Source organism: Hevea brasiliensis, chromosome 9 (genome assembly GCF_030052815.1).
Source record: "Hevea brasiliensis isolate MT/VB/25A 57/8 chromosome 9, ASM3005281v1, whole genome shotgun sequence".
Classification (NCBI taxonomy): domain Eukaryota; kingdom Viridiplantae; phylum Streptophyta; class Magnoliopsida; order Malpighiales; family Euphorbiaceae; genus Hevea; species Hevea brasiliensis.
Genome location: NC_079501.1, coordinates 34,664,227 through 34,736,315, shown reverse-complemented (window position 1 = coordinate 34,736,315; position 72,089 = coordinate 34,664,227). Strand labels below are relative to the sequence as shown.

The 72,089-nt window shown below is 33.7% G+C and overlaps 2 protein-coding genes and 1 pseudogene across 2 annotated transcripts; 2 read left to right on the top strand and 1 right to left on the bottom strand.

Annotated features, from left to right (window-relative positions):
- The first annotated feature begins 26,475 nt into the window (after positions 1–26,475).
- Positions 26,476–28,862, top strand: LOC110671535 (uncharacterized). Its single transcript, XM_021834018.2, has 6 exons — positions 26,476–26,699; positions 26,824–26,885; positions 27,020–27,155; positions 27,523–27,595; positions 27,966–28,031; positions 28,366–28,862. Exons 1-6 carry the CDS (start codon positions 26,560–26,562, stop codon positions 28,579–28,581), a joined length of 693 nt encoding a protein of 230 aa, XP_021689710.2. The 5' UTR covers positions 26,476–26,559; the 3' UTR covers positions 28,582–28,862.
- Positions 28,863–32,205: 3,343 nt separating this feature from the next.
- Positions 32,206–32,982, bottom strand: LOC110671533 (uncharacterized). Its single transcript, XM_021834015.2, has 2 exons — positions 32,508–32,982; positions 32,206–32,391 (listed from the first exon to the last, which is right to left on the bottom strand). The coding sequence occupies exons 1-2, from the start codon at positions 32,913–32,915 to the stop codon at positions 32,386–32,388; spliced, it is 414 nt and encodes a 137-aa protein (XP_021689707.2). The 5' UTR covers positions 32,916–32,982; the 3' UTR covers positions 32,206–32,385.
- Positions 32,983–41,231: 8,249 nt separating this feature from the next.
- LOC131168815 (transcription factor TRY-like) lies at positions 41,232–43,917 on the top strand (annotated as a pseudogene).
- Positions 43,918–72,089: the final 28,172 nt, after the last annotated feature.

Sequence of the window (72,089 nt, the reverse complement as noted above, 5' to 3'; positions counted from 1 at the left end):
GTTCTTGATGTTTCAAGTTCCTGGACAGGACAGACAGATTTAGTCAGAAAAGAGTTTCTGATAGAAAAATCTAATTAGTAAAGAATTGGAATTAAAAGAGAATATAAAATTCATAGCAAATAGGATTTGACATAAACCATGACTCCAGCTCGAATTGGAATTTTGTAACAAAGAGATTCTAGTGCATGGTAACATATGATTAAAGGTTCATTTAAGATATTCCTTGTTACTGATTGGGTGGCCATGGCACACTATGCTAGGTGTCAACCATGGTTTATTAGATACCTAAAATGATTTAGAGAAATCATTTATGGTAAGAAAGAGTTCTGATGATATTAGGAGTTAATATCATATCTCATTGCCAATTAGTGATGAGCCTAGTGAGTCACGCACATACACAAGATAATCACCAAGTAAAATGTGATTTAATTGATTAATTAAAGAGTTTAATTAATTAATTAATTAGGTTTGGTTTGCAATAAGATTGCAAAGTCCCTAGCATGACTTGAAACCAAATCTAGGTTATTAGATATATAGTATAAGTTAAATTTATATTTAAAGTGTTTAAATATGAATTTAATTCTGAGAAATTAATTAATAGAGATTAATTAATTAATTTATATTTGATATAATTTGATTTAAAGAGGAGAAAATAATGATTTTGGGTTAAGAACTCAAAACTACAACAAAAGGGTAATTTGGTCATTTCACATGGTGACATGTGGCACCATGAGATGGTAACACATGGCACCATATTAGCTTGCCATTTGTTTTCCTATCATTTAATATGATCAAAGTCAAGATTAAGTCTAGCTTTTACACTTGGCTTAATGTGATTAGGTCAATTAAAAATAAGATGCAATGTGGAGGTGACATGTGGCATAGGGTTTAAGTGACTTAATGACCTAATTATAAAAGGGAAAAGAAAGAAGAACAAAACACATCATTCTCTCTTGTCTATGTGTGGTGACACCTCATTCTTCCTCTCCTCTCTTCATCTTTTCTCATCAATTCAAAGAGAATCACTTCATTCCCTTTGAATTAAAATTGCTAGAAATTATTTCTAGTGTCCTATACATACATATAACCTCTCTAAAAGTAAGAACCTAATTTATAATTGGTTGGAAAAGGCTTGAGAAGCAAATTGGGGGCTGCCCATTGGTGATCTTGGTGTGAACAAGCTAGAGGGACAAAACTTGAGGTCCTATATGCTTCCTAAATGTGCCAATCGCATCCATAGTGCATCAAAGAGGTTAGTGCTCTAACTCCTCTTTTAAACTAGGGTTTAAATGAATTAATTTGTTAATTCACAATCTTGAATGGCAAACATAGATCCTAATACATATTAAAAGTGTTTTAATATGCAATTGAGCATTGAAATTAATTAGGCACATAAGAGATGTGGTATGATGCATGTAACCCTAGAAGAAAATTTTTGAAATTCAATGCTCTAATGAACAAATCACTATGCTTCTGCTCCTTCAATTGGTATCAGAGCCACCATATTTGCCATTTAGATTGTTTAATATGAGATTTAATTGTGTGATATAATCAATTTTGATTGATTCATTGCTGGTTGCATTCATATATGTGGCAGCATGGTTATGAGCTTGATGGTGCGCATGGTTTTGAGGAGAACACTCCTAGGGAGTGTTTACATGATGCGTGTGGATTGTGGGCCTCTTTGTATAATTGTTATGTATTTACAGCCAATAATTAGGCCCATACTTAATTTAATTGTTTAATTAAGAATTTTAATCTCACAATTAAATTTTGATTCATTTGTTTGAATGAGATTCAAATTGAATTTTTAAATTTGTTTAATGAGATTCAAATCTGAATTTTTTAAATTTGTTTGAATGAGATTCAAATATGAATTTTTAAATTTGTTTGAATGAGATTCAAATCTGAATTTTTAAATTTGTTTGAATGAGATTCAAATCTGAATTTTTTAGTTGAATATGAGATATTCAATTTAATTTTAGTATATATGTTTTATTTAACTGTTAAATGGTAATATGCATGATGGATAATCATGGACAATAAAAGACCAATGTAATTGGATTTATTTCTTTTATTTTTCTTTGGATTATAAAATAATTAATTTTATTTTTAGTGGCATGTATTATAAGTATTGTAATAATTTGGGTTGTAATTTCATTTATTTAAGGACTTTAAAGTCCATATTCTTGTAAATTCGCCTTGGTATGCCAAGGATTACAATGTAATTGGATTGCAAGAAGATCAAGGAGCTCAAGAGCATTGGTGGGACCAGTGGGAGGAAATCAAGATCAAGTATTGATTATGTACTCCTTCAGCAACTCTTGTAAAATGAATGAATGAAATGCACCTAGGAATACCCTGATTCAATTCTTGGTGGCTCAGAATTGAATCCCTTAGAAATTCCATGATCATACCATATTTATTGTTTATCCTTGTATGCATGAGATGTATGGAAATATATGCAAGTATATGATATATGCATGCATATGATATATGCATGCTAATTAGATAATGTGCAAAGTGAAACCATAATAGCAATTAAGCCGACCACTAAATCTTCTAAATAAATGATTAAGTTGGAAATAGTATAATTAAAGTAATTATATCATGAGCCCTCCATTAAGGTAATTATTTTAAGAAATTTAAAATACTTACATTTGATGCATTTAATTTAAGAGATTTTCTTAAGAATAATTGTTAAGCATGAGATGTTGTAAATATGTAAATAAATTGATGCCCAATAATGGATGTGCCTGAGGACATTAAAGTTATTTGCATATTTACTGGCTTAATGGGATCAACTTAACTAATGTAAGATGAATCAATAATGGATGTGCCTGAGATTTTGAGCATTAGGGGCTAGATAAAGAATTGAACCTCACATGAGATGTGATGGGCAAGGAGTTGCTCACTTATAGTTTATTGTAATTCCAATAATGGATGTGCTTGAGGATGATCAATAAGACTTTAAGAATTCAATCACCCACTAGAAATCCATCCAACTAGGATTTTCGTTTCCTACTTTGGAAGTGTAGGATTCGCCAAGTTAGTGGGAGGACCAATTTGATTAAAAGACCACAATCATTTTGGTTAATTACTTGATACATTTACTAATTAATCTAGTTATTTTCTGCAGTTATTCTTCTGATAATAATGAGCACACAACAACCACCACCATCCAATATCCTTGCAAGCATACTTGATCACAATATGTTGCCAGGACCTAATCTTTCTGATTGGCTAAGAAATTTAAAATTTGTTCTGAACCTAGAACGTATTGGATATATTCTATACTCAAATGTTCCTGGTCCCTTACCTCCAGAGGCCACTCAAGAGGAACATGACACTTTGGACAAGTGGAAGGAGCATGATATGAGAGCCAAGTATTACATGTTTGCTTCTATGAGTAATGAGTTACAGAAGCAACATGAAAATATGTAAAGTGCTAGTAAGATCCTCCTTCACCTACAAGAGTTGTATGGTAAGCATAACAGGAATACTAGGTATGAGATATCTAGGCAGCTATTCCGCATAAGAATGTTTGAGGGACCGAATTTAAAAGATCATGTCCACAAGATGATTGGGCTTATTGAGCAGTTGGAACATCTTGATTTTAAAATGGATTTCCAACTACAGACAGATTCGATCCTTCAGTCCCTACCTGAGTCATTTGGAAATTTTGTAACAAATTTTCATATGACTAAGTAGGACTACACCTTGGCTGGTTTACTTAACATACTTGTTATTGTCCAAAAGAATATGCTGGGCAATAAAGGAAAAGAGATAGCTTTGATTGCATCTTCTTTTGCTGGAAAGTCCAACAAGAAGAAGGATAATAAGAAAAAAAAACCTCAAGTTCCAGGACCTTCCAAGAAGATAGCCAAATAGAAAGGGAAAACTAAAGCTAATGGAGGCAAAGGAAAGTGTTTTTACTACCAGAAGGATGGGCACTAGAAAAGGAACTGCCTAGAGTATCTTGCTTCTCTGAAGGACAAGAAGGATACACCTTCAGAAGGTATGTCTATATCTTGTTATTTAGATGCCGATGATGCTCATAGTTCATCTACAGCTTGGGTTTTAGATACTGGTGCCAGTTCTCACATTTCTTATAATATGCAGGAACTAGCAAATAGTAGCAGCTTGCATGCTAGAGATGTTAGACTCCAGATTGGCGATGGCTCAGCTATTGAAGCTTTAGCCATATGATCTAAATCTTTTTACATGTGTGGACATGTTATGTGTTTGAATAATATTTTGTATGTGCCTGATGCTTTTAATAACATCATTTCTATATCTAGTTTGACTAGAAATAGTTATGAATTTCAGTTCACAGATGATATTTGCAATATTTATTTTGAAAATAAATATGTTGGCTTGGGTTATATGCATGATGATCTTTATTATTTGGATAATAATGATAAACATAAAATGAATGCAAGCAATCTAAAAGAATGCAATGCCATGATGAAAATCAACTCAAGTTCAAAATATATTTGGCACTTAAGATTAGGTCATGTTGCAGAAGATAGGATTTCAAAACTGGAGAAAATGAGGATTTTATCCTCATTGGGTTCTGAACCTACTCCAACTTGCGAATCCTGCCTTCAGGGCAAAATGACTGGATCACCCTTTGTTGGACAAGGACTAAGAGCTGAAAATATTTTGGAGCTAATACATAGTGATGTATGTGGTCCATTTAAGGAAATGGCTAGAGGAGGTTTTCATTACTTTATTACCTTTACTGATGATAAATCAAGGTTTGGTTATTTGTATTTGATGAAATACAAACATGAATCCTTTGAAAAGTTCAAAGAATTTAAATCTGAAGTAGAAAATCAAACAGGAAAAAGTATTAAAACTCTTTGATCAGATCGCGGAGGTGAATACGTAAGTACTAAATTTGATGAATACTTGAAAGAGCATGTCATTTTTTCCCAGCTGACTCCTCCAGGAACGCCACAGCTGAATGGTGTATCTGAAAGGAGAAATCGTACCCTATTAGATATGGTACGTAGTATGATGAGCTATACTGATATGCCAATCTCTTTTTGGAGATTTGCATTAGAATCAGCTTTGCATATTCTAAATAGGATTCCATCAAAATCAGTTTCTTTCACACCTTATGAGATATGGCATGAAAGAAAACTAAGTCTTAAGCATGTTAAGATTTGGGGTTGTCTAGCTTATATCAAAAAGCTGAACACTAGTAAATTGGAAACCAGATCAGAAAAGGATCGATTTGTTAAATATCCAAAAGAGAGTTTTTGATATTATTTTTATTTGCCTATATCACAAAAGGTTGTGATAAGCAGAGATGCCATTTTTCTTAAATAACAGTTTATTCAAGAAGGAGGCAAAGGAAGGCAAATAGAGTTAGAATTGGAGAATTCTGACTAACCAATAGATCAAATGGATATAGATCCATCTAGTTAATCTACACCTATTGATGAAACATCTACAGTAATTCCTTGCAGATCAACCAGGATATCTCACCTACCAGTGAGATATTGTTTCCTTCATGAAGATGAACAAGAGTTGTTTACTCATGAAGTAGATCATGGAGATGATCCACTTACCTATGAAGAAGCTATATTAGATATAGACTCTTCAAAATGGATTGAAGCTATGAAATCCGAAATTGATTCCATGTATAAGAATCAAGTTTGGGATCTTGTTGACCCAACTGAAGGTATTGTACCTATAGGGAATAAATGGGTTTTCAAGAAGAAAATTGGTTCTGATGGAAAGGTAGAGACTATAAAGCAAGGCTAGTAGTGAAAGGGTTTCGCCATAGGCAAGGAATCAACTATGAGGAGACTTTCTCGCCTGTTGCCATGCTTAAATCAATTAGGATTCTATTAGCAATAGCTGCATACTATGATTATGAGATTTGGCAGATGGATGTCAAAATAGCTTTTCTCAATGGATACATTGAAGAAAACATTTTCATGGAATAACCTAGGGATTTTGAATCCCAAGATAGTTCCAAGGTATGCAAGCTAAAGCGATCCATTTATGGGTTAAAACAAGCTTCAAGGAGTTGGAACATCCGTTTTGATGAAGTCATTAAGTCATTTGGTTTTATCAAAAATGTGGATGAGCCATGTGTATATAAGAAGGTTAGTGATAGTGCTATCACTTTCCTTGTCTTTTATGTGGATGATATTCTATTGATAGGTAATGACATAGGTATGTTGACAGCTATAAAGGTATGGCTGTTAAATACATTCTCCATGAAAGACTTAGAGGAGGCAACCTATATTCTTAAAATTTGCATCTATAGAGATAGAGCGAAAAGAATAATTAGTTTATCCCAAAGTTTATACTTGGAAAAGGTGTTAAAGAGGTTTAACATGCTTAATTCCAAGAGAGGATTATTACCAGAGAGACATGGTATCCACCTTTCTAAAGAGATGTCTCCAAAGATACCTAAAGAAAGAGATAAAATGGCCAGGATTCCATTTGCTACGCTTATTGAAAGTTTGATGTATGCAATGATGCGTACTAGGCCGAATATCACACATGCTATTAGTTTGACTAGCAGGTTTCAATCCAATCCAGGTTTGGAACACTGGATAGCTCTCAAGAATATCCTTAAGTACTTGAGAAGAACTAAGGATTTATTCTTGATTTATGGAGGTGGTGACTTGCAATTGGATGGTTATACTGATTCTGATTTCCAATCAGATATCGATGATAGAAAGTCTACCTTTGGGTTTGTGTTCATTTGTAATGGAGGTACAGTCAGTTGGAAGAGTTCCAAACAGAGTACGACTGCTGATTCCACTACAGAGGCTGAGTATATTGCTGCATCAGATGCTGCAAAAGAAGCTGTTTGGATAAAGAAGTTCGTGATAGAATTTGCAGTAGTTCCTTCCATTGAGTTAGCAATTCCACTCTACTGTGAAAACAATGGAGAGGTCATACAGGCTAAGGAATCCCAGTCTCACCAGAAATCCAAACACATAGAAAGGCGCTACCACATTATCAAAGAAATAGTTGGTCGAGGCAATGTAGCCATGCAGAAAATAACATCAGCTGAAAATCTAGCTGATCCATTCATGAAGCCTATGTCACAAGCTAAATTAGACCGACATCTTGAGAAGATGGGTCTAAGATATTATAATGAATGGCTCTAATGCTAGTGGGAGATTGTTAGTAGTATGCCCTAGAGCATATCATTTAGTATGTATCTTGTACATATTTTATTAATAAAAAGCAATTTCACTTTTCTGTTTATATAATGTATTTATGTGTAATGGAAAATGTCCATTGATATTTTATTAGAAATTATATTCTTAAGTTGTTAAGAATATGAGTGACAGTATTTCTAGCACAAAGTATCATAAATTGGTTCACAATCGAAGATACTTCACACAGGACATGACTTATCCAGAAAGATTGTATTCGTGTTTGTTCCCAAGGTATTTATATTAGATATAAATAAGATGGAATGGTAAGTCTCACCCCATATAACAAACATGACAGGCACTTATACATGATAAGTAGGCCGAACCAGTGACACATATGATAAGCACATGGAGTTTACTCTTGTCAATGCATTGTCATATATCATATCATTACATATAATCTTTAGACCTGAGATAACACAATTGTCTTGTATATAGGTAGTTTGAGTTTGATACTGCTTTCATACTTGTATTGTGTATGGGTATATGGGCATGTGTTGGCTCCTACTAGTTATATATGGAGATAGGTGTTGATCAAGATGGAATCTATCACCCTAAGTAAATAGGGATAAAATCCTATATTCATTTCATTATTCTTGATATTTCAAGTTCCTGGTCAGAACAGACAGATTTAGTCAGAAAAGAGTTTCTGACAGGAAAATCTAATTAATCAAGAACTAGAATTAAAAGAGAACATAATTTGTAGCCATGCAAATTGGGTTTGACATAAACCATGACTTTAGCTCGAATTGGGATTTTATAACAGAGAGATTCTAGTGCATGGTAACATATGATTAAAGGTTTGTCGCAAGGTGTTTTGCGGTCGCCTGGACGAACACTCACCGAAGTAGGAAGAGTGAGGAGTCGCCACTTTGATTTTGAGGGAAATCAAAGGAAACCATTTCGAGAAAGGCAAATTAAAATGAAACCACTTCCAATGCAGAGATTCTAGGTTCGGGGTCCGTAAACGGGTGGGGAAGGTGTTAGGCGCCCCACCTCGTCCCTTAATATGGGTAAGCAGATTTAACCTTACGCTCTTTATAAATTAAAATCGATAGTTAGGGGGGATCGAATGGAATGTTAGTCCTTTAGATAAAAGGAATGTTTGATTTTTCACTAATTTGGAATACCCAGATACACAAGTAAATGAGACAACCTTAGTGAATTGACGTCGTGTATCGTTTTTTTTTTGGGATTATTTTGCGTACATGTTAAAATTTGGTTTGAGAATCGGATAAGAACCCTCCTCCGATCTCTATTAAGTAATTATTAAAATTCTGAGTGGAGATCGGATAAGAACCCTCCTCCGATCTCTTTTTTAAGTATTTAAAGTTTTGGATTAAGAATCGGATAAGAACTCTCCTCCGATCTCTTTTAAATATTTATTAAAATTTGGATTGAGAATCGGATAAGAACTCTCCTCCGATCTCTTTCAAATGTTTATTAAAATTTTGAGCTGAGAATCGGATAAGAACTCTCCTCCGATCTCTATTAAATGTTTATTAAAATTTTGAGTTGAGAATCGGATAAGAACTCTCCTCCGATCTCTTTTACTTGAATGGGAGTCGGATAAAGGCTTTTTCGACCTCTTGAAGTCTTACATATCGTGGGAGCCTAAGGCTAAGGGTTCTGACCTTCAAAGATGCCGAGGACCAGAAAGAAGGTTCTTTTTAACTCTTTGGCACCTCGGGATTAGACAGGGGATACCAAACCGAACTTTATCGACCTCCTATGTGGTCGCCTTACTGATACCTTTTGACAGGCGATACCCGATCTATTTCGTTTATTTAGCTGAGATTTGGTTTTGTTCCGCTTTATGGCGTTTTACCCAATTGCCTTCTGTGTTAGTCTAGTGATTCAACTTTACTATTTTCCTGACTTATTGTTCAGACCTTTTATTATTTTAAAGAAACGCTTAAGATACAGTTACCTACAGTTTATCCAACTACTTACATGCTACTCGGGGCTAGAACTTTTGCATTTAGAGGTAACAAGGAATGACAAAAAAAATGGACTGACTAACAAAGAAATGAACTCGGGAATAACCTTCTTCGCGCAATGTAGACTTAGTGAAAATTACAAACGTAAAAGCAAAGGAAATACGTAAAATAAAATGAGCACTTGATAAAGCAGCGATATAAACACTTACCTGTGGGGAGCCGAATCTATTGAACCAACTGCAAAATCACAAGACGTGATAGGACTGCGAGCTGATAGCCTGATGACTAAGGTTCACTGTGAAATGAAGGATACTTTGCTAAAAATCAGTCAGGTCAAAATAATAACCGAGTTTGGATGAAATAGAGCTTGAACAACGGGAGTGAAAATAAAGATAACAAAGCTAGAAAGCGAGAGTGTCACAGGATGATGAATGGCCTGAAAATGGAGTTTCAGTATTCACAAATCCCCTTCCAAGAAAATACTTTAGAAAACTAGTTTCAAAAGTCTTTCTTATGAAAGCTCAAAAATAGCAGAGTAACGAACTGAATTAAGTTTCAGAGTTCTTCCACTATAGTTACCACCTCTTTTGTATTTTTTCCCGTCCCTCAACAGTTTTTCATGCAGGTATTTATAGGAACCGGGAGCTTCCCATGAAGGGTCAGGATTTTCCTTGAGGGAGATGGAGGGTCTGGATTTTGAAGGACATGATCGGATGCTTGAGAATTAAAGAGAATCAAAATGAACGGCTGAGATCATTCTCAGAATACTTGTCCTTTTCTCCTTCCAATCTGACGGTCCCAAACTTTGTTGACCTGGGCGATCCAAGGGCTGGGAATAAAAGGCGCCGGTCTTGTCATCTTCTTCTTTGATCCAAGGGCTCCGGGCTCGTCCTTACAAGTGAGATCAACGGTGGAGATTGGGATGTACAGGACTGTCATGACATACTCTGGCACCTGTCAGCATTGTGGGCGATTCTCAGGCGTGCGGTGGAGATCTCGTCTGCAACGCTTTAACTACCTCGACTCTGATTCTGACGACAGTTATTGGGAGTTGTCTTATTCTCCTTGCCTTCCGATCTCTCCTCTTTTCCGATCTTCTTAACACACTCCTTTTTTGATCTTTCATACCGGCCTCCCCTCTTCCGATCTCTATCATTCCGGTCCTCCCCTTTATCAGGTCTGGTCCGGTCAAAGCATTAATTTCCCTCGATTCCCGAAGCGTCCGCTTCATTTTCTGCTTAGCAATAAATGCTTGATCCTCCTCTATATATACCCCTAACAGGAAAAACCTTCCTCATTCGATTTTCTCCTTTTTTTCCTCCTTACTTTCCTATTCTAGCTGTTTCGGCAATAGTTCCGGCCATGATTGTGGCTTTTGATCCTTTTCCGATGGACCTCTTTATTCCCCGGCTGAAAATTCACGATCCCGGTGATCGGAGGATGACGATAACCCCATTTGATGACAGTGAGAGGACCGGACTAATTTACCGATCTGGATCGAGGACCTCGATCGTGTCGATCTCGAGTCGTTCGATCGATATAATAGGCGAACCGATTTCGGGCGAGAAGACTGCTAATATTCCCTCGATCTTTGGTGGCTGCCCTTCGAAGTTCATTCGGCTTCCCACCACATTGGGTCCTGACAGCAGCTAGGTTCCGAGTGATAACCCTGATGACGACCTCTCTCATTCTCATGAGAGTCATAATCCCCCCATCTGAGCTGTACATCTATCCGATGTCAACGGCCGGTCTCCTGATCAGGCATATCTTTTGACTCAGCCACGAGACTAGGCTTTGACATAGGCTTTTTAGATAGGATGTACGGCCGATCTCTAGAGATCGCCCAAATGATGTAATTTTACTTTTAATGTAATCCGATCTCTAGAGATCGCCGAAATGATGTAGTCCGACTTTTAATGTAATCCGATCCCTAGAGATCGCCCAAATGATGTAATCCGACCTTTTGGAAATAAAAATTTTATTTTGTCAATTATCATCTTATTATTATTGCATTGATTATTTTCTGACCTCTGAAGTATTTACCCGACCCGACTCTTAATTTAAATGACCCTTAACCGACCTGCAATTCAAAATATTTATTTCAATCTACCAATCTCTAGTTAGCCGATCTCTTTATGGAATTTTCGGAATATTCGTGAGACGTGTCAGAAAAGGCTGGCAGATCTCGTTAACCGATGCGCCGCTTGGGACATCGTGAGCATTAAATGCTCGGACGGGTATAAATAGGGGAAGGGTTAGCCAGTTGCTCCCTTATTTCATTTTCAGCCTCTCGCGAACAACTTAAGAATTCTCTCGTTTTCTCAAGTTCTTCCGACACCGATCGAGCTCCGGTAAGGGTTTTGATCCTTCTTTTAGTTTAAATTCTCTATTTCCTTTGAAAATGAGCAGCGCCGAGGGTCAGAGAGCGGCAAGCCCCCTTTTCGTTCACGTTTCATGGTCGTCAGACAAAGTTGAGGTGGTCGGACCGATTGGGCAACCTGAACCTCCTACATCCTTTGCTCCCGCCCGTGGTTAAGCGGGACCCTCAAGACGAACACATCCTTCAGAGAGAGAAAATCTTCCCATGGACAAGCTGCCATCAATCCTTCAAGAAACCGACCTGCAGTCGTTCAGTCAAGAGTATAACATTGAGCCCGACTCATACGAGCTCATTAAGTGTCACGGTGATCTTCGTGCCGATCACTTCTTTGAGGAGAATGATATGATCATGGTATACGAAGAACAATTAAAGACCGGGCTGCGGTTCCCTCTTGACGGGTTCTTCAGGGAAGTCCTAAAATATCACCAAGTGTGCATAGCCCAAATTCATCCGAACTCATGGCGGATCCTGGTAGCCTTCAGGGGTCTTTATCGAGCCAAAGGAATCAGTCCTACAGCTAAGGTGTTCGCCAAACTACATAGGCTAACTCGCCGAAAGGACGATGAGTATTGGTTCCTCCAGGCGAAACCCCATTGTGGGCTCTTTACCGATCTGCCTTCCTCCCTGAAGAATTGGAAGAATCGCTTCTTTATCCTAAGGAGCAAAATTCCGAACGGCTTTGAGGGTTTCCCCCGTAGCTGGCTACACCAGGGTCCCTTGCTTTCGAAACACATCGCCCTGAGTAGGGAAGAGGGTGCAATAGTGATGGAGTTGAAGGATCAGGCGTCCAGAGAGAAGTTCTCTTGTTTGGATGCAGTGACTGCCGAGCTGCATCACTGGACAATGCAGCTGATCATCGGTCAAGATCGCGGGCTTCAGCTCTCTAACCTCGGCATCGGTATTTTTCTATATCTCAGATCTTTGGACCTTATCGATCTCACTGACCTCTTCTTTGTGCAGGTATGGCAAGCGGCGAAGCTTCCAAAGAGAGCCGAAAGCGGAAGAGAGAGATCTCCCGGAAAGTACGGAAGATGAAGCGGGCTGAGGAAATGCAGACACCCAGGCATGAGCCCAGGGAAATGCAAGGAGGCTCGTCTAAACCCTCGGGACCGCCGGTCATAGAAGTGGTCCGATCTCCCCCTCGCCAAGAAGAGCCGCCTCCACCTCCTCCAGTCGCTTCGAGTGCGGAAGGGGGTCCTTCTCAACCTCCTGTAAGGACCCTTTCCCGAGGCGCTCAAGTTCTGATCAACTCGCTGGAGAAGAATCAGACTGTTCGAGAGAATCCGGGCTTAGCCAAGGTTTTGGGTGCCTCAATCTGCCTTCGAGAAGATCGAGACAGGCTGTCCCCGGACAATCTTGATGACATCCTGACCCGATCTATGAGCCTGAACGTGGAGTGCTTGGTGAACCAGCACATTGTCCGGGAGAAAGCTCACCGCCTGGGTAAGGAGGTCGAGAAGGTGGGTCATGAGGTGGCTTCTCTCCGATCCCAACTTTCATCTGCTCAGGACTACATATCTCAAATTGAGGGGCGAATGAAGTTCTATGAGGATAAGCTGGCCGAGCAAGCTCAAGTTCTGGCCGAGCGAGATCGTATTCTTGAAGAAGTTCGGGCGCTCCGAGCCGGTGAAGTTGCTCACCTCACTGAGGAGCTCAAAGCGAAAGAGGAAGAGGCGGTAACCAGAGAGGCCGGTGCTTATGTAAGTGCTCACAGGGATCTCTTGGCCGAGCTCAAAAAGCGTTATCCTGAGGAGGACTTCTCCTGGATGGTTGACCTGGCTCCCCAACACGAAGAAGAAAGTGAGGAGGAGGCTGAGGGTGAGCAAAATGTAGATCAGGCTGGGGGTGATCCTCCAGCCGAATGACTTGTACAAATTTTAATATGAAATAAAATTTCCTTTTGTTCAATGAATAGATGTGATCAGAAAATCTCTAAATTACTTAAGCACTTGATTGTCTGAGTATATTGAAACAACTAAAAGTGATTATTAATCTAAGTGTGAGAGATCGGAAAACACAATAAGCATGAGATCGGTAGGGAACCAACGCTAAACGGGACTTGATTACAATTGGAAATTAGGCTTAAATACTTAAGATCGGGATCATCATTAAACCGAATTGAAACCTTAACTTGATTATTCCTAAACTTTTAAAAGGGAGATCGACAATAAAACTGGTGACATAAAGATCTAGTGTTGGTTCAATTTTGTTTGTCAAGAGAGCTCGGGAATGTAATAGACTAGTCAGGAGATTTGACAATTGGTCTGAGAGGTCGGTGAGGCTTTAAATGACATGGGGACTTAGTATGGATTCTGTTCTTTTGAAGAGAGATCGGAAATGTGGTTGTTTGGTAAAGAGAGATCGGAAATGTAATTGGCTGGCAAAGGGAGACTTAGTGCTGGGGATCGGTTTCGAAATTTATTGCTTCTGGGGATCGGCCAAAATATGGTATCGACAAGGTTCATTTAAGGTATTCCTTATTACTAATTGGGTGGCCATGACACACTATGCTAGGTGTCAACCATGGTCTATGAGATGCCTAAAATGATTTAGAGAAATCATTTATGGTAAGAAAGAGTTCTGATGATATTAAGAGTTAATATCATATCTCATTGCCAATTAGTGATAAGCCTAGTGAGTCACACACATACACAAGATAATTACCAAGTAAAATGTGATTTAATTGATTAATTAAAGAGTTTAATTGATTAATTAAATAGGTTTGGTTTGCAATAAGATTACAAAGTCCCTAGCATGACTTGAAACCAAATCTAGGTTATTGGATGTATAGTATAAGTTAATTTATATTTAAAGTGTTTAAATATGAATTTAATTATGAGAAATTAATTAATAGAGATTAATTAATTTATTTATATTTGATATAAATTGATTTGAAGAGGAGAAATAATGATTTTCGGTTGAGAACTCAAAATTACAACATAAGGGTAATTTGGTCATTTCACATGGTGACCTGTGGCACCATGAGATGGTGACACATGGCACCATATTTGCTTGCCATTTATCTTTCTATCATGTAAGATGATCAAAGTCAAGATTAAGTCTAGCTTTTACACTTAGCTTAATGTGATTTGGTCAATTAAAAATAAGATGCAATGTGGAGGTGATATGTGGCATAGGGTTTAAGTGACTTAAAGACCTAATTATAAAAGGAAAAAGAAAAAAGAACAAAACACATCATTCTCTCTTATCTATGTGTGGCGGCACCTCTTTCTCCCTCTCCTTTCTTCATCTTTTCTCATCAATTCAAAGAGAATCACTTCATTCCCTTTGAATTAAAATTGCTAGAAATTGTTTCTAGTGTCCTATACACACATACAACCTCTCTAAAAGTAAGAACCCAATTTATAATTGGTTGGAAAAGGCTTGAGAAGCAAATTGGGAGCTGCCCATTGGTGATCTTGGTGTGGACAAGCTAGAGGGACAAAACTTGAGGTCCTAGGTGCTTTCTAAAGATGCCAATAGCATCCATAGTGCATCAAAGAGGTTAGTGCTCTAACTCCTCTTTTAAACTAGGGTTTAAATGAATTAATTTGTTAATTCACAATCTTGAATAGCACACATAGATCCTAATATATATTAAAAGTGTTTTAATATGCAATTGAGCATTGAAATTAATTAGGCACATAAGAGATGTGGCATGATGCATGTAACCCTAGAAGAAAATTTTTGAAATTCAATGCTCTAATGAACAAATCACTATGCTTCCGCTCATTCAAGGTACCAGGCCCATATCTATTCTTCCTTATAGGATGGCTTTTGTAGAGTTGAAAGAGTAAAAAGAGCAGTTACAGGATTTAATGGATAAAGGATTCATTTGACTGAGTACCTCTCATTGGGGTGCTTTAGTACTATCTGTAAAGAAGAAGGATGGATCCTTGAGGTTGTGCATTGACTATAGGCAGTTGAACAAGGTCACTATGAAGAACAAGTACCCTTTGCCTCGTATTGATGATTTATTCAATTAACTAGTTAGAGTTAGTTATTTTTCAAAGATAGATTTAAGGTTTGGCTATCACCAGTTGAGCATCAAAGAGATAGACATTTCGAAGGCTGCCTTTCATACTAAATACGAGTACTATGAGTTTCATGTGATGCCATTTGGGCTAACCAATATCCCAGCTACATTCATGGATCTCATAAATAAGGTGTTTAGGCCTTATCTAGATCTCATGTACTCCAAAAGTCTTGAAGAGCATGCATAACATCTAAGAATGGTTCTTCAAATGTTAAGGGAGCATCAGTTGTGTGCCAAGTTCTCTAAGTGTGAGTTCTGGCCAAAGAGTATGTTCTTCTTAGGACATATATTGTCAGAGAATGGAAATGAAATGGATCCTTAGAAGGTTGAAGCAGTGGCAGATTGGCCATGGCCGACTACAGTGACTAAGATCAAGAGTTTCCTAGGTTTAGCTGGTTACTATAGGAGATTTGTACCTAATTTCTCCAAGATAACTACTCCAATGACTAGGTTAACTCAGAAGAATAAGAAGTTTGAATAGAGTGATGAATGTGAGGAGAGCTTTCAAAAGCTTAAGGAGTGTCTAATTTTAGCACCAGTGTTGGCTTTGCCTATGGGCAATGAAGATTTCACTGTTTACTGCGATGCCTCCAGAGTAGGTTTGGGATGTATTCTTATGCAGAATGAAAGAGTAATAGCTTATGCTTTAAGACAGTTGAAGAAGCAAGAAGCTAATGATCCCACTCATGATTTATTGATGGCGATCTTTCCCCTAAAGATGTGAAGACATTATCTTTATGCAGCAAAATGTGAGATTTTTATAGATCACAAAAGTCTCCAATACATTTTTAAGCAGAACAAGCTGAATCTTAGATAGAGGAGATGGGTAGAACTGCTCAGTGATTATAATTATACAATCCAATACCATTAGGGAAAGGCAAATGTTGTTGCAGATGCCTTTAGCCGAAAATCATTTGGTAGTTTAGCTAATATATCCGTAGAAAAATGGCTTATCTTGAAAGAGTTACACCAGCTGATTAGAGAGGAGTTATAGCTGGAGTTATCAACTAAGGGTACCTGCATAGCTCAGATGAAAGTGATACTAGTGTACCTAAGGCAAATAATAGAGAAATAGCATGAAGACTTTAAGTTGGTAAAGATAGCGAAAACGGTACAAAAAAGTAAGATTAGTGAGTTCCGTTTCAATGGAAAATAAGTGTTAAGGTATGGCAACAGGTTATGTGTACCAAATGATGTCGAACTCAAGGGAGACATTATGAGAGAATCTCATAGTGTTAGGTATAGTATGCACCCTAGAGCCACCAAAATGTATCAAGATTTGAAGAAGGTGTATTGGTGGTCTTCCATGAAGAAAGAGATTGCATAGTTTGTGTTTGCTTGTAAGGTCTGCCAGAGAGTGAAGCTGGAGCACTAGAAGCTAGTGGGAATGCTTAGCCCACTACCAATTCTAGAGTGGAAATGGGAAAATATGGCCATGGACTTTGTTGTGGGGTTACCAGTAGCCTTCAATAGACATGACTCAATATGAGTTGTCATGGATAGGTTGACTAAGAATGCTCACTTCATTCCTATTAGAGCTAACTATTCTATGGATAAGTTAGCTCAGGTCTATGTGGCAGAGATAATAAGGTTGCATAGAGCTCTAGTGACAATAGTCTCCAACAGAGGACCATAGTTCACATCAAGGTTTTGGCGCTATCTTCAAATCAAGTTAGGCACCAGGTTAGACTTTAGCATAACTTTTCATCCTTAGATAGATGGATGGTAAAAAAGGACCATACAGACTTTAGAGGATATGCTAAGGATGTATGTACTTAACTTTAGAGGATCATGGAAAAAGTACCTTCCTCTAGTTGAGTTTGCATACAACAACAGCTATCACTCTAGCATTGGAATAGCACCATATGAAGCTCTATATGGGAGAAAATATGGGTCCCCTATGTGTTAGGAAGAAGTAGGTGAAAGAGCCTTAGCAGGAATGATGTTGGTGGAGATCACTAGTCAAGCCATACCTTTAATCAGGGCAAGGTTGAAGATAGCAGCCAGTAGATATAAGAGCTACATAGATCTCCATAAGAGAGAAGTGGTTTTTCAAGAAGGGGACATGGTGCTTCTAAAGTATTTCCAATGAAGGGTGTCATCTAGTCTGGAAAGAGAGGAAAACTAGCTCTAAGATATATTGGACAATATGAAGTGTTGTAAAGGGTCAGAAATGTATCTTGTAAGTTAGCTTTGTCACCAGAAATGGAGAGAATCCATCCAGTGTTCCATGTTTCTATGTTGAGAAAGTTCATGTCAGATCCGAACAAGGTTATAAGTGAACCAGACATCGAATTTCAAAAGATCTTTCTTATGTTAAGCAACCTATTCGGATCATAGACACGCAGATAAGGAAGTTGATGAATAAAGAGATAACTATGGTCAAGGTGTTGTGGAACCGTCATAAAATGGAAGAGTGCACATGAGAAACTCGTGACTCTATGATATAATAATGTCCCCACCTTTTCTAGGTATATTATGCATGTTATGTTTATTATGTTTTGTTTTGATGTGTTTTGTTTTAACATTCAAGGATCAATGTTCTTAAGAGGTGGAAAATATAACACCCACCATTTCCTAATGTCAGAATTTCTGTCATAGATAGAATATTCTAAACTGTTCCATAAGTAAGGGAATAGGGGTAGAAGTGTGACATCCTCACTTTAGGTAGTCCATACATTCTACTGTTCCAGTAACCAATGGCTTTCCGAAGACCCAGAATGTCTGGAACTATATTTAAACTAGAGTGAGGAGTCATAAATAACTCAAATAATGAAAAGAAAAGTTAAGGAAAAAAAAATTAGCAATGAAATGCAATAAGGTTAAATGAGCCGAAGCTACAGCAATGGGTGACCCTAACGGGAAGTAACGGTGAAGACAATTAGCAACCCTAGACCCGTGGGAAACCCTGTGAAATAATTTTTGAGACTTAAGAGAAGGGTTATTGAGGTTTTGATGAAAATAGAATGTCAAGAAAATGTTGGGAAAATTTTATAAATCTGTACAGACAATTTTAACCTGATAAGCTAAACGAAGGGCATTTTGGTCATTTCACCTTTAGAGATGATTTTTGGCCAACTTGTCCATTCAAGTAAGTGAGATATATGACATAAAATATGAATAAATATTGATGAAAAATTAATTAAAAATGAGTAGAGAAAAAAAATAAAATAAATGAAAAATTAAAACCTAATTATGACATCATGCACATGTAAAGATGATTGAATAAAAACTTACTAGCCAATCATGATTCAACAAGCACTCATAAAAAGCATAAAAGGGGATAAAAACAAATAGAAAAATCAGCTTCTTCTTCCTTGGGTCCTCTTGGCCGAATTCCTTCCCTTTCCCTCTCCTCCATTTTTAATGAATTTAAGCTTGAATTTCCTTAGATTTTTATCACAAAACCTATAGTTCCCAACACTAAAAATTATCCTAGGACCTTGCTAAAGTGTCTAGTAGCAAAAAGAATAGGAGAATTGAAGGTTTATCAAGTTGGGAATTCTATCAAATAAGGTTAGTGCTATTTTCTTCCAATATTCTTCTTGTAAACTTAAAGTTAAATAGGAAGATGGAAAGAATTGCAAGGAAAATTGAGAAATTATACATGTTTAATTGAAGAGAAATTTTGGCCAGCATGTGTAGTTGTGGGAATTGCTGAATTTAATTGAAATTAAATGTGTTTATTAGAGTTGCTTAGTATGTATATGTGATTAGAATGTTAGATTGCATGATTTGCATGAATTGGAAATTGTGAAAGCTAGGGTTTGGAACTAAATTTGGGAGATTGATGCAATGTTGTTCGATTGATGTTGTTGAGGTTGATTATTGACTAATTGAAGTGCTATGAATGTGATTGAAGTTTGGAAGTTGGGTGGAATTGAAAATTGGGAGTGTTGTTCTTATGTAGGGAATTCTGGACCTATGAGTCCAGTGTGTTTAAATGAACATAAGTGGAGCTAGACAGCTCCAATTGGTGTAAGGCCAATTAGAGATGAAGACCTAAAGCAACATTTTTCATGAAGAAATCATGTTTAGATACCAAATACAAAATGACCAAAAATTGGCTTGAATCCGGGTAACCAAAATCTGGACCTGGAAAAATGACTATATGAACAGTAAATGTTCAAATGGCCATAACTCACTCTAGGAAGGTCAAAATGACCTGATTTTTGAACCATTGGAAAGCTTAGACATAGGAGAACATTTCCTATGAAGAACTCAGAGCCCAGTTCTGACCCTAACCTAATCAAATTGTTAACCAAAGTTAGTCCAACAAAACTACCTGAACCAAACTAACCAGAAAATTTTGGACACTGACCAACCTGATCAGTTTTGGCAAAAATGTCATAACTTGGTCTACAACACTGAAAATGAAGTGAAACCAAAGCCAAAATTTCTATAAGACCTAGAAATACAAATTTGGTGTTTTGACCAAAACCCAGAACCTAATGGAACTAGGAGAAATTGCTAGGAGAAATTAGCATTCCAAATCCTGAAATTTAACCAAATAGACATTTGACCCCAGAATAGTATTTAGATCATATCTCCCACTAGCAAACTCCAATTGGGATGAGCCAAATTGCTCTGGAAGCCTAAGAAATAGGACTCTAACTTTGATTTAGGAATCTTTCTTAAATTTTGAGTGCAAGGACCCTAAAATGGGAACAAAAAATGTTGACCTGAACCTGAAATCCTGAAGGTATAGGGTTCATGAGTCTAGGTCAGTTAATTGACTATAATTCACTCTCCATAACTAGAAAAATTATGAATCTTGAACCTGAGTGACCCTAAAACATAGGGTAATAACTTATATGGAGGACATTAGGTCTAAAAATAACTATAACATGGCCAAATAATTAAACTAAATTAGACTCCGGAATCTGCCTAGTTTTGGAACCTGAAAGTGGTCAATGAACTAATTATAGTAATTTGACCATAACTTGAGCTAAAAAACTCTAAATAGAGTGATTCAAAAAGAAAATTAAACTAGACACACTAAGAAACAACTTTGATGAAGAAAAGTTAGCTCAATTCCCACTGTAGAATTATCCAATGGAATAGTAAACTTAGGTAATCAAAACTGAAAATTTGGAAATACATCTAGGGGACTTTAAATTGCAATCGGCAACTAATGCCAACAAATTTAGAATCCAAAATATGGTATCATAGTGTATTTAGAAATTGTTTACCTATTATTTATGAAAAAGTCAACATTTTGATGTGAATAGTAACCACTAAATTATGTGAAATAGTATAATAAATTAGAGAAGTCATTATGATTATTAATATATATAATATGATTAGTGAATTGTGATTTTTGAATTTGAGTGATCCTAAAACATAGAAGAATGTTTTAAGTACAATGGTATATGAGAACCATTGATGTAAATTGTGATCAATAGGAATGTATAAATTATGATGAGTGCATAAACTATGTATAATTGTGATTTAGAAATTATGCTTCCATCTTAACTAGAATTAAAATGTTATAAAATATGAATAGAAAATATAATGAAATAATAAAACATAAGAACATTTAATGGTACTAGTGTGCCCATGTATTACCTAGACACGTGTGTCAGATTGAATAGATTGGCATGCCAATAGGGTATTGTTTGAGTAGTACTGCGTAAGGCTTTATGCCTGTATTTCTGGCTTTATGCTCGCATTCATGGCTTATATGTCCGATTATCTGATTATCTATTACCATGGCTTTTTAGCCATACTGATTGCATACGTGGTTGACGTTTCATATTTCACGTCCCATGGTATGACGGCCCAAGACACCACGGTGTCTAGTGCTCAGTGACCCACTTATCCAGTTTAGTCAGTCTGTCATAGGTTACTTGGACAGTGAAATAAATTAAAAATATTAGAAATTAAATAAATGAGTTAAAAAGACTTGAAAAGAATTAGTTAGAATTAAGAATATTAGTTATTATGAAATGATCCAAACTACATAAAAATTATTAAGTAAAGTGATGAAAAATTAGCAAAAATATGTATAATTTAAATAAATATTACAAATGTACCTTCAAAAATAATATGAATATAAACTTAGCATTTTTATTAATTTTGTATAGTGTATATTATTATTGTACATTTATGAACTAAGTACCTCCAAAGAGGAATAAGTTAAGATAAAAGATATGTAATATTAGAAACCTCATATGAAATTAAATTAAATCATAATTACCCGAATTATGTTTTATTTCTATCTTTATTCGTATAGTATTTCTTTGTTATATTATTGCACCACTAAGCAGAAATGCTTAGCGCGATGGATTGTTTCCTCGTGCAGGTACTGAAGCTAAAACCCAGTGGAGATTAGACTGGGATTTTTGGAGTCCGGATCTGCAAAAGTGTCAGAAGTGTTCAAGATTGTCACCTCCTCAGCAATGCATGTAGATAGGGCTCATAAAAGTCATATTATGTATTTTGTGCATTATAATTAGTTATTATATTAGAATGTAAATTATGGAATTATAATTAATTTGTATATCATGTAAATTGTGAATTTATGTAATTAATTTGTAAATTATGTAATTAATGGAAATTTGAGAATTTTGATATATGAATTGAGCATGGAAATGAGTTGCAAGAATTGAATGTGAAATGATTATGATGAGCATGGATGAGATTTTATTGTAAAATATTATTGAAAATTCCAAGTAGGTGAGTAGTGAAATACGTCAAACAGTAATATAATAGGGGAAACTCTGTTAGTTTCTCCTTTAGAAATATAATTTATTTTTAAAATGTAATGAGTTCAAAATTTTTAAAGGAATAAAGTAAGATAGTGCTCCGGCATCGAATGTGACATGCCTTGCTCGGCTACACTGTAGACAGGTAAGGGGTGTTACATTTATTGGTATCAGAGCATGGTTTAGGCGTTCCTAGGCATCAATAGATAGAAATTATATAGAGGAAGAAGTAAAATTCATCCCCTAGTTGGAAGTGATGTTGGAAGCAGGGGAGATCTTGCGCTACCAATGCAAGAGGTGTCTGTACCACCCCAACAGGCCTTATTTGAGCAGATGGCAGAATTCGTTTGACAGATGACTGGGATTATTCCACCACCACAGCCTCAACAGAAGTCACCTTTGGAGAAAATAAGAAAGTATGGAGCTGTAGATTTCAATGGCAGAAAGGAAGATGATTCTTCAGCTGTTGAGTATTAGCTAGAAAGGACTGAAAGAGTCTTGCAGCAATTGCATTACACACCAGAAAAGTTGTTCTTTATTGTGTCTAGTTACATTTCTTTTTTTGAATCACTCCATTTGGAGTTTTGTAGCTCAAGTTATGGCCTAAACACCATAACTGGCCGGATTGTAATTTTTCTAGAATTTCTGAGCAGAATCAATTCTGTGGTTTTTGTACATTAACTGTAGGTCAGTTTTTGGACATGTTATGGTCAAAATTTGAGTTTATTTTCTTCATGAAAGTTGTAGAGCTATATCGCAGCTTTCTACTGATAAAAATTTAGGTCAATTGGACCTTTCTATACTGAGTTATGACCAAATGAATAAATACTGTTCATTTGGTCATTTTCCAGGGACTACATATTAGTCACCCGGATTAGGTTAATTTTTAGAGCCACTTAGCTTGGTTTTCTGGGATCGGTTCTTTCATAAAAATTGTTGCATTTTGTGTCTAGTCTAACCTCCAATTGGCCGTGCACCAATTGAAGTTACCTAGTTTGAGTTATGACCCCAAGAGCACACTGGACTCAAAGGGTCCAGAATGCACACTTAAGGTAGTCTAATTCTTTACATTGGTTAATGTCACCAATCACTCCATTTCCAATTCAAACTACACCAAATGGTCACTAAATGACCATTACAACATCATTTTGTGTTCACTTGCATCTACCCCCATATTTGAGTTTCAAACCCTAGCCCTAAAATTCCAAAGTTCAAATTCTTGTACTAAACTCATAAACTAATGTTTTAAGTGATACAATCATATCAAGGGCAGCCTATTCACTCATTTAATCCAAAGAAATCTTCAAAACCATAACAAGTCCATAGCTGCCAAAAATAGGGTGTCACCTTAAAATATTTATTTTTAATGGAATTTCATATATCGTAGCTCAAATTTATCATTCTAACAAGAATTTAAATGAAAGAGTCAAGGAATTGGACACTAACCTCAATTGATCTCTCTTCTAAGTTTCCAAATCTTCCTTTTTCCTTCTTCTTTTTCCTGGCTAGATGTTGTTTAAGGTGTGAGGAAGAAGTTTTGTAAAGTAAGATTAAAATCTTATGGTGGTTTATCAAGGAATTCTAGTGAGAAATGTTGATCAACAATGGTGAGAGAAGAGAAAGGAAGGGAGCCGACTGAAAATGAAGAAGATGGTAGCAGATTTATTTTTGTTTTTACTTCATTTTAGTTGTATTTATCTCATTTTAATTGGTTTGTCAATTTCCCATTGGTTAGAATTTATAATTTGTTGAAATTTCTTTTATGCATTATGACATATTTGCTTATGTAATAATTCAATTTACATTTTATTTTCTTTTCTTATTTCTTTTGCTCATTTTTAATTATTTTCTCACAAATATTAATTCATAATTTATGTCATAATAATTATTTAGTTAACTGGACAAGTCGGCAAAAAATCATTTCTAAAGACGAAATGACCAAAATGCCCTCCGTTTGGCTTATTAAACCAAAATCGTCTGTACCGATCTCAAAATTTTTCTAAGCCTTTTCTTGGCATTCTAATGCCATAGAAATCTCAATGACTCTTTTCTGGAGTCCCAAAAATTATCTTATGAATTTTCTCCCGGGTTTAGGCTCCTAACTACAAAGACCGCAACTTCCCACTAGGTTACCCATCGCTAGGGCACCGGCTCATTTAATTTGGTTATATTTTATTTCTAAAATTTTTCCTATATTTTTCTTATTATTATTTCAGTTAATTATAGCTTCTCACTTTAATTTAAATGTTTTTCTAAACGTTCTAGCTGTTTGGACCGACACCGATCACATGAACAGTAGAATGTACGGAATTGCTACAGTGAGGGTATTACACATCCAATGTATATTTATTCATCCCATTCAACCACACGTGCATAAATATAGGTTTACAATTTCAAAACAAATAATCTTTTATAGTCCTACACCAAATATAATATTCCTAGCACATACAGAGTCTAGATTTTTAATCAATACTATGAAATACTGATATTTGCTGCTAGTAAACCTGCGAAGAAGGAAGCAAGGTAATCACAAAGAAAGAGAACCACCTGTAACCTGGAAAAAAAATAGGGTGAACAAGAATGAGCGTTCAACTCATAGAGTAATATATTAATTTTAAATACAATTTCTATGACTATCTAATGCATCCCTAATAATGAAATACAACATATATCAATACATTCAACTAAGTTTCAAAAAATATTCACACAAAGAATAATTTAGAGTACTCACACACCTGTGTGTCACATTAATCAACTATATATATATGGGAGCTGATCCCCTACACAGGTCTCTTAATTCTAACCTCTGCCAGCGAGATTAACTCGAGTCGGACTTTCTCTTAATAATCCAAATGCAGGGGTCAGTGAGATCAACTCAAAGCCGTACTCACCCCAACTTATCACAAAAAGGACTGGGCCTCAAGCAAGACTAGCTCAAGTCGATCTGCCCATCCTATCCATATCTAGTACCACACCTCACATACACTAACAAACGCACTAAGGCGACACCCACATCAATTTCATCAAATAATAATGTAACAAAAAGCGTGCCTATAATAGCTATATAAATATAATTATAAATAAATGCATGAGCATGCTTTGTATGTATAATATTATTGAAATTATAAATAAAATCAATGTATATTCACTAATCAACCAGGGACTACTGTAGCAGTTGAGTGCAGGAAAATGTCTGATCTTTATCACCTAAATAATTAAATTAATGAATTCATTAGTATCAACATAAAATAATTATTTAAAAATTTAGGGTAATATATATATATATATATAATCATTGTTAATATTTAATATTTCATTTATATTGAATTTTTAAAAAATTATTATTCATTTTTTATCTTGAATTTTTTATATAATAAAATTGATACTTGATTCATAAATACTACACAATGGTTTTTATTAGAATTATATTAAAGTCAAAGTAAATCTAAAATTATTTTTAATATCGAATTTAATGTAAAATTATTTATTTATTATTTAAATTAAATTTTTATGAAAAATGTTATTTAACTATTAATGTGAATAATTTCGATTAAAATTTGTTTGATCACAATATAAGTTTACCAATGTATATCAAAACTTGGTGTAAGGAATGAATCGCAATGCAGTATATATTAATAAAAATATAAAAATAATAAAATAAAAGATAAATCTTAAAATATGTGGAAAATATCAAATTTTAGCATGAGGAATGAATTGTGATATAATATGTAGAAAGAGAATATGCATATTTTTATTTATATTAAATCAGGTGCTTTAATAAAAAAATAAAACTTAAAATATATGTAAAAAAAAAAAAAAGGAAACAAGTGCTTTGTGAATATTTCAAAGTCAAGAAAAAGATAATAAAATATCTAATAAAAGTATTATATTTTTAATTTAATGAATGTATATATATTATTTATATCTAATTTGACTTTATATTCATATTTAATAATATGTATTCAATAAAATATAAGATAAAATTATTTTTTATTAAAATATTAATTAAATAATTTATTAATACAATGTTTATGACTAATTATTCAAGTGCTATATAAAAAGGCTACACATAACCAATTACCCAAAAAAAAAGGCCTCAGAGCTTATTTTGCAACGCCAGCCCATGAATTGGTAGAAGTTGCGTCGGATCAGCCCAACAGAGGCCCGAAATACCGACGCATGGCATGACTGGATGGCGCGAAATTCCATGTCTCCAATTTCTCCATTTTGGGGTTTCAAAAGCAGATTATTTTTCTTTTGGAGGTTCAATTTTCAGGTGGTTTGCGAGTTACTGGTATACAAAATGGCTGCTTGTTCACCTCCGTCAAAGCGAAGGCGAAAGAATCACGGCGAATATACAAATGAAGAGTCATCATCGCAGCCGCCGGTGGTTGTCTTTGCTCACGGCGCCGGTGCCCCTTCTTCCTCCGATTGGATGATTAGGTTTTTGTTTTTTTATTTACTTAATTTTTTTTTTGTTGATATCGATATCTAACTAGTTTCTTTGTTGTTGCCGAAATTAAGTTGAGTAATTATAGTGTTATTGTTATTTTCTTTGAAATTGCAGATGGAAGGACATGTTGAAAAATGCTTTGCAGGCTATTGAAGTCGTCACATTTGACTATCCTTGTGCGTCAATCTCGTTATTTATTTTATTTTGTTGAAGTAAATTAAGTGTTAGAGATTGTTTTAATATATCTGAATTCATGAAAAATATGAATTATGGTCAGTGCGATTCTAAATCACTGGATTTGATTTGTTAGATATTTCTGGAGGAAAAAAGAGGGCTCCCCCTAAAGCAGAGAAATTGGTGGATTTTCACAAAGATATTGTGAAAAAGGCTGCTGCTAAGTACCCTGAACATCCACTGATTTTGGTTGGGAAATCCATGGGCTCTAGGTCAACCTCTGGACTTTTTGGAACTTTTTTTTGTTATTCTCTTAATATTTCCTACATCCATACCTGAGAATTTTGAAATTTTTGCACTAATCTGAGTAATTTAGTAGCTTATGCTCATACGGGTGTCTCAATTTGGTGTAACGTTCCTGGGTATACTTTTGCTCCCCAACATATTAACTTTGATACATAAAAGAAATTAAATGTGCCATCATTTAAATTTTACTTAATGGGGCTTAATTGTGATAATTTGTTGTGCTTTTGTGCTCTGCCATTTTGGCCAATGGAAAAAAAAAATGAGCATATTAATTGCACAATGCATTTTATATTGGTTGTTTCTCTTCTTGATTTTAATTTTGGCTTGTTGTAGAGTTAGCTGCATGGTAGCTGCTGAGGTTGACATTGCAGCATCAGCAGTAATTTGCTTGGGATACCCACTTAAGGTTTGCAATACACATACTTGCTTTTTCATTAACATAAACAGTCTAACATGGTTATTTGGTTTTTATCTCAAATACACACGATTTGAATGATGTTGGTTTGATGCTGTGTGATAAATCAATCGTTTATGTTTTTCTTGTTCGCTATATGTGTATTTTGAAGTCTGATGGAGGTTGGTATGTTTGTGTGCATTTTACTTTCAATGCTACCAATTTCTTGTGGTAAAGCATATCTTTTTGAGTTATGAAAAGGCACACTTTGTAGGTTTTTTGAGTTCGCACTGGTTGTTTGTTCCACTGAATCATATTTTTTATTATTAAAATGGAAATTTGTCAAACCAATGAGATAAATTCCAGTTGCTTACTGTTTCAGGCCATGAATGGAGCTGTGAGGGATGAGACATTGTTGCAACTTGAAGTACCTATATTGTTTGTACAGGTACACCTTTTAATTTCAACTACGGATCTTTTGAAATAAATCAGATGATAGACAATTTTTGTGCCTTCGGTAATAAAAAAATAAATTTGAAGTAATCACTGCAATTGATATACCTTATTTCTCATTTTTTATTTTGTTTAATTTTCCTTAAAAATATTATTTTAGTTATCTAACAAAAAAGAGAGTTTTATACCAAATGCTGGTTTTTGAAAGTTCCATCTTGTCTATATCCTTGCAAATTTATTGCACTCCTAAGCTATTTTTTCTTTAGTTTGTGTTAATTCTCTTTCCCCCCTCTGTGCCCCTGCATCTGTTTCATTCTGTACGTGTGAAGGGTAGCAAAGATGGGCTTTGTCCTCTTGACAAGTTGGAGGCTGTTTGCAAGAAGATGAAATCGATCAATGAGTTGCATGTGATTGATGGTGGTGATCATTCTTTCAAAATTGCTAAAAAGCATCTTCAAACAAAGGGGTTAAGCCAAGATGAAGCTGAAGATCTTGCCGTTCAGGCTGTTGTATCATTTGTCTCCAGGTGTCTCAGAGGAAAATGATAATTTAATTTAGTTCCAGTTCTCTCATATCAGAATGGACAAACTATTTTGTATGGTTTTGTAATTTCATTAGGTTTAACACAGGTGTGACATTCACTTCAGCATTGACATTATTGTTGGATTGTCTGCCGACTTCTGCCTTGTAAAGTTGCTCTTTATTCGTATGCCTAGGAAGTGAAATTAGTAGTGGGTAGGGCTGTTTTTGATATGATTACTTCACAAATATTGCTTCATCTAAGTTCACAAATAGTTGTTGTCTTGGTATCCAAGATTTTATGAGACATGGTTCGCTAATGAAGTGAAATCTTTTCATTTAGTATCAAAACTTACTCGAGTCGAGGCCCCTACATGGACTTTGAGCCCTCTTCGATATCCAGACATCATGGGTTCAAACTATTGGCGTTAGGATTCAATGAAATTTTAAGATTAAGAAGTTGTGTGATAGCATTGATCTGAGCTGATTAGAAGGTGGAGATATGCTATTCATTGAACACATGATACAACGTCAAGCCAAACGTGCTAATCAGCCAACTGGTGTAGCTACATGTCTTCACTAGCCAACATTAAGTCTCTTATTTATGTGTCGTGCTATAATTTATTTTGTTTGTTTGTTTCTTTATTTGAAGATTATGTTAGCGGGCACTCTGCTTGACTTGATTTCTCAATTCTGTAAATGCTGAACGGAGGGAAAAAAGTTTAATTAGATCACAGAAAATATTTGATCATATATTAGTTATACTTTTCAAAATCCAGTGAAATGAGCCAACAATGCTCGCCTTTTTATGTGTCAGCAACTCTTTAGACGCTGTTGCTGATACTGTCATCCTTCTTATGTCCACCCTTCTCCTTCTTACACTCGCATTTCTTTTCCTTCCTTTTCCTTCTTATCCTTCTTTTCTTTCTTCTCCTTTTTTTCCTTCTTGTCTTTAATTTTCTTTCACTCCTTGCAGGGCAAGCTATAGCGTTGGATTCATGGTGATGCGCTAGGTTGCCGTGGGTCTAGTTTTGACACGGTTGAGCATGAGATTTGGCCATTCCCATGTCTTGTCCTTGGCTCTTGCTGTGCTCATCATTGGTGTGGGTTTGGAAAAGGCTGGCCGGGTGGTGTTCTTGGAGGCTGGTCTCCTCAGCAGGTTTCTGGATTTGCACTGATGCCATGATGGTTGAGGCAACAGGTTATTTCTAGTGAGTTTTCTAGAGCACTCTTAGTTGTTGCCTCTTACTAGAAATTAACATGGAAACATAAATTTATAGATAGTAAGTGGGATTCCTTCAATTATATATCATCCTTTGAATCTGCTTTTTCAGGATGGGTCAATAGCATCTTTGCTAGATTGCTTTTGTTACGACAGGTACACAAAGTTAAGACATGACATGTAATTCATAGTAAATAATAATAATAATAATAATAATAATAATAATAATAATAATAATAATTGAGATTGTAAAATCTACTTCTACCAATAAGATGAGATAAAATTCATTGTGAAGAAAGAATAAGTTATAATAGCTCATAATTCTTTAAATCCTAGTCACAGAATAGACAATTCTCACAGTCTATTCAAATACCTAAAATTTATAATATTTCTTGGTCCATTCATTACCACTATAAATTTCATTAAGTATTCCATTTAAACAATATTTCAGACTTTTCAAATCAAATCAAATATGGAATTTAATAAAAATATATTTGGAATATACAGTCACATCATAACAGCTTTCTTATCCGAATTATTTGGCAGAGAATAAATGCCAGAACTGTTGTTGGGTATCCAATTGTGTGCCGTGTAAACTCTGCTCTTTTGAGAAGTTTTGGGAATCTGACTGTAAAGAGATGTTACATTTTTAAGAAATGTGAAATGATAGCTTCCTTTGGATGGACTCCTGGAGAGTAGTTTTCGATTTAAATTGAAAAATCGAATCGAATTGATTGAATTTGATTTAATTAGTTTAGTTTTAAAATTTAATCAGTTTGATTCGATTTATAATTTTAATAATTTTAGTTAATTGGTTCGGTTTGATTATTTTCATAAAAAAATTAAAAAAATCGAACCGAACCGAAATTATTAATATATATAGAAAATCAAAAAAATTGAACCGAATTGAATCGAATCGAATCGAACCGAACTGAAATCAAAGAAAACCGAATCAAACCTTAAGATTTTTGAGTTTTGATTTCTAATTTTTTTTGTTTTTATGTTTTTATTATTTAGATTTAATGTTAAAAATATAAAATTTTATAAATTTTGGTTTGATCGGTTTAAAACCGAACAGAATCGATATTTATCGGTTCGATTCGGTTCAATTTTCTCTTATCAATTGGTTCGGTTCGGTTTTTAAAATTTTTGATTTTCAGTTTTCGGTTTTATCTATTCAGTTCGGTTCGGAACCGAACCGACCATTTACACACCCCTGCCTGAGATTTATCTCGTTGAAACTTGTCAAAAAAAAATTAATTTAAAATTAAATTTAATAACTTTTAATTATAATAACACTAAAATAATAAAATAATTCTTTCAAAATAACTTTTTTAATATTTAAATTGATTTTTTTTCTTAAAAAATAGTTTTATCTCTCAAACTGCGATGCTAAGCAGACTTTACGTGCTTTCCCATATAGTTATCGTAAAAACTGCTCATCTAATAACTTTTAGCCTTCATAGCCGAAGAGAGGGTTGGTTGGGGAGGGGAATAATAAATGAAGGTATTCGTAAAAATTATTTTATTTAAATTTAAATTTAATTAATATTTTTTTAAATTTAAATTTATTTTAAATTTAATTAAAATTTATTTTCAATCAATTAAATATATTTTAAATTTAATTATTATTATCTAAAATATATCTGAATTTATTTAATTTTATATATTTTAATCAATAATCTACATAAAAATTATTTTATAAATAATTTATATTTTAAATATTAAATATTTTTATAAAATATTTAAATTTTATTTATTTAAAATAAAATATATAAAAATTTATAAATATTATTATAAAAATATATATATTTTATATTTAATTAAATATTTATATAAACATATTCGAATAAATAATACCTAATATATAAAATTCAAACCAAATCAATCTCATCATAAATATTATTTTTTAAATCTAAATTTATTTCAAATTTAATTATATACTATCAAAACTTATTATTTTAAAATTAAATTAAATCGAATATTATATAAATTTGACGCATTGCCATTCCTTTTCCCAGATTCATATCACAATGTCTAAGTTGCCTAAATTCATTGGATGCCCCATTAACAATCATTGCATAAAATAATATTAATATTTTTTCGAAAGTGAAAATAAAATTTTTGCTTAATATAAATTTTTTTCTTTGCAATATAGACGCCAATTATACATTAAAAATTAATAACTCATTTTTACTAAATCAGCCACCAATGTAACCAATTTTAAAATTCATAGCTATGACTGATAATTTCAGATATTTTTTTAATCATTTAACCTTTGCTCATTTTAATTATTCGTATATCATGAGCTAAACACGTAAGTCTGCTTTGCATTGCATGGGACCAAAATTAACTTCAAGCCCTAGCTTTAATTTTCCCTTCCCCCTTTGTGAACAAAAAAAAAAAAGAAGAAATAAAGAAGGACATATTTATTGAAGACTTAGAACTTTTATTTATTCATAAATATGATACACCATGATAATAGCCTCACATGCACCTCATATGGGCATTTCTTCTTATTTTTTTCATTATTTATTTATACTACATAAAATGATAGACAACCCCTTCTTCATATGACTTGATTCTGTCACCATAGCCAGTCCATCTCTTAATTCTGCAAGAAAAAAAAAAGCAACAAGTCAATAAATTAAGAGCGTCAGAGTTTCTTTTATTTTACTTAAAAATATTGTGTTATCTATCGTTTTAACTTATAAATAAAACAACACTTGCCTTGTTCTTCCCGCACTTGTCATCATCACTGTCGCTTTCGCTGCTGCTGCTGCCGCTGTCACTGTGGCCGGAAATGCCATCCTTGATCTTCTGGAGCAGACCCCTTTTCTTGCGCTCACCTCTCCGGCTCTTGCTGTTGCATTTTGCACCATTAGAATTTGCATGGCCCAGGCCTTGGTCATGGGCTTCGTGCCCATTAGTTTGGCCTACACACACGGTCTGGGTCTTGTGCTCAGTGGTGTGGCTCGAGCATTGGGTCGGGCAGTGGCTGGTTGTATGTCCCTGGTGGGTTTGATCTTTCTTGAAGACGGAGGTAACCAAGTCGGACACTTTCTGTCCGAGCGAGTGGTTTTGCTGGCCTTGGTTGCATGTTTGCTCAGCTGGTTTGCAGCACTGGGCTGAGGCCATTTTGGAGGTTTCGCTTACTATGCAAGTTTCTCTATGCGTTTGCTTGGTGCTATAAGGCAAAATTTGAAGCATATATATAGGCTTGGAGCAAGTAGGAATCCTTCTTAACTTTAGACTTTGAACCTCCTTTTTCATAATGGAGTGAAACAGCTAGCACTTTGTTTTATATTTTATGATCTTTCAATCTCAGGAATAAATTCCATTTTATATTTTATGGTTTATGGTACGTCCAATTGGCAACCATTTACACTTTCCGATTGATACTTTTTGTTTTTGGCGAATTGAGACCTTAGAATTGGAATCAGGTGTTTGATAGAACAATCGAGGCCTAGTCTTTTCGAAGAGGTGATAAGTGACCAAATACCTGATTTTTATAATTATTTCTACCATAATTGAATTTGGGCTTAGACTTTAATAATTTCTTTAAGTGTTAAATTTAAATAAGATTCATAAAAAGTTATATGTAGAGTTTGCTCTATAATCCAAATTCATGGCCCATAACTCGTAATTTAAGATTCAAATTCATGATATGTGATTGCTTTGAGCTGTTCAACCGGGGCAATGGGGTTAGGGTATATTTAGTATTGTAGATCAAACTATTATTGAAATTTTTTTTTAAATAGAAAATAATTTAAAATTAAATTTAATAAATTTAAGTTATTGAAATATTAAAATACTAAAATAATTTTTTAAAATTACTTTTTTTAACTGCATTTAAAATATTATGTTTCCTTGGCAAGTAAATTTGGCCTTAAAACCTTAAATACCAAACAAGCATTTAATGGCTAAAATTCAAGAATGCTGTATTTGCAACATCAAACTCCTTCAATTCAAAAATATCAATAGACAACACTACTTTTCAATGTTAATTTTTTAAGTTCAATTGAAAGCTCTTAGTAGTTTAATTTAGCTTTTATTCTATTAATATTTCTTTCTCATTGCATTTTTACATTTTTATCAATAAATACTTTTTTTTTTAATTCAATTCAATCAAATCTCAATTTACTTTATTGCCAAAAGGATTTACATTTTCAAGTACTGCCCTTTATATTTTCAATTATCAATTTACTTTTCCTGCTCAAGTGATTTATTTTTCCAAGCAAAGGCATTTAATTATGTTTGGTATAATGTAATATAACCAAGTATGTAATAAAATAATGATGTAATCTCATTATCATTATATTACTATGTTTGATTCTAAAATAAAAAATATGAGTAATATAATATAATGATAATTTTTTTTACTTTATTTATAGTGTTAATAATAGTGGCAATGACTATAATGATTAGTGATCAAGTGGTTGAGTAGAGGGTGGGGATGGTGGTGATAGTTATGTCATAACAAACATAATTTTATATTTTCAGTAATAATCTACTTTTTTAAGTACTGTCATTTATATTTCTCGTTAGTCTATTTATATTCCGTCTGAATCACAATATTAAATTTATTTTTTTATATATATATAAAAGGATATCTATACTATTAGAAAGGATTTCGATTTAATTTAAAAGTTGCTGGTCATTCTAAGTCACAATATTAAGTTTTTTTTAATTAAAAATAATTTTTAAATTATAATTTAAATTAATTTAAATGAATGATTTCAAATCAAATCATATGAATTCTCAATTTTATAAATTATTTGAATTAAAATCAATTTAATTTTTATATAAATTATAGGTCACTTTAAATCCAATGGTTATTACAAATCCTAATTATTATCGTTCTTCCTAGATGGGTTATTCTCTTACAATGTAATGCCTATATATACACATAAGTTCTTCAACCAATACAGAGCAAGGGTGGGGCTGGAATAAATTATGAAATTTTTTTTTTTAGTATGATCCTGTTGATCGAAATATTAAATTGCCCCCTTAAATTTAAAAATTTTTATATTTTATTAAGCTATTTAGTGGACTAAATAAACAGTTTTGTTTGTAAAATTTTTGAAATAATTCATTTAAAAGAGTATTATGATTATCTTTATAAAAAAAAATAGAAATTTGGCTTTCCAAATCTAAGTTTCCAATTTTGGTGAGTTCTTTTTTTAATTTTACTACATAAATTTTAAAATAATTCTATGACTTTTATTGAATTGCTACCTAAATTAATATCCTTCTCTATACATAATATAGAAATTTTAAAGTGAAAAAAAAAATTCTAAGTTGTGAAACCATTTTTACTTTATTCTTAGACATTAGTTAGCATTTAGTTTTTTTTTTTTATTTAATGTTTGAAAACTATGGTAAATGTTATCCTATTTGAAGCAAAATGGTAAAATAAATGAGTGTCTATAAATTACTTGATGTTATGATGCGTGATTTATGAAATATTAAATTTTAATTTCAGGTTTAAAATAATATTCTCCAAAGATTCGTGCATTTAAAAAAAATATTGAATATTATAATTTTCATTTTTTTAATCTTTTTATATAATTACATATAAATTAACATTAATATGTTTATATTGTTTATTTTAATATTTAATATATTGCATATGTCACGATCCGATTTCTGAGCCGGACCGGCACTAAGATTTGGGTCAGCATAAGGCCCCTGAAACCTGTAGTAATTCTCACTACTTCTAACCCAAACATAAAACCCATAAAATGGTAGTTCAATTTTAAGAAAACCAACGGACAGAGTTTAACCATAAATTAGACTATCTAACGAGGAACATTAATTTACCTGACCTGTAACACATAATATCAATAATATGGGAAGCTCAGCTCAACCTCACATACCTCAAAACACATAAATCAACATTTGAGAGCTCAGCTCCCTCCATGAATAATAATAAATATCACATACATTTATGCAATCTCACATAATTAATTTTTACAACTCCAGAAAATTAAGTTGTTGTAACCCCAAATAGAAAAAAATAACTATTGATCCATGCGGAGTTTTAGAGTTAAACAAAAGGCAATAAAAGTAAATCTAAATATTTCTAGTTAAACTTGCGGGAAAAGAAAGCAAGTTAATCTCAAATAATGTCACCTGTCACTTGAGGAAAAATAGTTGAACAGGGATGAGTATTCGACTCAAAGAGTAAGATATTGATTTTAAATATAATTTATATAACTATCTAAATCTAATGCATTCCTATGTGTAAAATGCAGCACATTCACATAGTTTCAAACAATTCAACGAATATTCATAGAAAAGATAATTTGGAGCACGCACACACATATGTGTCACGTCATTACATGTATGGGAGTTGATCTCCTATACATCTCTCTTGATCCAATACCTGCCAGCGAGGTTAATTCAAGCTGGACTTTCGCTTAATAATCCAATTGCGGGGGCCAGCGAGATTAATTCAAAGCCGTGCTCATCCTGACTTATCCATATATAAGGATCATATAAGGATTGGGTTTCAGCAAGTCAAGCTCCAGCCGCAACTACCCGTCCTACCTATATCCATATCCACACCATACATACACTAATACACACACAGAACTCCAAATTACCTTAATGTGACATCCACAAATAAGTTCAATAACATATGTAGCAAAAGAATGTGCCTAAAATTTAACTAATTATATACATATTTATAAGTGAATGCATGAGCATGCATTGAATATAAATTAATAATATTGAAATTACAAATAAAATCAATATCAACTCACAGATTGATCGATCCGACTACAGTTGGTTCGATTGAAAGGGAGAAGACTGGTTGTCATCGATCACCTATACAGATACACTGATCTTTATCAATTTACTAATAGAATTAACCAATTCATTTAATTTACAGAAGTAAGAATTAGTCCTAAATATTCATACAAAAGATATTTTAGAGCACGCACACACTCGTATGTCACGTCAATACATGTATGGGAGTTGATCTCCTATACATCTCTCTTGATCCAATACTTGCCAGCGAGGCCAACTCAAGTTGGACTTTCGCTTAATAATCTAATTATGGGGGTCAGCGAGATCAACTCAAACCTGTGCTCATCCTGACTTATCTGTATATAAGGATCATATAAAGATTGGGTCCCAGCAAGTCAAGCTTCAGCCGCGACTACCCATCCTACCCATATCTATATCCACACCACACATACGCTAATACACACATAGAGCTCTAAATTACCTTAAGGTAACATCCACAAACAAGTTTAATAACATATGCAACAAAAGAATGTGCCTAACATTTAACTAATTATATACATATTTATAAATGAATGCATGAGCATACCTTAAATACAAATTAATAATATTGAAATTATAAATAAAATCAATATTAACTCACAGATTGATTGATCCGACTACAGCTGGTTCGACTAAAAGGGAGAAGACTGGTTGTCATCGATCACCTGTACAGATACACTGATCTCTATCAATTTACTAATAGGATTAATCAATTCATTTAATTTACAGAAGCAAGAATAAGTCCTAAGGTTTTACCGAAATTTTGGCAGAGACTCTCCTATAACTGGACCTAACCCTTGTAAGAAAATTCAACAAAAAGCAACATATAGAGCCTCCTCAGGCCCACAACAACTACATTACATGTCCATCCTGGAACCTAATCTAAGTCTAGATCTTTAATCTCCAGCTTTGATCCTTAACTCTTCTACAATCCAATTAAAACCATAATCTCAAAAGCTCTTACTAAAATATTGTGATATAATTATAATCAAATTCATCAATAAAATTTCAATTCTATATTAAATTTCTAATGAAAATTCGACAGAATTCTCTCTTAAATTTTACTAAACTCCCGTTCACAAAACTCAAATCCATAATTCAAAATTATGTCAACATATTTAACTTGCATAACTAAAATCACAATCTCACCACCAATTCCTCCATAAACTCAAATTTCCATTTTAATGCTATTTACTTCCTTCAATTAAAATTGGTTCCAACAACATCAAATCATTTTTTTTCCAACTACCAATGCTCACATTCACCCCAAATTTAACCATTCACAAATATAAAATTTCCATTCTCAACCAAGTATATAAAATTTAAAGAACCCATAGGAATCATACATACCACTATTTTATACTCAAATCTCAATCCAAATATTCAAATATGTTCATATCACTAAAATCTAACTAAACACATATAATTATTTTGGAAAAAAAAAATCCAAAATCACTTAAAAATTCAATAAACACTATATCCCATCTCAAAATAATTTTAGTTATAACAAAATAGCTTATTCAACTTAACTCAATCCTTAATACCCAATTTAGCACTTTGTACATTAAAATTTATATAAAATATTCCAACCATCAGATAAATTATAAATTTTAACCATATGTTCAAGACATCCATATACAATATTAGTAAAAAGTTCAGCATCAAATCACCTTTACATCATGAGATATCAACATATTTATTCAACACTTCAAATTCTAAATTTTTTAGAAATAAATCCTACTTAGACAACTCATATAAATAATCTATATCTCATAAACCACAAGTTCAAAATTCACCAAATTTTAGCACAACAGCTCCAACATCCTAAAGATCATCTCTACCAAATTTCATAATTTTCTAAGTATCTTAACTATTTAGTTTCCTCAAATTTCAGTAACCAAAATTCAGAATTCTAAATGCAGACAGCCTGTGTTCAACAATTTATTTCTTTAAATCCAACAATTGAAAAATTATCAAATTTTAATCATAACTTCTACACATATAGACCTCAAATACATCCAAAAATCAACTGTGAAAGATGTACCAAACTCGGACGGAAGACAAAATTGCTGCCTTGCACAACCCTTGTTTCTGCTCCTATTCATTATCTTCCTCTTTTTTTTTTTTTTTTTTTTTTAATTTCTTGTATCCTAGACCAAAATCCTTTTTTTCTCCTTGTTGGTGTTCTTTCTTACTAGATAAACTACAAAAGAAAAATCCAGCACCATCTCCCTCTTTCCCTTCTTCTTCTCCTTCTTTCTTTCTCTCTTTTCCTTCCCTTTCCCCTTTCTTTCTCTCTTTTCCTTTCCTTTCCCTTTTCTTTCTCTTTCCCAATTCTTCGTCCTATTCTTCCCCCACCCCCCCCCCCCCCCCCCCCCCCCCCCCCCTTTTTTTTTTTCTGGAGAAAGGGGCTGCCAGCTATGCCTCTTTTTAAACAAATTTTATTTTGGTCCTTGAATTCTTCAAAAATCATATTTTTCACCCAAAATTTCTAAAACTTTACTTTTAGGTCCAAAATTAAATTAAACTTTTCTCCCCAAAACTTTATAAATTATATTTTCATTTAAATAATAACTATATTTAGCATTTCTTTGAAAATTGTGGTGTTACGACATACATTTTATGGATAAAAATAATAAAAAATATATAAATATTTATTAATAAAAATGAAAAATATTTATTAATAAAAATGAAAAATATTTTAATAAAATTAGAATATATTAATATAACGTGATGAATGATATATTGTAAATTGAAAAAAGAAAAAAAATTCGTGCCAATATTAAAGATGTAAAAAATAATAATTAAGATTAAGAGTATTCTTGTTAAGTAATAAAAAAAATTGCACAATAGTTCATGAACAGCTTGTTTTATTATAGAGTTAACAGAAAACATAGTTGATAGGTATAGATACTCTATCAATTATCAGCTATTTCTTAATGAGTTTAACAAATACATAGTTTCAACTGTTTGAATATTCATCGATTATATTCTATCAGCTATTAATTATATTTAACAATCGAACTAAACACTCCTAAATATTATATTTATCCCTTAAGAATATTTTCGTTACTGTCTTCAGCCAACTAATATAGAAAGGAAAAACTTTAAAACTTGTTAAAAATCCTTTAAGAGTAGAGTTTTGTTTGTGTTGCTTTCGTTAAAAACAAACCCAATTAATTAACTTTGCTTTTGGCATTTTATGCCTACTTTACTATTTGTCTTACACTGATTATTCCTCGACCGCAGCATGCATGGCTTTATTTAATGGACTATCTTGGACCGGCTTAAATATAAAATTTGCATGTCATGAACCAAGCATTATATAATAGACTATACATATTTTACGGCCACCGGCTCAAGTTTTATACCTTTTGTTTTGGCTTTTCCCTTCTATCATTTATGGTAGTATGATATTTCATCACCCAATTCCATATATAGTGAATTTTTACTTATTGGATATTTGGGTATTTCATTTAATCGAATTTTACAGAAAAGAATTTAAATAAAATATATTATTAAATTTAAATTTAGTAAATAATATTTGTGTTGGATCGATTTGAGTTTTATGTATTAATATTCGTATCCTTTTATATAAATAATTAATTAAATATAAAATATATATTTTATTATAATATTTATAAATTTTTTATATATTATATTTTATATAAATAAATTTAAATATTTTATAGAATTATAAAATTTTAAAATATAAATCAATTAAAAAAATATAAAACTATATGAATTTAGGCATTATTGGGTTAATAAATATGAATATAATTAATATTTATAGAATTAAAACTTTAGCTTTTGTATATATAATAAATTTTAATTAAATAAAATCGTAGGATTATTTATACGTATGATATATTCATATAATTAATTTTATTTATTTTTGAAATTGATTTATTTAATTTTTATTGTGAAATTGGCAAGGATGATGATAAAGGTTTGAATGCATTTTTACATTTGGGAATGTCTATAATTCGCTATTGATATCTGTTTATCTATTTCAATTTTATTTTTCTTGAATAAAGACAATAATATTGTGTAAACATTAAATAAAAAATAAAAAATAAAAATTTAATATAATGAGTAAACAGACTGTCAACTACTGGTCATGTAAAGGTAATTTTTATCAATCATCCTTTAACTTTGAAAGTGTTTCACTTTTCTTTCTTATTTTCATTTTATTATCACAAAATTTTTAAATTTTGAAAACGCTATATTAAAGTCTGTCATGCTAGAATTCGGTCAATTTTCCGACAAGAAGCTTATGTGGTAGTGTTACACTATCAAAAAATAAAAAGAAAAAAGAAGAAACACCATCATAACTCCTGTACCACAATTTTTTCTTATAAATCAGACTTTCTTTCATTTATTCTTACTTATCTTCGTCCAGCTATAATACCTTTCACTGGCCAATTTCTACGTATAAGTATTTTTCTTTTTTAATTTTATTTTTTGACACATGGTATTGCCATATAAATATTTCATTGAAAATCTTACTAAATTATGATGGGTAAAAGTCCATAGCTCACTGAAGGGTAGATCTTATCTAGAGCTCGAAGGTTAAAGAGTACGGAAGTCGATGAAATAAATTGTAATAGAAAGGGGCAGCGGGTACCCTAACCATAAGTCAACATATGTTATTATCGTCCAACCTAATTTGTTGCACCTGACATTCCATATACAGAGAGGGCTTCAAAACTTCTCTACATGTCTCCAGCTATACGAAAAGAAAATTTAAGATTTACATTATATTCTTATTCTGATCAAACAAAACAGCTGTTGCTTATCCATAAGAATATTTTGGATATAGGCATTTAGCCATTTCCTCCCTTTTTCTTTCTCTCATTTCCACTGAGTCCCTTACTTTTCTATCATTCCAAACAGTCCCTTTATTTTTTTGCAGCAACTGTTTAGTCAATCTTCTTTCTCGTCTGTCTGTGTGGGTGGTCATAGAGATTAAAGATGGATGATTGTAGTCAGAAGCAAAACAAGACTGCGAGTTGCAGTTCTGAAGGTTTTTGTTCTTTTTATCTTCCTTAGTTATCGACTTCACTTCTCCCAAATTTTTGTAACCTATATATCTTCTAGGTTCTTTGTCAATGTGTTTGGCTGCCCAGAAAATAATTAAGTGGATAAAACTTTTTCCTTCTCATGGATAGATGGCGTACATCCACATTCATGTGCATGTTTTCTTATAAATTTCTTTCTTGCGCTTGTGCATGCTCTGCAGAGGTGAGCAGTATCGAGTGGGAATCAATCAAGATGACTGAACAAGAAGAAGATCTCATCCACAGAATGTATAGGCTGGTTGGGAACAGGTGAAGACTTCAAATCTTGCAAGATTAATTTACCTCGTTTTATTTTTTACCGATTTCAGAATTCACCTGCCTTATAAAAACAAAAATAAGCCAAGTAGTACAACATTAACTAACCATTCATCTCAAACTAATTGGAGTCGGTTAAATGAATGCTTTTTTGCTGTTCAGCTCTATTAGAAGTGATTCTTATTACAAATCAATCAAGGAGCTAGCTGGAGTAAATATGTTGTACTTTGTTGGTGAAAACTGAGTCCTACACAAATCTGAGAGAGGAGAATGAGGAGTAATTTGCTAGCTAGCTACATTCTTATACGCATAGATAAACATAGCATGAATCCTGTCTATGGATGTCTATAACACAACTTTATATAACCTAAAATGTGAAAGACGATTCTCAATAGGAAACATCAACTCCAAAAGGAAAGCAAGTAGTTAAGGTCTTAGCATTTTAGGACACAATTCAGGTAGTGTCATACATACATATATGCCCAATTTGGATTCTTTGATGTAGGTGAAAATTCTTCTGATGGGTAGAAATTAACATGACTTACCATACTCTTGCTAATTTTTTTCATTTATAATTAACTTTAAATAAAATTTAAATTCAAAACCTCACCGTTTTGAAAACAACTCAAGCATTCATAATTTTTATTTTTTAATTCAATTTATTATAATTATTGTGTAAATATATAAAGCTTAAATGGATACCAGCCAAGTGTTCTTACCTAACCCATATAAATTTCTCTCTTTTTTCTTGAATATGTATGTAGCAGTTGTAAGATGTACCCACACATTTATTTATTTTAAAACGACACTTCAGGGTTCACACTGAGTATTGCCATTACCGCATCTAGCTTCTCAGGTCATTGATAAGCATAACCACCAACTCTCTTATACTTATGCATCTATCTGTCTCATCAATTCATGAAGGGCTGACACAAATATTGGTTTTATATTATAATTTGATTAGTAATATTTGGGTGGCTTGAATTCATTCATGTCTCACTTCCTGAAATTATTAGCTTTTGAATTTTATATTAAAAAATCATTCCTAGGACGCTCAGCTTTAATTTTATCTCATTTGATACTGAATATTATAAAAGTATAATTATTTAATCTGCAACTAGTGAACGCATAAACGTAACGTGAACGGACTTTAACTTTTTTTTTTAAATTAAATTTTATAAAATTTAATAATTACAGTTTTATGAGTTCAGATTGAATAATTATGGCGAAGACATCGAATGCTTAATGCAATTTTATATAGCTGCTAAGTAAACTTGGAGTAGTTTTGTATTTCTTAAGCTAGAGTCAGACATGTGTCCAGCAAATAAATCAATGAATGCGTTGGCTAGCCAGTGACGGATCATGCATGTAGAATATTTTAGATTATAGTAAGAAGATGCTTTTTGTCGTTGGGTTCGTGGATGCATCTTCTTTAAATTAATTAAACTAATACTTTAAGAAAATAATAAATATATAACACTTATTGTTTTCATATTGATATCACGTTCTTGCAATGTTGATAATTTAATTTTTGAATTCAAAGGTCTTCAAAATTAATTATTAGACTTAATTAAGCATATAGGAAAGTTAACGTTTGCACTTTCTACAAATAATCTTTTAATTAAATAATTAATATTATATTAAATCCAAGCTATGTATAGATAAACTCCCACAAATACTTTTCAATTAATTATTTATTTTTAATCCAAAAGGCAGCTAATTAAAATTTTGAACAGGTGGGATTTGATAGCAGGGAGGATTCCAGGGCGTAAAGCAGAAGAAATAGAGAGGTTTTGGACAATGCGAGACATAATCAAGAATTTGCAAAGAGAAGAAATCAGCATCAAACTAGCTGAAACTTCCTAAACGGTTTTGTTCATTGTCGTTTTGACATCTTCAGTTCAATTTTATTCCTTCTATTTCTTCTTGCTTTGCTTGAAATTCTTGTATGGAATTCGTCTGTTAATTTTCACTTAATCCCTCGTAAATGGACATGATGGCCTCTTTAATAATGGACGCATCCTCAATTGCTCATGGAATTAGGCTGCAATTATTGTTTAATTAGAATGATAAACGTTTCATCTATATTTCGTAGTCATTTCGCTTTTCCTAACGTTGATAATATATATATATATATATATATATATATATATATATATATATATATATATATATATATATATATATTAAAAATTCAAAGTCAAAATGAATTTTGATGAACAAGATGATGATATGTGAAGCAAAAATAATTGAGATAGTATAAATTTTGGAATTGATAAGATTTTTTGTTTTTTCCATTTATTTATGAATTATTACATTTAGCATTTAGATATTAATTTAAAGAGAATGAAATTGCACTCAATAGATTTAATGTGAGCGTATTTTTAAAATCACTCCAAAAAAAACTTAATTCTAATATTAATCTAAAAATATTCTATTCACGATGTAGGAAAAAATGAAATTGGTAATACTAAGATTTATAAAGGCTTTCTTTAGAATAAATTATTTGTAATAAAAAAAAATTTTAATTAAATTCTTAAGTAATTATACTTGATTTTTATTTTTTTAAATAATTTTTTAAATTAAAAGAATTAAATTCTTTTATTGCAAATATGAGAACTGATCAAAAGAAAATCTTTTTCATTGCTCTATATAGCCTCTCCCCTCATTTTCCTTGCTCGATCACTTGAGCTGCTCAACATTACTGCTTGCTTCTTTTCCTTCTTCATTCCCACCTACCTTTAAATAGCCTTACCCACCACCTTTCCTTTTTAACTACTGCAACTCCTTTTTTCCTTGGCATTTAACTCAAACACCTACCCATTAATCATGTCTTACGTTGAAGCAAATGTAGCTGACCTCATAGCAAAAGCTATCGACCTCAACTATTCAGAAAAACTTCTCCAATTAACCCCCATGAATGACCATAACTCAGATCTCCATAGGAGAATGTGGCTATTAAATTGAGTACACGCATGAATTTTGGTATGGGAGCCACTAAGACTGCTCTTACGAATTTTGGTTGTACCAAAAGAGAATTCCAAATTATGCCTAAAAAGAAAAACACCTTCTTCTTTATCTTTCAACATGAAATTGATAGTCAATATCTTTAATGCAACACACAATGGTGCATTCACAATTAGCTTCTCCTAATTCGGGAATGGCCTCCTAATGTTCCATTTGATGATTTGGATTTCAAGTTCACACCAATTTGGCTTCGAACACATGGTTTATCTCCTAAACAGCTCAATTAGGAAATAGTAAAATGAACGAAAATTTGGTTGGAACATTTCTGGAATCAGATCTCGCCCTAGAATGAGAATGAATCATTGGATGTCCAACCTATCTTCGGGTGAGAGCCTTAATAACTATTGACAAACCCATCACTTTGTGATTTCAGAGTAGGAAACTGGATGGCTCTATACACTGGATTGCTCTCAAATATGAAAAACTCCTAAACTTTTGCTATTGGTGTGGAATCATAGGCCATATGAATAAAGAACGTACTACAGAGATAGAAAGTGTTGAGCGAGAAAAAGTCAACTTAAAGCCATCCTTTGGTCCTTGGCTAAAAACTAATCTAATTCTATGAGGTCAGCAACATTAGCCACTTCTGATTTTTCTCTTTCTTTTCCCTTGTTACTCGCAATCTCAAAAACCATTCCATAAACAAATTCTACATCAACTTAAATAATTTATGTTTTCTATCCTAAAGCATCCAGAGCCTTCTAGATCTAAGGCAGTTGTCCCTTTCTGGAGAAATGAGAATTGAGTGATGTTATAACTGATTTGACCATAGTTGTTGAAAATTGCTCCATCTTACCCAAAAACCCAACCTTACCTATACTGTATCGCACCCATGCTCCAACGCCACCGATAACCTTTTCCTTTCACACTGCCATACCTTTAACACTCTTAATCTCTCCACAAAACCCACTTACCATTCCTCCAAATCTAGTTACCACTCTTAAAAAACCACTTACATCTTTCGGATCAACAAACCTTACAGATATGGGTTCTTGCAAAACTAAACCTTTTGAGGAAACTTTGAAGAGTGTGTTACATCAAGCCTAGAGAAAGTCAAGCTCGTGCAGCTTTTTTAGCACAATCACCTTTTGTAACACATCTTCCTTCTGTAAGTAAAGAAGGCGTTGACACAAAAAACCTTTTCAAAAACTTTTGTTATCTCATCTTTTTCCTTCATTTGGCTATAATAGAGAAACTAGCTTCTCTCATCCTAATCACACATATTCCAGACAGAAACAATACCGATTCCCAGAAGCGTGTAGACCTTTTTATCCTATTTGAAGATTCATTCCCATACTCTTTTAAAAAGGCCTTTCTTATAACCCATTAGGCCCATCACACTAACCTAACCTCTATCAAGCTGAAACAGAATGCCCAATTTAGCTTCTCTAATTCCTAGGCCTAAAGAAAAAAAAAATGAAGCACAAAGACCCAAATGCAAACCAATTAAAATCCCACCAATTCTTTGGATCCTATTAATCTTATACCTTTCGATGACCTAGTCCATATGGCTATAGCAATATATAAGCCTAAAGCTAAGGTTCAATAGACAAATGCCACCATTGAGACTAATTCCACTATTTAAAATGTCGAGGTCGAGGGACAGGAAAATATACTAGTGCAGAATATTGATGTTATGAAAATCCTAAATGAAAGCAACATTAAACATAACTGGAAGTGATTGGCTAGGGAGAAGTTCAAACCATCTAAAGGTGTAGTCATACAGGAGATGGGTCAATCAAATGAAGGAAACCAAGGAAAGCAAAAAGAAAGAGTGAAACTCAAGAGGAACAAAGCAACAAGAAGACACATTTCAATCATACTTATAGGGATGGCAACGGGTAGGGTACCATCGAAAATCACCATACCCGAACCCGAACCAGAAGCCGAACCCGATTAATATTCTCAAAACCCGAATTCATCCCAAACTCGATTAAAATTTATTTTCAACTACCCGAATCCGTTCCAAACCCGATTGTTATTACCTGAAAAATACCCAAACTCGTTTAGTTTTATATATTTAATTAATAATCTATATAAAAAATTATTTTTATTAATAATTTATATTTTAAAAATTTAATAATTTCAAAAAATATTTCAATTTTATTTTATATAAAATAAAATATATAAAAATTTATAAATATTATTAAAAAAAACATATATTTTATATTTAATTAAATATTTATATAAACGGGTTCGGGTAATGGATACCCAACATATAAAATCCGAATTCAACCCGAACCCATCACGAGTATTAAATTTCAAACCCGAACCTATCCCAAACCCGATTATATACTACCCAAACCCGTCTTATTAGGGTTCGGTCAGATAGGATACCCGCAAAAACCCAACCCATTGCCAGCCCTACATACTTATGCTGAAATGGTGGAGGAAGCAAGCCACAAATGGCCTCAATCTCCCAATGAAGCTTTTGCTATGGAATTGTCAGGGTATAGAGAATCCCCTAACAATCCATCATCTAAAAGGAATCGATAGATTCCATTCCCTTGACTTAATTAGTTTTTCTTCTTAAAATTAAGAACAATAAAAATGTAGTGCAGAAGGTTGTTAGGGATGTGGCTTTTCTAATTTCTTTTTTGTAGACCCTAGGTCTTCCTGGAGGAATGTGCTTAGCGTGGAAAGATACTTGTGATATCAATATAATCAGTTATGATTCCTTTTATATTCATGGCTCCTTTCATGATTTACAATTAGATGTTCATTAGGATTTCTTTATGCTACATTTAAATTCGTATGACCCCTCAAGATAGGGACAATTTGATTTTCTTCTTAATTATAAGTATTCAATGGGCTCTCAAATTTTGATGATGGGAGATTTCAATTCCTTTTTGAACTTGGGTGAAAAGAAATGTGGTGATAAGAACTTCGATGCTAAAATTCAAAGCTTCCATGATTTTATCAACAATAAGGGTGTGCTAAATTTAGGTTTATAGGGACCAAAGTTCACATGGAATAATTATGGCTAGGACCAGGTTTTGACCAGGTTTGAGTAATCCAACTTGGCTTACTTGTATCTGAATTCTATTATTTCTCATCTAGATGATGTTGGATCTGATCATAAGCCTTTACTCTTATCTGAAAATAGTCAATGTCCTAAGCCTAAAACTAGGTTTATTTTTTATACTCGTTGGATGGGAAATCAAGAGGTGGCCAGAATAATCTTTTCTGGCTAGAAATAACAGTTTTCAGGTTCTAACATGCTTTAGGTTTTCTCCAAATTGATTCCTTGCCGCAACAATCTAGTGAATTGGAGGAAACCACCCTTGAACCTAAATTCAGGCAGCTGTATTAAAATCCTTCAACATTAAATGTAATCGATTAAAAATCGACCAGTTTGGGATGATATAGAGGTTAAATGAACTGAAGCAAATCTTAAGTATGAGTTGGTTAGAGAGGAATGATTTTGGGCTCAGAAATCTCATTAATCTTAGCTCCAACATGGAGACAAAAACACAACATTCTTTCATGCCAAGGTGCTACAATGCAGATGTTGAAATTGTATCCTCAGATTGCAGGATTCTCAATCATTAGCGTTATTCTCACAAAGTTATTTCAGACATAGCCATCTCTTACTTTCAACAGATTTCTTCCTCTTACAATCCATTAAATTTTAACTAGTTTACTAATGCTTTTCCTCCTTGGGTGATTGACAACATTAATAAGCAACTTATTAAATAGGCACAAGAAATGAGATTAAAAAGGTGCGTTCTCCATTCACCTTGATAAAGCTCCTAGAGATGAAGGTCTGACTAGGCACTTCTTCTATAAATACTAGAGCATTATCAGTGAAGAAGTGAGTGTTGTTATTCTTAGCTTCTTTAATGGAGGGAGGATGTTAAAATTCTTCAACCATACGGTTATTTCTCTTATTCCCAAAGTCAAGCAAGTATGCACCATAAGAGATCTTAAACCAATTAGGCTTTGTAATGTTTTCTATAAAATTATTTCTAAGGTGATAACTCATAAATTGCAAACTTTCATGAACTCTCTCATTTAGTGACAAACATAATGCTTTCAGTAAGGGCAAATTTATTTCTGACATCATTTTGATTAACCATTAGATTATACATCATATTAAAAACAAGAAGAGAGGAAAGAATTATGGTTTAGCCCTCAAGCTTGATGTTAGTAAAGATCATGAATGTGTGGAATGGGCTATTCTTAAACACATGCTTTGTAGTTTTAGTTTTCATGAAACATAGATCAGTTGGACCATGGAATGTGTGACCTCAGTTTCTTACTCCCTCCAAATTAATAGACATTGCCTAGGAATGATCCAACCTTTGAGGGGTTTAAGATAGGGAAATCCTCTCTTTCCCTATCTTTTTCTTTTTTTTGTAGAAGGGTTATCTTTTCAATTGAAGACTTTTTCTTTGACTAGCATCTCCATTTCTAGAAGAGATCCATTTGTTAAACACCTTTAATTTATAGATGATTCCATAATCTTCTCTAAGGCTACAATAGTAGAAGATCGTAAAAATCAGATGATTCTTCATGAGTATTCAACAGTAAGTGTGCAATGTGTGAACTTTGAGAAATCAACTCTCTTTTCCAACTCCAATACCCCCAAGGTGTTAAGGAATCAAATCTCTTCATTGCTTCGGGTCGACAATGTGGTCAAGATAAATTTTTAAGTCTTCTGCCATTGTATCTTGTTCCAAATCTCAAACTTTCGAAGCTATCAAATTAAAGATTCATAATAGGATTGCTGGTTGGAAAGAAAAATTTCTGCCCCAAGGTGGTAAGGAAATGCTTATCAAATCAATTGCATCAGTTATTCCTGTTGTTGGACCTAGGGTTCCTAATCCATATTTTGATGATAATAAACAATTAGTGTGCTACTAATCTACCTTAAAAGTGTTTGTGTTAAGATTATAGGTCTCAAGTTAAAAATTGTTAAATTACTTCAAATCAAGATTGAAAGAGAGTAAAAAATTGAAGCAAAGATTAAGGAAACACTATAATACATTTTTTTTTAATTTTGTTAATTTCAATTAATTAATTGTGTTAGCTCAAGTCTAGGTATTTCCAAAATTCTTAGTGTTCATGTTTTTACCTATTTCTTGACCAAGGGGGAGTAAAATGAAATTTTTACTTTTGAGAAATGTAAAATTAGTTTTTGAAAATGCTTTTAGTGAAAATTTATTGAATTAGCTTTCTGACGGTTCAAACGGATTGAAAATCTGATTTTGAAATAGAGTTATGCATTTTCTAAGCTTTTGTGTTTTTCTGTCTAGTAGGTACTTCGACAACCAAAGTAGGGAACTTTGGTAGCTGAAGTCAAGTTTTCAAAAGTAAATTTTTAATGCCTCTACCTTCGACAGCTGAAGTAAGGGACTTCAGCTACTGAACCTGGGTTTCTGCAACTCTATAAAATGGGATTTTTGGTAGTTGAATGGCTATATTTGCATGTAATGTACCCCTAACAATCATTTTCTTGCCAAAACTATAAATAGAGATTATTTATAATTGAAGGCAAGTTACAATAATTAACTTTTTAAGAATTTTTTGTGTTTGTAAAGCATTTCCTTCTTTCTCTCTCTAGAACTTGATCATCCATAATTAATTCTTGAAAGCTTATTTGTTGAGCTGTAATTTTTTAGTTCAAAAAGTGATTTTAAAGTTGTTGTATTCATTATAACTTGAGTGTGATAGAGCATTAAATTGCTCTTGTGAGAAAAGAGAATTGTAAAAGAGCAAGGGTTTGCTGCTGTGGTTATAAAAGGGTTCATTCTTCACCCAAAGAAGAATTATAGTGAAATTAACTCTCAAGGAGGGCCCTGAGAAGAGGACATAGGCTTGAGATAGTCGAATCTCTATAAATTTCTTGTGTTCATTTTCTTTTCTCTCTTCCTTGTACTTATTCTAAAAAATCCCTCTTAGCCTTTAAAATTTTTAATTAGTACCCCATTCACCCTCCACCCGTCCCCTCTTTGGTTGCTACAAGAGACAACAAGTGGTATTAGAGCTAGTCTCCATTCAACAAAGATTTAATCATCTTAGAGCAAAAATCAATGGTAACCCTCAGTGCACAAGTAGGCCAATCGGTGTTAAGAACTCCCTTCTTTGACTGTAATGACTTCCTTTATTAGAAAAATAGGATGTATTCCTTCCTTCAATAAGAAGGAGTAGATTTATGGGATGTTATTGAGACTGAGCCATTCACCCCAACCAAAATAGTAAAAGGTGTACATGTAGCAAAACTAAAAGGTGAATGGAGTGAGCAAGAGAAAAGAAGAGTAGCTCTACATGATAAAGCTATTCATGTTTTGTTTTATGCTCTAAGTAGAAGTGAGCATAACAAAGTGTGTATAAAGTCTACTGCAAAGGAGATTTGGGATGCTTTGGTAATTACTCATGAGGGTACTAGTCAAGTAAAGGAGAATAAGATGGATTCCATGATATATTAGTATGAGTTGTTCAAGATGAAATTGAATGAGACTATAAGTCAAATGTATGATAGATTTATTGAGATCATTGGAGGAATCAAATCCCTTGGGAAGACATTCACAAATGAAGAGCTAGTAAAAAAGATTCTAAGAAGTCTTCCTAAGGAGTGGCTACCTAAAGGAACCTCACTTAATATTCCAAAGACTTTAAAGTAAGGTATAACTTGATGAACTTTTAGGAAATCTCATTGACTATGAGATGACTCTCAAAAGAGAGTAAGCGGAGGAACCTAACAAGGCTAAGAAGAACATTGCTTTTAAGGTGTCTTTTGAATACTCAAGTAATGAAGATGAAGAGTTTAATGAGAAAGAGTTGGCTCTAGTAACAAGGAGGATAAGGAAGATGCTTTTCCAAAATAAGAAGTTCATTCCAAAGAGGAACTTTAAGAAGGATAAGGGTGAGAGTAGCAAGAGGGATCCTCCCGTATGCTATGAATGCAATAAGCCAGGTCACAATAGAACGGATTTTCCCAAGTTAAAGAAGCCCTCAAAGAAATTGAAGAAGAAGACATTCAAAGCAACATGGGATGAATCAAGTGACTCCGAAGATGAGGAGATTGATGATGAAGTTGCCAAAATGTGCTTCATGGAAATGGAGGAAAGCTCTAATGAGGTAACTTTAAGTGATGATATTATTGAATTTTCTTATGATGAACTTTTTAATGCTCTTAAAGTCATAAATGATGAACTTGAGTTGTGTAACATCCTCACTTTACGTAGTCCGTATGTTCCACTGTTCCGACAATTAATGCCTACCCCGGAAAGTCGGAATGTCTGGAACTACACTTAATTGACAGTGAGGAAGCATAAAATAATGAAATATGTAATGAGAAAAATTAAGGAAAAATAAAAGAGATAAAATGTGACTAAGTTAAATGAGCCAAACCCGTAGCGATGGGCGGGAAGTTACGGCTAGGACCGTTGACTAGCCTTGGACCGCGGGGAACTCGGGAAAATATTTTCGGGACCTAATTAAAGGTCTACTGAGGTGTAATTGACATTGGAAATATCAAAGAAAAATTAATAAGTTAGTATAAATGAAAAACGAAAATTTAAGAAATCGACGGTACAAGGAGTAAACTGGTGTTACCGAAAAAGTCCGAATTTGACCCGAAGAGGGGCATTTTGGTCAATTGACACTTAGAGTTGACTTTTGACCTCAATGTCTATTAAAAATAAGTGATATTAAACTTTGAAAATATCATGAAAAATAAGAATTGTAGTACATAATATAAATAGTGGAAGTTGGTGGCAAATTGGCAACTTATGGAACTTGGAAATTTATTAATTATAAACTACACTTAGTGGAGCCCTAACTACACATGAAGTGGACATATAAAAGGCCTTTGGACAGCAAATGAAGTCATCTTCAACATCTCCAAAATGCAGCCGAAACCAACTCCATGAAGAACCTCCATGGACGTCCCAACCAAGCTCTCTCTCTCTTGATTCAAGCCTCCATCTTTCAATATTTCTTCACTAAAGTTTGTCTACACACCATGGGCAACATATAGACAGCAAAAAGGAGAGGAAATTCCATGGATTTGTGAAGCTCAAGTTGAGGTTAGTGCTAGTTTTTCATTCCTTGCTTCATTAAAGTTTGTTTTAAGGTTGAGATGAGTTGAATGGTGAAGAAATTTGAAGGTTTTGATGAGTTATTGATGTGTACAATTTTTGGCAGCCATGGGAGCTCATGTTCTTTGAATTTTTCTTACATTAAATTGATGGAAATTAGTGTTGATGGAGTTAAATTGAAGTGCTAGCCAATTAATTCCCATTATGTGTAAGTAAGTATTGAATTTAGGGATTTTGGAAAGAAATTTGGAGACCTTAGCAAACTACCATTTTTGGCAGCCTTGAAGTACATGAATTGATGCTTGATATCATGAATTAAATTGATGAATTATGATAATTATGGTTTAAGGGCAGTATATGTGAAGTAGTGGTGGAATTGTATGCAGTAAAAATTAAGTGAATACATGTATATATTGTGTTGAATTTAATTTTGAGAATTAGGGTAGTAATATGTGTATTGAGCACTTGAGTATTCTACCCAAAATGCTTGCTGGAATTGTGTATAATATATATAGAAGTTCCATGATTAAATGTTGAAGTATTGGGAGGAGGAGGATTGTCAAAATTGGAAGTGTGATGTTCAAATGCAGATTGTGTATGTTGGCAGCACCTAAATTAGGTCATAAGTGCAAAATTATGATCCCAATTGGTATGAGGCCAATGAGGGGTAAAACTAGACACCAAATAGGCCAACTTTCATGTAGAAATGTTGCCAAAATTTTGCCTAGAAACTGACATTAAAAATGACTAAATCTGGAATGACAACCTTTCAAACCCAGATTTTTGACCATATGAACAGTAGTCATTGGGATGACCATAACTCACTCAAACGGGTCCAATTGACCTGAAATTTTTACCATGGATAGCTTAGACATAGAGCTACAATTCTTATGAAGACACCAAAGCCCAGAAATGGCCAGAACCAAGTCAAATAGCTTCTAAAATTTCGGGTACTAAAACAGCCAGAACTAAAAGTGACCTAAAATTGACCAAATTTTGCACTAAAGGTGCAATCTGTCCAGCTTTAGTAAATTGATCATATCTTGGTCTATACAACTCAGAATGAATTGAAATTTTGCCCAACGTGCAATAAGACATATAGCTACAATTCTTATGAAGAAACCAAAGCCCAGAAATGGTCAGAACCAAGTCAAATAGCTTGTACAAGTTCGGGTATCAAAACTGCAAGAACTAAAAGTGACCTAAAATTGACCAAATTTTGCACTAAAGGTGCAATCTGTCCAGTTTTAGTAAATTGACCATATATTGGTCTATCCAACTCAGAATGACTTGAAATTTTGCTCAGAGTGCAATAAGACTTAGAGCTACAATTTTGCTTCTTTGACCAGAAGCTAAAACCAAGAGAAATAGGACTTTAAGCTAGACCAATCTAGCACACAAAAATTGAGAATTTGACAATTACATAAAATGATGCTTGAAGTAATTTGGCAATGAATGCCAACTTATGAAAAAGGGTAAATTGCATTATATTGACAACATATTGAATTGTAAATTGTGACATGTTGATACTAGAATCAACTTATCCATGATATCTGAAAAGGTCAATATTTTCATTAACCAGTGAATTGTATAATGATAAGTGAATTGTATAATGATCAGTAAACCCTAAAAATAAAGAAATAAATATTTAATCTTGTAATATGCCCTAGTTTACCTAGTTAACTAGTTTGGATAGGTTGGCATGCCAATAGGATTCTGACAGCCGTTCTATAAATGGCTTTACGTCATATTGTGTTTTATGGCTTATTATGCCATACTATGATTTTAATAGCCTATGGCTATACAGATTGTGTTATTATACTCGACCTAATGCCTGATTGATTATATGGCTTTTAGCCACACTGTTTGCACATCGGGAGATACTTTGTGACCGATGATGTGACGGCTTGAGGTACTAGGTACCCAGTGCTAGTATATCTGTTTATCCAGTCTGGTCAGTGTATAGGCTACACGGGCAGTCAATTAAAACATTATTCAATTCAGGTAGTTAAGTTGAGTTAAGTTAAGTATAATAAAGTTTATGTGCAATAAAATTTAGTATTGAATGAAATGAGTAAAAGAGATTAGCAATAGAAACATAACAAAAATACAATTTGCAGAACCGTAGAGACTTAAAAGACAACACAGTTAGAATAATTTTTATACTGGGTAGTATTACTGAAAGCTTATAAATTTAGCACTTCCAAAAAGGAACAAACTTGTATATAATATGGTTAATATTAGAAACATTCTAGTAAATCAAATTGATTATTTAATATTTAAATTATGCTCTATCCTTTCTTTATTTGTATATATTATTTCTTGTTATACTATTGCAACACTAAGCAGAAATGTTTAACGCGATGGAATTGCTTCCTCGTGCAGGTACTGAAGGTAAAACCAGTAGACTGTCGACTGAGATTTTTGGAGTCCAGATCTACAGAAGTGTCAGAAGAGTTCAAGATTGTCACCTCCTCAGCAATGCATGTAGATAGGGCTCATTTTAAGCATGTTTTCTAATCTGTACATTATAATTACTGCTTATATTGTAATGTGAATTAGTAACTGGAATTTCATTTGTATATCTAGTACTTGATAAATTTATATACTTAATTGGCAAATTATATAAGTTAATGAAATATAAAAATTCTGATATTTGAATTGATTATCTAATCATAATGATTCTGAATGAGATTGAATTTGAGAAATTTTGAGACTGAATCTGAGTTTGAGAAACTGATGAGAATGCTTTGAGATAATCTGAGTTATAAATTGAGCATATATTGAAATTGTTTTTAGCAGGTTCAGAAGAACTGTTAGTCCAAATTACAGCTGACACTTTGCCGGATTGTTGTTAAAATGTTTGAAATTTCCAAATTAGTTATATGATAAAAGTAAAAATAGCCTAAATCTCAGATAAAGTTTTTGAACAAGTAAATCAAGAACTATAATGAAATCAGATAAGATTAGGTGCTCTGGCACGTCGTGTAGCACGCCTTGCTCGACTATACTGTAGACGAGCGAGGGGTGTTACAAGTTGAGTCATAAGAAAAACAAATTTTTGAAAAAGGAACTAGTTAGTTTAAGGAAGGAGAATGAGACCTCATCTAAAAATGATAGGCCTTTAAATAATAATATGCAAAAATCCTTAGATGAGCTCTCTTTGAGAAGTTAAGAAATAAAATTGTTAAGTTAAAAACTTTTCTTTCTAAATTTGCTAAAGGAAAGGATAAACTTGATGTAATTTTAGAATCTTAAAGGTCTCCTAGCATCAAGTATGGACTTGGCTACAGCAAATTTGCCCAGGCACCTCCTTGCAAGACCATATTTGTAAAAACAACTAGTTTTAGTGAGCCTAGTCCCCAAGGGTCTAGCCCAAAATGTCTAATCCTAAAAGATAAGAGCCAAAGACACCTAGTGGCAATGAACCTAGAAAGACTTCATATCATGAACATGTCCTCAGACAAAATGTTAATAAGATATATATATCTAGGAGATTTGCACCTAGGCCAAACTCTAATGGGGGACATGCTATTAGGCCTCACAACCATCATCACACTCGCCATGCCTCATGCTCGCATGCACATAATGGATATAAAAAGAGTGGTCACATGAGGCCATATGCACACTCTTATGCTTATAGACCAAGAACAAGAAGGTTTAATGGTTATTTTCACTGTTGTGGCAAGTTTGGTCACACCAATTATAGGTGTGCTATTAGGAAAGTTCATCTTGGATATGGTAAAATGTTTGACATTAATAATGACGGAACTACTAACCCCCAAGGACCCAAGTACATTTGGGTACATAAAATAAATTGAATTATTTTGTGTAGGTGTGTTTAAAATTCTCAAAGCTTGAAAGTAAGTGGCATTTGGATAGTGGATGTTCAAGACACATGACCGAAAATGCCAACCTCTTCTTTTCATTTGAAAAGAAGGATAGAGGTGGGCAAGTGACTTTTGGTGACAATAATAAAGGTAAAATTATAGGGATAGGTAAGATTAGTTAGGAAAAATCCCTTATTCTTGACAAAGTACTTTTAGTTGATGGTTTAAAACATAACTTACTAAGTGTTTATCAATTATGTGATAAGGGTTGTAGAGTTATTTTTAAGTCAAAATTTTACTTTGTTTCTAGGATATGTGATACTAAAATGTTATTTATTGGTGAAAGGGTTAAAAATATTGATGTTATTGATTTGCATGCCTTGTCTAACAAAGATGTCAAGTATTTTGTATCTATTAGTGATGACTCTTGGACTTGGCATAAAAGACTTGCACATGCTAGCATGGATCTTCTTGCAAACTTGAACAAGGATGAGCTAGTTGAAGGGCTTCCAAAGATCAAGTTTCAAAAGGACAAGGTGTGTGATGCATGCTAGATGGGTAAAAAAGTTAAGAGTTCTTTTAAATCAATTCATAAGGTATCTACTTCTGGACCCCTTTAATTATTACATATGGATTTGTTTGGTCTTACTAGAGTAGCTAGCTTAGGTGGTGCATATTATGCCTTTGTGATTGTTGATGACTACTCTAGGTATACTTGGGTTGCATTCCTTGCTCATGAGGATGGATGTTTTGATGTTTTTGAAAGATTTTCAAAAAAGGTTCAAAATGAAAAAGGTTTTCAAATTTCTTCTATTAGGAGTGATCATGATAGAGAATTTGAAAATGAAAGATCTGAAAAATTTTGTGACTCACTAGGGATCACTCACAGTTTTTCTTCTCCTAGGACTCCCTAACAAAATAGTATTGTTGAAAGAAAAAACAGAACTCTTTTAGACATGGGGAGGATTATGTTAAATGAATATAACTTGTCTACTTATTTTTGGGTGAAAGCTATTAGTACAACTTATTATGTTTTAAATAGAGTTTTGATTAGACCTATTTTGAAGAAAACCCCTTATGAGCTATGGAATGGCAAGAAACCTAAAGTAGGTTATTTTAGAGTTTTTTTTATTACAAGTGCTTCATTTTGAATATCGAGCATAATTTAGATAAATTTGGCTCCAAAACCACTGAAGGTATCTTCTTGGGGTACTCTACATTTAGTAAAGCATATAGAGTCTTCAATAAGAGAACCTTAGTTGTTGAGGAGTCAATGCATATTGTATTTGATGAAGCTAACCCCTTTCTTGTGATGATGATATTATAGGTAACCTTGATCAGTTGACCCTTGAAAGTCCTCAATCTAGTGGAAATCAAGATCAACTCAAGAACGATCCCTTAAAGGATTTAGGAGATGATGAAGTTGAGCTTCAAGGGTAAGAAGGTCAATTAGTTCCATATCAACGAGTTCAACAAGACCTACCTAAAGATTGAACCTTCAAGAAGGATCGTCCCAAAGATAAAATCATTAGTGATACATCAAAAGGGGTAACAACTAGACCTTCTTTTAGAAATATTTTTTGATAAACTTGCATTCATATCTCAAATAGAGCCTAAGACCATAGATGAGGCCATTAATGATGAAGGTTAGGTACTTACCATGCAAGAAGAACTCAACTAATTTGAAAAGAATAAGGTTTGGACCTTAGTCCCTAGGTCTAAGAACCATCCATCCATAGACAGCTAATGGGTGTTTAGAAACAAGTTAGATGAAGATGGGAACATAACTAGGAATAAGGCTAGTGTTAGTAGTATGCCCTAGAGCATTTCATTTAGTATGTATCTTGTACATATTTTTATTAATAAAAGGCATTTCCACTTTTCCGTTTACATAATATATTTATGTGTAATAGAAAAGGTCCATTGATATTTTGTTAGAAATATTATTCTTAAGTTGTTAAGAATATGAGTGACAATATTTCTAGCACAAAGTATCATAAATAGGTTCACAATCGAGGATACTTCATAATAAGGACATGACTTATCCAGAAAGATTGTATTCATGTTTGTTCCCAAGTTATTTATATGAGATATAAATAAGATGGAATGGTGAGTCTCATGCCATATAACAAACATGATAGGCACTTATAAATGATAAGTAGGCCGAACTAGTGACACTTATGACAAGCACATGGAGTTTACTCTTGTCAATGTTTTGTCATAAATCATATCAGTGCATATAATCTTTAGACTTGAGATAGCACAGTTATCTTGTATATAGGTAGTTTGAGTTTGATCGCTTTCATACTTGTCTTGTGTATGGGTATATGGGCATGTGTTGGCTCCTACTAGTTATATATGGAGGTAGGTGTTGATCAAGATGGAATGTTCCTCTAAGTAAATAGAGATAAAATCCTATGTTCATTGAATTGTTCTTGATGTTTCAAGTTCCTGGCAATGACAGTTAGATTTATTCAGAATTGAGTTTATTATGATAAACATCTTTTATTCAAGAACTGGAATTAAAATAGTACTTAATATTCATAGCAAATGGTGTTTGACATAAACCATGACTCCTGCTTGAGTTGGGATTTGTAATGCAGAGATTCTAGTGCATGGAAACATATGATTATAGGTTCATTTAAGGTAAACCTTATTAATAATTGGGTGGCCATGGCATGCTATGCTAGGTGTTAACCATGGTCTATGAGGTTCATAAAATGATTAAGAGAAATCATTTATGGTAAGAAAGAGTTCTGATGATATTAAAAGTTGATATCATGTCTCATTGCCAATTAGTGATGAGCCTAGTAAGTCACACACATACATAAGTTATCACCTAATTAAATATGATTTAATTAATTAATTAAAGAGTTTAATTGATTAATTAAATAGGTTTGGTTTGCAATTAGTTTGCAAAGTCCCTAGCATGACTTGAAACCAAATCTAGATTATTGGATGTATAATATAAGTTAAATTTATATTTAAAGTGTTTAAATATGAATTTAATTAATGAGAAATTAATTAATAGAGATTAATTAATTAATTTATATTTGATATAAATTAATTAGAAGAAGAAAAATAATTATTTTGGGTTGAGAACTCAAAATTAAGACACAGGGGCATTTTGTTCATTTTACAGTGTGACACGTGGCACCATGAGATGGTGACACATGGCATAACACATAAGCTTACCAAATGTTTTTAATCATGTAAGATGATTAAAATCAAGATTACATATAGGTTTGACACTTGGCACAATGTGATTGGGTCACTTAAACCTAGAGCTAATCAAAGGGTGACATGTGGCAAGGGTTTAATGTGTTAACCTAGCTATTTAAGTGTTGTTATGTGAAAATAAAATACAACCAGCAGCCACACTCCTTGGTCACGCCATTTTGCAGCCCTCCCTCTATTCTTCTTCATCTCTCATCAATTCAAAGAGATTAGCCATCAATCTCTTGAATTAAGAACACTAGAAATTGTTTCTAGTGTCCTGTTTACATCTCTAATCTCTTAAAAGGCAGAACTTGAATTTCTAATTAATAGAAAAGGCTTTAGAAGCTGTTCAAGGGCTGCCATAGGTGTTCTTAGTGTGGACATGCTAGAGGACAATATCCGTGTCCTGAAGACGAATCTCAAAGCGCAGACATTTGCGGTGCATCAAGAGGTTAGTGTAATCGTTCTTGATTTAATCTAGGGTTCTAAAATTAATCTGATTAATTTTAAAATCTTAAATGGAAAATACAGATCAAAAAACATATTAAAAGAGTTTTAATATGTTGTTTATCATTGAAATCAAATAGATAAAAATAAATCTTGCATGATGCATGTGACCCTAGGTGAAAATTTTTGAATTCAATGGTATAAACTTGTGTTTTTCACGCTTCCGTTCCTTCAGCTAGGTTAGTAGCCAAAGACTATAACCAAGAGGAGGGCATTGACTATTATGAAACCTTTGCCCCCTGTAGCTAGATTAGAAGCCATAAGAATTTTGCTTACATATGCATCACATATGAATTTTAAACTTTTTTTAAATGGATGTTAAAAATCCTTTTCTAAATGGTTTTATTGATAAGGAGGTGTATGTTGAGCAACCTCTTGGTTTTGAAAATCATGAGTTTCCAAATTATGTTTTTAAATTAACTAAAGTCTTGTATGTTTAAAACAAGCTCCTAGAGCTTGGTATAAAAGGCTTGGTAACTTTCTTGTACAAAATGGTTTTTCAAAAGGAAAAGTTGATACAATATTTGATACAACACTTTTTGTTAAAAATTATGAAAATGACATTCTTATAGTGTAAATATATGTTGATGATATTATATTTAGTGCTACTAATAAATTTTTGTGTGAAGAGTTTGCTAATACCATGAAGAGCAAGTTTGAGATGAGCATGATGGGTGAACTCAAGTTCTTCCTTGGGCTTTAAATCAAGTAAGCTAAGGATGGTATCTTTATCAACTAAGCAAAGTACACCAAAGAATTAATCAAGAGGTTTGGGATGAAGAGCAGCAAGCTAAGTAGAACTCTAATGAGCACAAACACTAAGCTTGACAAGGATGAAAAAGGAAAATCAATTGATGAAAAGCTGTATAGAGGTATGATCGGTACTCTCTTATACCTTATGACTAGTAGAATGGACATTATATTTTTCGTATATTTATGTGCACGTTTTAAATCTTGTCCTAAAGAGTCTTATTTGTACGTTATTAAACTCATTCTTAAATACTTGAATAGTACATTGCATTTAGGTTTATAGTATCCTAGAAATGCATCTTTTAATTTGTGTTCCTACTTGAATGCTGACTTTGCTAGAAGTATCCTTGATAGGAAGAGTATCTTAGGTACTTGTCAACTTCTAGGACATTCTTTAGTTTATTTGGTGTAGTAAGAAATAAAACTTGGTTGCACTTTCTACCACCAAAGTAGAATATGTGGCTACAAGTCTTTGTTGTAGCCAAATTCTTTAGATTAAGTAATAATTAAGAGACTTCAAAGTGTCTCTTGATCACATTCCTATTAAATGTGATGATACAAGTACAATCAACTTGATTAAAAACCCCATACAACATTCTAGAACCAAGCACATAGAGATTAGACATCATTTCATTCGTGATCATATGTTGAATGGTGATGTAGTTCTTGAGTTTGTTGATACAAGAACCAACTTGCTGATATCTTTACAAAACCTCTGTGTGAGGAGACATTTAATTTCATTAAAAGAGAGTTGGGAATGGTTGATGGTCATGATACTTGAATGCTTAGTGCTTTTATTGTTGTATGTGTTAAATATCTTATTCTTTAGAATGTTGAATTTTTTTTGGGATTTAAGTTTTATTTTAATGGCTTTTAAAATTTTTATGTGTAATATGTTTTAATTATTCAAAAAGAAAAGGTTTTTGAAGTTGCTTTGGTCTTGAAAAGGTGCCTCTAAAATTTTCTAGCAGTAGCAATTTCAGTAGCCAAAGCTTTTCAGGCATTTTCCACTTTCAGGCAAAACTAAAAGCGACAGCCGAAACCTTTTTTTTTTTTTTTTAAATGGACAATAAGCAAAGCTTCGGTAGCTGAAACCTTAAATATCCTATTTTTTGAAAATCAAGTAGAACCAGCTGCGGCAGCTAAAACTTTAGGTTCTGATAGCCAAACCTGGGATTGAAAAAACCCCAAACTCCCTCTCTCTTCAACATTTCAACCTTTTTTCTTGCGCATTTTCCCTTTTTTCACATCTCTCTTCCACTTTTCCCTATCCGACCTAAAATCTCTTAAAAACCATCTAATTTCTTTTTTCCCTTCCTCAATCTCAGTCGTTTCATCGACTCTCAAAGCTTTGTACTATAGTCTTAGGCTTTCTACCATATTCTTTTTTTCAAAATTTTTAGGTATTTTCACAAGTTTTGTTGATTTCATTTGAAATTACTGCTTTAATGCTTGTTTTTATGGTTATTGCTTGTGTTTCATTTTGTTAATTGTTAGTGTTTCGCCTTTTTGGGAGTGGATTGCTCACTTTTTAAGCCTTTCTCAAATTTCTTCCTTTCAGGTAAGTATATATACCTTTTTTTTTTGTGTTTCCATTAGTTAACTATAATTGGTTGATTTCCTAATTTGTTTTGGCTGCGAATTGGACTTGCTATGCCTTTTGGAATAGTTATTGTTACTAGTTATTACTTTCTTGCTATGGGTATTGTAACACCCTCCCCGTAGCAACTCCGTACATTCTCTTGTCTGGACGGGTGTCGGTCCCATGACTAGAACGTCCGGAAAAATATTTAAACTAAAGTCAGAACCATAATTAACTCAAATATTAATAAGAAACACTTAGTAAAAATTTTAGAAATAAAATACAACCAAGTAAAAGCGAGCCGATTGCCCAGCGATGGGTAGCAGGAGGAAGTTGCGGTTCTCGCAACGAGGAGCCCTAGACCCGGGAGAAAAATTATAAAATAATTTTTGGGACTCCAGAGAAGGGTAATTGAGGTTCCCATGGCATTAGAATGCCAAGAAAATACCTAGAAAAATTTTTCAATCGGTACAGACAATTTTGACCCGTTGAGCCGAACGGAGGGCATTTTGGTCATTTCGCCTTCAGAGGTGATTTTTGACCGACTTGTCCAGTTGAGTAAATAATTAATATAACATAAAATATGAATAAACATTACTAGAAATGAAATTTGAAATGAGTAGTGAAAGAAAAGAAAAGAAAATGCAAAATAATGCAAAAATGACATCATTTAAAAATTTTGACCAATCACAAATTAAGCCATCAATTGACTAACAAATAAAAGACATAAATAAAGACTAAAGGAGTTAAAAAAAAACATGAGCAGCTCCTTCTTCTCCTTCATGAAAACGTAACCCTCTCCTTTCCTCCCTCCATTGATGAGCTTGGCAAGCTCATGAAGCCCTAAACTCCCACCATATTTCCTCAAGTTCTCAACACAAAAATTTATTCTAGAAGCTTGCTAAGGTGTTTGGGAGCAAAAGGGAGAAGAGAAATTAAAGTTGGCAAGCTTGGAGATTCTTCAAGTTGAGGTTAGTGCTACACTTTTGTTCTCACTCTTTTAATTTTAGTTAAAACATCATTTTGAGCTAAGAGATTTTAAGAGATTGAAGTAAATTACATGTGTTAAGGGTACCTTCAATTTTTGGCAGCCCTATGGGAGATTGAGTTTGATTGTTTAATAAACTTAGAGTGGTTGGAAATCATGGTTAAGGTATTAATATGCATGGAGATTGAACTAAGCATGTCAATCAAGGTTTATGAGTAATTGGTTTGGACATTAGGGTTTGCAAAGGTGAAATTGTGACTTAGCTTAGGAAATGGTTAGAGAACTTTTTAATGGTCAATTAGTGACCATTTTAGGTAGGTTGACCCTAATTAGAACTGAAAAATTGGAGGTTAAAGTGAAGGTGAAATCTGCCTATGGACAGCAGCATAAGGACTGAAAATTCAGTCCCTTTGCACTGCCATAACTTGGGCTGTGTTAGTCCAATTGATGTTTGGCCAATTGGACATGAAACTAGGCTTATAATGGCACATTTTTGCTGAAGAAACCATGCCCAAAAGACCAAAGAAAAAGGACCAAAACTCAGCTCCAATCCGGATACCCTGCACTGAATTCTGCAGAATTGACCAAATGAACAGTAACTGTTCATTTGGCCATAACTCACTGTAGATTTGGTCAATTGATCTGAAATTTTTACAGCAACAAGTTAAGACATAGAAAAACAACTTTCATGAAGAAACCTACCCCAAATTATGACCAGAACCTAACCCAAATGGCAGTCACAGTTACTGTTCAAACCTGCAACTCTGCAGATTTTGATTTGAGCAGTAATGTTTGGATGGCTATAACTCTCTCTAGAAAACTCGGATTTAGGCGATTCTTGAACCGATGGAAACTAAGGCATAGTAGAACATTTCATATGAAGAAAGTTAGACCAAATTATGAACTTAACTTGGTCAAATTTCTAACCAAACTTGGACCAAAAATCTGCCAGACGCAAAATCTCAGCATGAACAGTGCACGTGAACAGTAAATTTATTTTGGCCATATCTGGAGCTACAAAACTCCAAATGGAGTGATTCAAAAAAGGAAATTCAACTAGACAAAATAAGGAACAACTTTCATGTTTTACATTTCTTCAAATTCCAACAGTAACAGTGTCCAATGGAACAGTGAAATTGACTCACCAAAACTGAAAATTCTGCTTGTGTTGGTTTAAACTTAGAAATGGTATTAACACTTAATGCCAACAAGTTTTAAATACCAAATGTGGTATATTGGGAGTGCCAAAGTCAATGTACATATTTTCTATCCAAAAGTCAACATTTTTGTTGACCAATGAGGTGAATAGTGACACCAAAACCAAAAATTGGCAATTTTGCCAAAATGACCTAAGCTTTGAGAAAGTGACCAAAACTAACAAGTTTTAAATGCAAAATGTGGTACATTGGGAGTGTTAAAACCAATGCACCTATGTTCTATGCAAAAGTCAACTTTTTATTGACTATTGAAGTGAATAGTGACACAAAAACTTGAAATTCAAAAATTGAAGAATTCAAAAGTATCAAATGCCCTAGTAGGCCTAATGTGATTGGTTTGGATAGGTTGGCATGCCAATAGGATTACGATAGCGATCTGCGTATGATGTATGGCTTCATTTCCATTCGTGATGTGATAGCCTATGGCTATACCGATTATGATGTTTTACTTGGCTTTATGCCTTATTGTTTATATGGCTTATTAGCCATTACATGTTTACATCGGAGACACATTGTGACCGATGGTGTGACAACGAGGTACACAGTACCCGGTGCTAGTTTACCGTTTATCGATCCGGTCAATTTGTATAGGTTACTTGGGCATGGAAAAGTATAATCGTAATTGAACCGATTGTTAAAGAAAATACTAAAACTAAATATCAGGAATGATTACGATAGAATACAAAGAAACTTAAAAGTCATGAAGAAGTTAATATCATAAAACAAGATTAGCCCTCGACTAAACATTAAGTTGGTAATTATTCAGTTCTTATGAACACAATGGCTAAGAAATTATGATTTTTATTTGCATATTATTTCTTTCTATTTTATTATTTGCACCACTAAGCTTTATGCTTAGAGCGTCGCTTTTGCAAAGCTTAGGTAATGAAGATTAGGCAGAGGGCCGATGGACCATAGATTCGGTAAAGGCGGTTCACGATTCTGCATAGTGTGCATGTCACCTCACCGTGATGCATTGGTAGGGCGCTAGATGTCATTTTGGTATTTTGTAATTGATTTTATTTTCTCATATGTATTTGAACTTATGTAATATATTTTGATATTCATGTAAATAATGAAAAGTGTGGTTGTAAATGGAAAAGTGAATGTTTATCTATTATATATGCATGGTATCATATGAGATGGATGAATGATTGAGAATGAATGGTTGACAAATGTTGAGAACTGAAATTGAGAAATATTGATGAGATTTTGATATTGGAGTTTGGAAATGATTGAATGTGAATATTGGAAGTGTTTTTCACAGGTTCCGAAGAACTGTTTTCTCCATTTTTAGCCGGTACTCTGTCGGATTTTCCATAAAATTTTCGGAACCTCAAATAAATAATAATTTCGATAAATGGCTTAAATGAATTATATTTCACAAATTGTATTCAAAACCATGATAAAAATGAATTAAGATAAAATAGAGTGCTCCAGACCGAGTGGCATAACTTGCTCGGCTACCGTAGTCGGGTAAGGTGTCACATTTAGTGGTATCGTCGAGCACGATTTAGGCGTTCTCAGGCCTAGATTGAGTCCATACCATGCATTGCATTTGTAAGAGTCGAGGTGACACTAATGCAGATCTGTTTATCTTTCTTATTTTGAATAGGATATGGACCATTCATCTCAGAGAGCCGTTGAGAAGGAAGTGGTGAGTCATGCTCCACTTGCAGCAGCTGAGACTGGGGGCATGAGAGAATCTGCTCCGCTAGCTCAAGCAGAGCCTGCTCAGCCTCCACAGGCCATGTTCCAACAAATGGCTGACTTCTTTAGACAAATGGCTGGGGTAATGCCAGCACCACCACCACCACCACCAGCTCCACAGCAGAAATCACACCTGGAAAGGTTAAGAAAGTTTGGGGCAGTGGATATCTATGGCAAGAGAGAAGATGACTCATTGCGGTAGAGAATTGGTTGAATAGAATGGGCAGAGTTCTAAAACAACTCCACTGCACTCCAGAGCAAAACCTGGAAGCTGCCATCTCTTTGCTGCAAGAAGATGACTTTGATTGGTGTGTCACGGTGTCTAGTGAAGTGCACGGAAGTCAGAACTTGGGACTTCTTTCTTTCGTAATTTAAGAAGAAATATGTGGGTCTTGTATACCTAGAAGAGAGAAGAAGGGAATTTATTAACTGAGGCGAGACAAATCGGTGGTGAGTATGAGAAGGAATTCGTCCGATTAACCCCTTAAGGAAGGGAGATAGTCCCTAATGATGATGAAAGATGCAAGAGATTTGAAGATTGACTAAATGACAACATCAAGATCCAGCTCTCTGCCTTGGGAATCACTGACTTCACTAAGTTAGTGGAAGCTGCATTAAAAGTGGAGAAAGTGAGAGTATATTAACAAAATAGAAAAGATAGGCAGCGTAAGAGGGAATTTGGACCAGATAGTCAAGTATACCGACCGATAGTAAGAAGTTTAAGGGTTACGGTTCACAAGATCGGACACGTGGCCACAGAGGCCGATTGGGATATCTATAGCTAGTTCTCCGGCACAATAACAAGGGATCAACCTCAAAGCTGAATGTATGCATTGTGGTAGAAGACACACAGAGGGGAGTGTCGATCGTTAATCGGAGAGTGTTTCAAATGTGGGGCTACGGATCATTTCATAAGAGATTGCCCTCGGAGGAGTGGTTCAATAGCTCGTACAAGTTGATAGACCTTCCCTATAGTTCAAAGGGGTAAAAGATCGGGTAGAGCGAAGCAGTGACATTTCACGTAAGATTGTTTTAGAGGCGGTTGAAAAGCCCAAGTCGTGGTGGTACCACAAATATATGCTATGGAAGCTCGGGAAGAGCCAAACCTGCATAATCGATGAGGCGATGCAAGGAAGTGAAGAAACAAGGAGGTAGCAACTCCCGATTACATAAGTCGTAAATTTCGAGGACGAAATTTAAATAAGAGGAAGAGTTGTAACACCCTCCCGTAGCAACTCCGTACATTCTCTATGCACTGGTGATCAGGTCGGTCCCATAGCTAGAACGTCCGGAAAAATATTTAAACTAAAGTCAGAACCATAATTAACTCAAATATTAATAAGAAACACTTAGTAAAAATTTTAGAAATAAAATACAACCAAGTAAAGCAGTAGGTGCCCAAGCGATGGGTAGCAGGAGGAAGTTGCGGTTCTGCAACGAGGAGCCCTAGATCGGGAGAAAAATTATAAAATAATTTTTGGGACTCCAGAGAAGGGTAATTGAGGTTCCCATGGCATTAGAATGCCAAGAAAATACCTAGAAAAATTTTTCAATCGGTACAGACAATTTTGACCCGTTGAGCCGAACGGAGGGCATTTTGGTCATTTCGCCTTCAGAGATGATTTTTGACCGACTTGTCCAGTTGAGTAAATAATTAATATAACATAAAATATGAATAAACATTACTAGAAATGAAATTTGAAATGAGTAGTGAAAGAAAAGAAAAGAAAATGCAAAATAATGCAAAAATGACATCATTTAAAAATTTTGACCAATCACAAATTAAGCCATCAATTGACTAACAAATAAAAGACATAAATAAAGACTAAAGGAGTTAAAAAAAAATGTGAGCAGCTCCTTCTTCTCCTTCATGAAAACGTAACCCTCTCCTTTCCTCCCTCCATTGATGAGCTTGGCAAGCTCATAAAGCCCTAAACTCCCACCATATTTCCTCAAGTTCTCAACACAAAAATTTATTCTAGAAGCTTGCTAAGGTGTTTGGGAGCAAAAGGGAGAAGAGAAATTAAAGTTGGCAAGCTTGGAGATTCTTCAAGTTGAGGTTAGTGCTACACTTTTGTTCTCACTCTTTTAATTTTAGTTAAAACATCATTTTGAGCTAAGAGATTTTAAGAGATTGAAGTAAATTACATGTGTTAAGGGTACCTTCAATTTTTGGCAGCCCTATGGGAGATTGAGTTTGATTGTTTAATAAACTTAGAGTGGTTGGAAATCATGGTTAAGGTATTAATATGCATGGAGATTGAACTAAGCATGTCAATCAAGGTTTATGAGTAATTGGTTTGGACATTAGGGTTTGCAAAGGTGAAATTGTGACTTAGCTTAGGAAATGGTTAGAGAACTTTTTAATGGTCAATTAGTGACCATTTTAGGTAGGTTGACCCTAATTAGAACTGAAAAATTGGAGGTTAAAGTGAAGGTGAAATCTGCCTATGGACAGCAGCATAGGGACTGAAAATTCAGTCCCTTTGCACTGCCATAACTTGGGCTGTGTTAGTCTAATTGATGTTTGGCCAATTGGACATGAAACTAGGCTTATAATGGCACATTTTTGCTGAAGAAACCATGCCCAAAAGACCAAAGAAAAAGGACCAAAACTCAGCTCCAATCCGGATACCCTGCACTGAATTCTGCAGAATTGACCAAATGAACAGTAACTGTTCATTTGGCCATAACTCACTGTAGATTTGGTCAATTGGCCTGAAATTTTTACAGCAACAAGTTAAGACATAGAAAAACAACTTTCATGAAGAAACCTACCCCAAATTATGACCAGAACCTAACCCAAATGGCAGTCACAGTTACTGTTCAAACCTGCAACTCTGCAGATTTTGATTTGAGCAGTAATGTTTGGATGGCTATAACTCTCTCTAGAAAACTCGGATTTAGGCGATTCTTGAACCGATGGAAACTAAGGCATAGTAGAACATTTCATATGAAGAAATTTAGACCAAATTATGAACTTAACTTGGTCAAATTACTAACCAAACTTGGACCAAAAATCTGCCAGACCCAAAATCTCAGCATGAATAGTGCACGTGAATAGTAAACTTATTTTGGCCATCTCTGGAGCTACAAAACTCCAAATGGAGTGATTCAAAAAAGGAAATTCAACTAGACAAAATAAGGAACAACTTTCATGTTTTACATTTCTTCAAATTCCAACAGTAACAGTGTCTAATGGAACAGTGAAGTTGACTCACCAAAACTGAAAATTCTGCTTGTGTTGGTTTAAACTTAGAAATGGTATTACCACTTAATGCCAACAAGTTTTGAATGCCAAATGTGGTATATTGGGAGTGCCAAAGTCAATATACATATTTTTTATCCAAAAGTCAACATTTTTGTTGACCAATGAGGTGAATAGTGACACCAAAACCAAAAATTGGCAATTTTGCCAAAATGACCTAAGCTTTGAGAAAGTGACCAAAACTAACAAGTTTTAAATGCAAAATGTGGTACATTGGGAGTGTTAAAACCAATGCACCTATGTTCTATGCAAAAGTCAACTTTTTATTGACTATTGAAGTGAATAGTGACACAAAAACTTGAAATTCAAAAATTGAAGAATTCAAAAGTATCAAATGCCCTAGTAGGCCTAATGTGATTGGTTTGGATAGGTTGGCATGCCAATAGGGTTCTGATAGCAGTACTGCGTATGATGTATGGCTTCATTGCCATTCTGTGATGTGATAGCCTATGGCTATACTGATTATGATGTTTTACTTGGCTTTATGCCTTATTGTTTATATGGCTTATTAGCCATTCTGTTTGCACACCGGGAGACACATTGTGACCGATGGTGTGACGGCCCGAGGTACCTGGTACCCAGTGCTAGTTTACCCGTTTATCCAGTCCGGTCAATTTGTATAGGTTACTTGGGCATGGAAAAGTATAACTGTAATTGAACTGATTGTTAAAGAAAATACGAAAACTAAATATCAGGAATGATTACGATAGAATACAAAGAAACTTAAAAGTCATGAAGAAGTTAATATCATAAAACAAGATTAGCCCTCGACTAAACATTAAGTTGGTAATTATTCAGTTCTTATGAACACAATGGCTAAGAAATTATGATTTTTATTTGCATATTATTTCTTTCTATTTTATTATTTGCACCACTAAGCTTTATGCTTAGCGCGTCGCTTTTGCAACGCGTAGGTACTGAAGATTAGACAGAGGGCCAGTAGACCACAGATTCGGTAAGGCAGTTCACAGTTCTGCATAGTGTCTGTGTCACCTCACTGTCAGCAGTGCATTGGTAGGACGCTAGATGTCATTTTGGTATTTTGTAATTGATTTTATTTTCTCATATGTATTTGAACTTATGTAATATATTTTGATATTCATGTAAATAATGAAAAGTGTGGTTGTAAATGGAAAAGTGAATGTTTATCTATCATATATGCATGGTATCATATGAGATGGATGAATGATTGAGAATGAATGGTTGACAAATGTTGAGAACTGAAATTGAGAAATATTGATGAGATTTTGATATTGGAGTTTGGAAATGATTGAATGTGAATATTGGAAGTGTTTTTCACAGGTTCCGAAGAACTGTTTTCTCCATTTTTAGCCGGTACTCTGCCGGATTTTCCATAAAATTTTTGGTACCTCAAATAAATAATAATTTCGATAAATGGCTTAAATGAATTATATTTCACAAATTGTATTCAAAACCATGATAAAAATGAATTAAGATAAAATAGAGTGCTCCGGCACACTGAGTGGCATAACTTGCTCGGCTACACTGTAGTCGGGTAAGGGGTGTCACAGGTATTGAGCAGTAGTATATACAACATTGAATCCTTTTGGAATTTATTTTTTAGGCTTTTTCTTTTTTACATGTTACTATATTGATGCAAATACCTTAGCTAAGTTTAATATATATGTACGTTGCTCTTGATATCTTTAACTTGCTTTGTGTTATGCTCTATACATAACTCTTTTCATTTTCGTAAGTTTTTCTTTTGGTAAGTCCTCAAGTGCAAAATCTGCTACTGTATTGAGATTTCATAAGAATTAAATTACTGTCATTGCTCATTGCCTTTCTATTTTGCTATCACTTTGGCTACTCCATATGCTAAATGAGTTGTTATAAGCGACCATTTTCTATCTCATTGTTTGTAACTAATAATTAAGCTATATATGTGTTTGCAAAAGTGTACATCTGTGTTGCTATGTAATACCCCCTTACTCGATCTATAATATAGTTGGGCAAGAGAATGTCACATCCGGTGCCAAAACACCTAATCTTGTCTTATTTGCATCTATGGTCAATTTTA

Excerpts from the sequence above, each read along its gene's own strand:
- LOC110671533 (XM_021834015.2), bottom strand. The coding sequence starts at position 32,915 with ATGGCCTCAGCCCAGTGCTGCAAACCAGCTGAGCAAACATGCAACCAA.
- LOC110671535 (XM_021834018.2), top strand. The coding sequence starts at position 26,560 with ATGGCTGCTTGTTCACCTCCGTCAAAGCGAAGGCGAAAGAATCACGGC. Across the intron at positions 26,886-27,019 it reads CGTCACATTTGACTATCCTT|ATATTTCTGGAGGAAAAAAG; the intron begins GTGCGTCAATCT and ends TTGATTTGTTAG. Across the intron at positions 27,156-27,522 it reads GGGAAATCCATGGGCTCTAG|AGTTAGCTGCATGGTAGCTG; the intron begins GTCAACCTCTGG and ends GGCTTGTTGTAG.